This window comes from Hyalella azteca, unplaced genomic scaffold (genome assembly GCF_000764305.2).
Source record: "Hyalella azteca isolate HAZT.00-mixed unplaced genomic scaffold, Hazt_2.0.2 contig16872, whole genome shotgun sequence".
NCBI lineage: Eukaryota > Metazoa > Arthropoda > Malacostraca > Amphipoda > Hyalellidae > Hyalella > Hyalella azteca.
In genome coordinates this window covers 243,600-315,688 of record NW_025946679.1, presented here as the reverse complement: position 1 = coordinate 315,688, position 72,089 = coordinate 243,600, and the positions used below count along the sequence as shown (strand labels likewise).

Below are 72,089 nucleotides of genomic sequence, written 5' to 3'. Positions count from 1 at the left end.
TCATACGTCACGCGCTTCTACGCAGAGGAGAGGCGAAATATGAGCATTATGTTTACGTTACAACTGACTCATTTCTAATAATTAAAAATAATTATCTTTGATTGTAGCGTACATAATGGCAATAATACAGAATTGTCACATTTTCCACTGTTAATCACTCATGAGTTTTACAAATTGAATCAGAAAAACATTCTGGAACGACTTGTAAAGCTTTGATATTATTTTCTAAATTATCGCACAACAGAATGATGCATTCTAGACCAAACTGTTTTGTTTTTATCGAATGATGCTCAGTTAAGAACATTGACGAACTACTAGAAATTAATATATTTTAGCCACTAGAATTAAATTATTCGAATATTCCGTGTCGGAGATATCGGGTAATAACATGTACACGTGGTACCACACAGTGCCAGTCTCACACATCCTCGGCAGTCACGAGGTGTACCTGAAGGCTGGTAGTGACATGAACATCACGTGCGTGCTAGAGGGGCACAAGCGACCTACCCACGTCACGTGGTATCACGTCGGCAATGGCTCAGGTGGGCAAAAGTTATTTTACTGCTTACTTTCTGTCCTGTGATGTATAGAAATTAATTCATCGTAAAAAGCCAGAATAATTTACGTTGTAGTTTAATCAAATTGAAACATGATTGTTTATCATTTTAAATTTGTACCATGAGAAATTAGTGCGACGTTGTCAGAAAAGTGATGCATTTTTTGCGAAAGTGTGGGTTATCCTGACCCAGTTTGGCCTGACATGGAGGCGAGCTAGAAGTGGGGCAGAGCATATGTTACAATTTGGACTTGTTCATTTTACTGAATGAATAGTGGAGTTGAATACAGAATTCATTGCATCAAGAGACTCAACAGCTCACAAATTCGTCTCTGTTGATCACAGACGAGGTTCGTGAAGTGAACGCAGGCGGGCGGGGCGGCATTCAGGTGGTGACGGACAGACGGACAGGCACCAGCTGGGTGACGGTGGCTCAGACCACCTATCGAGACGCTGGCAATTACACGTGCGCTCCTGAGTTCTCGACGCCTTCACACGTGCAAGTCCACGTGCTGCACGGTCAGGCTCATAGACTTGTGTCCTCTGTTGTTCGTGCCATTTAACCCTCTACCACCGTTTGTCACTCTTCGGAAACATAACTTTCAACATAAATTATCCGTAAACTATTGAGTGTAGCAACCTGATGACGTTTGTACGCAACAGAGAACATTTTAAAGTTGTCTTACGTGGCGGCAACCATCAGTGCAAGTCATTTTGCGCTCACTCGCAACGTATATTTTTGGGAAGTGGGCTTGTGACAATAATGCTCCGGTTACTCATGTCAGGCGGTAGAGGGTTAAAACTGTCTAGATTTGTATCTATTATCAATTAATTACCGCCAATAGAGACTATTTTACGATTACCTTTGCAGCTGACAAATGTATCCGTATCTAATAAATCGCTTTCAACTATTTCTATTATATTTTATATGATTCATTTTTTCGCAACTTTTCATATCTATTCCTTTAAATCTGATAACATGGCTTATGATAACAACCATTATTTATTTATTTGAATATGTGTTTCGCAGCAGAAGAAGAGACCGCGGTGATGATGAAGTCGTTACGCAGTTATAATGAATATTAAAATAATAAACCTATCAAGCAACACTTTTTAATAGATTTATTCCTTCAAAGCTTATATTTGGTTTAAAAAAACTGTATTACATATTTGTTTTAATGTGCGTTGCATTGCAGGTAGCATAAATGATTAAGTCGTTGCACTATAATAATGAATAATAGAATACTAAAGTATTCTAATGACTATTATTTTCTTATGACAACAGACGAAGAGACAGCGGCCATGCAGCCCCACCTACAAGGCACTAACAGCAGCGGTGCAGTGCAGAGTTCCGCAGCAGCGCCTGGAGCGTTCAGAAAAACATCTGCGTTAATTATCAGCTTATCTTTATCGGAAATTATTAACTGCTTGTGGTGACATCAGGTTATTCTTCGACGTGAGTCACATTCAAGAATAACCTGAATTTATTCGAAAAGAAAACTTGTTTATTTATTCTCCTGTCATATTTGTAATAAATTTTTTATCGAATGCCTATTGATACCCATTACTGAAAAAAATTTTCCATTGCAATGCACAGCTGCCTCATGAGGAAAATAAGTAATTTAATAGATTATATGTATTCATCGTCTAAACTTGATACATTTCTATTTTTACTCCTGATCGTTTCTTTCAATTTGTTGGCCGACCAAAATTCTTACAGAAAAATATCCATGTGAAGTTTAGTAGCGCTTCGCAATGTTATATTACGGAGCACCATTATATTATATTCATTATATTTTTACTGTTCATCCAACAATCATTCGGTAAAACTGCAGTTATACCTGCCAAGTTAGAAAAATTGATTTTGCTTTTTCCTTAAATTGTAAACGCCCATTATGATTTAATCCTCATTGTGTGCATTATTGTTGCCTGGAACATTATAATATAAACGCTCGTTAAGATGCAATTATTGGACAGTAATAAGAAAACATTTAAATTTTAAGTAATAGTTGAATTGTTTTACCAACGTTGTTACACAGCGCAGGTTATAGGGCCGTACTAACATAAGTCGCTCAAGTAGACGTGGCGGCCGATTTCTCGTCTGTAATTGGTGGGTTAAGCCTGAAAAGCTATCAGTAATTAGCTGGTGGAGTTACCAACTCGTGTAATTTTCATATTACGACCCTTGACGTTGAGCGAACGTGCGCCGCGCAATGAAAGAAATCTTCAACGCCTGTCCGAGAAGCGCGGCATCGCACACACTACACTCTTTACCCAGCGATATTGCCTGCCTGCAAGAGTCAGAGGAGAGAGATTCCGTCAAAAATATTCCCAGAAATCTCCAGGACCGAGACAAAGGCTCATAAAAATGTAATCTGCAGCGTGTCGATGGCTGCAGAAATGCGGCAATGTTTGCTGCGTGTGGGGCACCTGCGAGCTTTTGCCATCACTGGTCCCTCAGTTGGGAGCAGTTCCACACCACCATGAATAATTCATGCGGCATATATGCGGAACAATAGCACAACTACGTACGTAATTATTTTCGTCATGATACATTCATTTTTATCTCAACATCTGCCTTAGCCAAGGCGCGGAGGTCTTATATAACTCTTCGTATTTTATCTCTTATTTTTATCGGCATTTTTTTACTCTTTTGACTATTTTCTGCCATAATTTTCTGGTTTATTTTAAATGAAGTTTTTATTATTGTTATTGCGTAATACAAAATAATTGGGTTGAAAAGGCTTTTCCGAGGTGTGAATTATGAGGTAATATTTTCGCAGCATAACACCGTTTTTCAGGTTCTCTCCAAAATAAATTTCCTGCATTAGAGGCGAGGGTGGCTATTAGCCTGAGATAATCATGTTAATGGCCTCGTTCGTCAAAACATTAAGGCTGGCCTTTTTTTCTTATTAAAGCTACATGAGCGGAGATCTACAACCATCATCAATGCACTTGCACAGTCTACAGGCGTGCATTTAAATCAATACGACTGCACTTGTATTTTGTGACTCATATTTCACTACATTGCTGATTTAAGGTTTATTTATGAAAAATTTTTATAGCGGGAATAATCTCGTATTATTTTTATATAATTTATTTAGATTGGACTTTGATTTCTTCGAACCAAGAGCCCAGTCTCAACAAGCTTGATTGCATGAACAAAAGCATGAGGACATTCACAAACAAGTGTGATGGATAACATACATAGAAATAACGAACTCTGCTCATTGGATATTTCAAACTGTTAGGCTCGGTGGTGCTTTAATTATATTTCTGAACAGTCACTCATAACAGAAAAGTGCCAAAAAATGTCAGCCAAATTGTTACATGCGTATATTTCGAATTTAGGCTGGGCACGACCAAACTTTATTTTAGTAGTTCACGCACAACTCAGGGTAACGAATTTAAACCAAAACCTTCATAGACCTGAAAATGAAATCTTCGCAGCTAAACGCCTGTATTTCTCAGATATCTGAAAATTACTGAAAATAAAGAGTGGGTTGAGTTATAAGATTAGTTTGTCAATCTGAAATGCATCCCATCAAGAGATCGCCATTGGAGCTGAGTTCCTCGTCCTGCAAGAAAGTCTGTTCGTGCCGACGTTGTCCATCTCGCACGTCTCTGCTTAGCTAGCTACTTTTAAATTCCATCAGCCCTTTACTTAAAATTCATAGTACAAATCTTTCGCGTGCGTCTTTTGTTAACTAAACTTCTCAATGAGAGAAGTTTAGAATGAGAAAAGATGTCCATTGTGTATATTCTAAAGAATGCGTGAGCTTAGTCGAAATTTTGAGCCCAGCCTCTCACGACCTGTGCTGCAATTTTGCTTCAAGTTAGAATTCATACAAAATGCACCTTGTTATATGAAATGAATGAAGCCCTTGACACGCTAGTGTCAAGCAGAGGATTTCAGGAGACTTAGAGATATGATGTAAAAATTTCGAGAACTATATTATTTCTTCGGATTGGAGGAATTACAGTATCTTTCTCGGATTCGTCGATTGTCGGATTTAGCAAACGAAAACTGTCCTCTAAATCTCAATTTTTTCATCCAGCTTCTAGATAAAAAAAAAACTTTAAAAATCCTTCCATGTGCATAATTCGGTGCAATGTTTCCAATTTCAATTAATCCAGCTATGAAAACTTCTTGGAAATGTGAAGCAGATGATATCCTCTCATCTTAATTATTTACCCGTGCATGTGATGCAAGATGAAAAATTATTAACGTTGAGATAAATGACGGCATCCATAAAAGGTTTTATAACAAATTAATCACATAAAAAAGTTGCATCTAAACGAGTAAACTTTAAACTATTATACACATTTTATATATTTTGCCAATAAATATTAGCATGTTAAACTTGCTAAATTCACTCCGGAAAGTTTCTCGTTCAGAAATATTTTCTAGAAATGATATCACTTCGAGATCTGTTCGTATCTAATCTACGAAGATCTGGGATGAGTGAGGGCTTAAACACGGAGCCATCCAGGGATAATAACGAGGGCACTCACGAGGGCGGGATCAGCTTTTACTGCCCGAGTAGCCCTCGCTGAGACGTCGCCTGCATTATTAGTGACATGCAAACTTTTTCCCAACATAAAATGACCGACTTGATTCACTGCCTATGCATTTTATAGATCGAACTACGTTGAAAAATGAGTGGTAAATGCGCCAAGTTGAATGTGCATCATCATACCATGCACTGCAGCAGCTTTAATGAATATTCAACAATCTCGTGGATAAAGTATTGTTTATCACTCACCACGAACAGTCTTCCTAGTTTAACGAGAATTTTTCACAAATTCTGTGACACAATATGAATAAAAATATGTCTGTCATTATTTTGTTCTCAATTCATAATAAGACTTATTTACGTTCGATTTGGGAAAATTGGTCTAGGTTTGATATCAAAAGAACTGAAAATCCTGGAAAGAAGCGCAGATGAAATCTTCTACCTGGCAGCAAGCCTCAGTAATTCCGACGTACGGAAATAAGAACACAATGACATACACTCATGACAGTCACTGAAGCGTTCTGCAGGCCTACTAATAGCTCATTACTATGTACAGTGTCTTCTTAAACGACGTTGAGTTCTGCACTCTCTCTAAAGAGTTCTGCACTCTAGCACGACCGTCTGTTGCTGATTAGTGCAAGAGTTCTGCTTTCTAGCACGACCGTCTGCTGCTGATTAGTGCAAGAGTTCTGCCTCCCATCACGGCCGTCTGCTGCCTGAAATGAAGCGCTCAAATATGAGCTTCAGAATAACGCTGCCCTCGAGACGATAGTGAGCTGCAATCTCTGCAGCAATCAGAAATGCGTGTGAGAAGCTTGAGCTGCGCGAAGCTTGAGAATGAGTCATATTATGCGATATTGTGATGAGTCACATTATGCGATGTATGTTGAGAATGAGTCATATTATGCGATATTGTGATGAGTCACATTATGCGATGAGTGTTGAGAATGAATCATATTATGCGATATTGTGATGAGTCATATTATGCGATGAGTGTTGAGAATGAGTCATATTATGCGATATTGTGTTGAGCCATATTATGCGATGAGTGTTGAGAATGAGTCATATTTTGCGATTTAATCTCGGGTATAGTGACAAATGAAAAACAATCTTGTCTTGATAAACTTATGTAGTGGCTGGTTTCAGTGAAATAGCAGGAAAATAATGGTTCCCTGCAAACTAAATTGTACAAGCATCTGCTGGCATCCGTTTAATTTTCCAGCATATGAGAAAAAATGTCTTATCGACAATGTCACTTTTGATATATAAAAATCCGAAAAATGTTAAAAGCGGATGCCTTCACTTTCTTTTTTTATTTCCTTCAAGATTACAATCCAAACACTTGCTTCTTGGCCCCAAGGATTCACTAATTTCGTGAAGACTTTGCATTTTGATGCTAAATGAATGAAAAATCCATCATTTCATAATCATGTGGGGAATTATTCAATCTTTTCGCGCTTTTGTGAATGCAATGATCGAAACGTGCAAATAATTTGTTAAGACAACAGAACACTGGCATTTGATTGCCTGTATCTGTGACACATGCCTTAAATGCTGGCGCATTTAAATTTTTATTTATTGGTCTTTCGAATTCCATATCCTCTTATCCTCTCCTGTATTCCATATTCTCGTCCTGTATCTTAATTGTCTGCCAAATTTCGAACAAAAATTTTAGTGCGGCATCGACCCCTAAGTTATAAGTTTTCAAAATTTAGAGCGTACTGAAGTGTATATGAGCAAGCAAATTCATTGCATTCCATACACTTTATAGTTTTGAATTTTCTATTTTTCGTTTCCTAAGTTAACGAAATGCAGTTTAATATTAGCTTGATATTCAAGAAAGCTGAAGGGGGCACAGATAAAAAAAAGTCGAATTCAATCGGTAAATGAACTAACCACCCGTCCTATATTGAACCAAGAGAACCTCTAAGAATCTGTTTCATTTGCTGTAAACATTAGGAACAAAACGAGACAACAATTAGCTCTTAGCCAACTACCGCAATGCATGCTAAGTACTTTCTTTCTTCTAGCTCCTAATTAGAAAATGTCCTGGCTTTGACAACCATTTATGCGCATACTAACGCACCTTCGCTTGCTGCTGAATGCAAATGGGGATGATGGTCTCTAAGATCTTAATTTTTCGAGCAAGGTGTGCGCAAAGGAATCTTCAGGCCTGAGTGTTTTGTGAAGACTGAAATGGCGGGAGTTTTTCCCCAGTGACCTGTACAAATTCGACGACTCCCAGCGCAGTGATACGAGCCAGCAACTGCGAAGCAAGAAATCTTTGATACTGAAAACGTCTCCTGTACATTGGAATTTGCCGACCATGTGTGAGAACATCCAAGCATAAATGTAGAGCCACTAACGAAACGTTTGTATGCAAGTATTATCGATTCCTAAGACCGTTACGCGTTCATAGAGATCAACCTAAAATGATTCGATACTCTGGTCTTTGAGTTTGGTAGAGTTTTCTCTCATAATAAATAATTACCTTCGGGTCGGCCTCATCTTAAAGTGTCGGGCAAGACAATCTCCTTACGGGTTTCTTGTATCGCGGCGATCGATGCTAGCTGGTCTCTGAAGAGACATCAAGTCATTACTTGCAGAATGAACCTCCTAAGATCGCCTGCGCTGATAATCCGACTTTTGGAGAGAAAAAAATTGAATCGCTGATTGGACGGCTGTGAGCGTACCGATTTTTTTCAGGTTCCATTTCTGAACGTCGTTGCTGACGCACTTAATATCTATGATTTCTGTTATTGCAATGTATACGGTAGGTTTTGTACGCGAGTATTATATGAGACTTTGACTCGCATAACTAATTTTTATAGATCCACATACATGATTTATTTCTCAGTATCTCTTGATTTGACTTATTTTTATCATTATAAATAAGATATATAATTTAATTATTAGGCGAGATCAAGTTTAATTATTTTAGTTACTTTTTAAAATCATGTCTTTCAGTATGAAAAGCCCTTAAGATTGGCAGCATTGACAAGGGACCTTATTATAGCTGCGTTGTCCAACACTCTTTGTTTTTCCATGTGTCGCGCTGGTGACAAGTGGTGCAGGCTTGGTATCGGAGATCGGCTTCTGGTTATCGGAGAACCTATAATTTACTTTATTCCTGAATCGTTTATATTTTCATTTCATATCGAGCATCATATTGTGGAAGGAGTGTATTCTCGTCTTCATCGTCCGTCTGATGAGATTCATAGATTTTGTTTCAATATTCCCATATTTTTTCTCAATCTCATGGCATTTATCACATAGGTCGACTTTGTTTTCAAGTCGCTATTTTTGAAAAAACTTAAACTTTTTGGCATAATTAAATCAAATTAAAACAGTACTTCATTTACTTTTTTATTACTCAAAAACTAAATTTTGCGACAAATCTTATTACTTTATATCGATAAGCACCAAATCAAGTCAACAAGTGATTCAAGTGCCATAGGCGATATATGGACTATTTCATATTAAGTCATTCATCGTAAGTGATTTGTGGCTTGGGCAACTTACTCGCAGTGCAGTTTTTTGTTCTGTCCATTTGTAACTAAAATTATTGACAAATCGGTTATGGTAAATTTCGGGTTATTCGTTAATACAATTATGTAGATGTTGTCAGGTAGAGAACCAGTGTTAAAATTACTAGCTTGTGTTCAGTTGTTACCGCTGGTTATGCAGGCTTCTTTACTCCTGGAAGTACTTTTTTGCTGTCCGAGAAGAAACAGCTAATAGGAAAATGCTCTGAAGTTAGAAATATCGAATGATTACAAATAAAGCTTGTCAATTTTCAATGATGGAAACAGTAAATGGACTGAAAGAATGCAATTACACTAGTCGAGTATTGCACATCATAATTTTTTAATGAACTCCTTAAATAATCAAATTAAACTTTGCCAATAGAATAAGGAAAGCCTCGCCAGCAATGTAAGAATACGCAGTGTCTATTAAGTGTCTATTATTAACACTTTAATGAAAGCCTTGAAAATTTCAGTTAAAGGCAGTCCGATCTATGTGGAGGAAGGAAACAAATGCCCGATATTTAATCAGGGATCGTACCATCTCACCTCCCTTGATTACACGTAGCGGCCTATAACGGCCTAAGTACACGTGGCATTCTAAGTATACGCAGCAGCCTATAACGACCAAAGTACATGTGGCATTCTAAGTATACGCAGCAGCCTATAACGACCTAAGTACATGTGGCATTCTAAGTATACGCATGCAGCAGCCTATAACGACCTAAGTAAACGTAGCAGTCTAAGTACAAGTAGCGGCCAACACAATAACCTAAGTACATGTAGCGGCCTATAACGCCCTAAGTACACGTAGCGGTCAAGTATAAGTAGCGGCCGATTTCTCGTCTGCGATTTGTGGGGTAATCTTGAGAATTTGTCCTTGTTTGGCTGACGGAGTTATGAATTCTTGACAATTTTTGATGGTACGGTCCCAAGCAAAGAAGTGCAGTTTACTGTGGCACGTAAAAAGCTCTTCTGGCACAGCGAACCGTCAGATTGATCTAGGGCCGAATTTTCACAATTTCATAACATTCTGTACATACGCACAAAAAGTTACGAGTTGCGTAAGTACACCCTAATTTGGCATTATCAAATCTTTCGTACGCAAGACTCGTCTATAAAGCTATTATCAAAACCATCTGGCTAACTGACCAATCAGAGGCTTTGAATTTTCTGTTCCTAGCTCCTGTCGACTGAGTGCGCAGCGCGTTGTCCAAATAGCAATGCAATTTACGTCACTGTGATCAAAATTTTTGCAATTAAGGCAAAAAATACATTATTCTCATTCAAAATTAGAGGAATTTTTTAGAGATCTACCCAGAATTAAGAAAATTTTGTGAGTTTGAGTTGCGACTATCAGCAGAGAGAGACAGAAATTTAGGTACGGAGCTAGAAAAATTGTTGGCTTGTCAACCTCCTCATAATTTTGAATAAAAAAGTCATGAAAACATAGTTTTAGCGAATGATCATAAAACTCTTGGATATGAATATCAACAGCTGCTCGTAAATTATAAGGAAAAAGAGGAAAACAAATTAGCTTCTAGCATAAACTCAATTGAATTTTTTTCCAAAAGCACCGTTTAGCATGATCACATGTTATACCTATGTCGAATTATCGACAAAATTATTTCGTAATTCACAGTGTTGCTAGTAAATTAAATCAATAGTTTCATATTGCTTCAACAGACTCATAACTTGAACGTAACACCGCTTACGACACCTCCGAGCAGGCGTAAAGTTAGGTACAGCTTCTTGTACCTAGCTTCCCGCGCAAATGTTTTGATTATAACACCGCTAGAGTTACGTCTTCATAGCAGCACTTACGCAACACGTAAGTGGCTCCGTGCACGTAGCGATGTTTTGATAATTCGGCCCCTAAGCGCCAAATAATATATGGGTTTTCTATTTGTTTTTAAATATCTACGGGTTTGTGAGATCCTCTCGTCAACTTTGAGCTTTTCTTGCCACTGAAGCATTTCTTGCCAACGAATGAGCATCGGGCTTTGTTTTCTATAATAAATACTATTAGGGACCGCTTTTAAATATAATAATTTCATCGATAATTAGGATTGTCATTTTGTTTTGGAGTGAACTATTACGTGACCTCGTGTAGACCCGCCCTGTATCTTGTCATTGTCATGTGATCCACCACGGAGGTTGGTACTTGCATTGTTTATCATGTGTTAGTCTTCCTTGTTGATATAGTGGTTTTCTGGTGATATTGAATATTACTATTATATTAGTTTTTATTTATGTGTAATATTCATTTGTTAGAGTTCCGTTAATTCAAGTCCTTAATTTGTATTTATTCGTCTTTTTCAGCGGGCTCCGATGTTAGGACATGATCAGGAATTAAGAGTCAGGTGGAGCGGTCGCTGAACGCCGCATCTAGCCCACACGGCCTCACGCGGTTAAAATTTCTCGGCCAGGCTCTGCCTTCTAGCGTCTGGCTGCACATTCCCCTCCTCCACTCCTCCTCCTCTACATTTTTAATCAGCGAGCGACATACTACTAATTTTTCTACGAAATTGTACTCTGATTGTGCTGATTGTGATGTACTCTGAAGTGTGCTGATTATGCATTCATTCTCTTCACACTTTAAAACATAATTACGATTATCTCTTCGTAATTTGTACAAAAATTTTAGCGCAACCTCCCTTTTATTTGGAAGGAAGACTCCATTACAACAAAAATCGAGGTGGAAAGGAAACTGCTCTGAAGAAAGCCTTTATTAATTCGGAACTCTGTTCGTGGGAAGACGCATCATAGCTTTAAAAATTATGTATCTAGATTTTCCTCTTTCATTATCATATGAATCATCCTATTTACAATCACAGTAATAATTATTTAAATCAGTAATTCAGTATGACAGTAATTCAGTGGGCCGAGTCTGACATGAATATTATAAATTATTAAGCGATGTGCAAAGTATTGTTGAGGGCTCCTTTTAACCATGAACAAATTTCTACAGAAGTAGAATGATTTGAATTTAAATACATTTTTTAACCGTTTTTAATGAATTTCTGACATTTACTATTTCCAGATCGACATGAATGCTCCCATGATTGCATAGTACCGCATAGGTAATATGCTAATAATAGAAATATAATTTATTATAATAATAGACATTTATTAACATAGAAATCAACATTTTTACAATCATGGTAATAATAATTGAAATCAGATTCAGTATGAGAGTAAGTCAGTGGGCATGGTCTGATATTAATATGGCATTTTATAAAGCGATGCTCAATGCATTGTTGCGGACTACTTTTTATCCTTGAAAATTTTTTTACAGGAATAGAACGATATGAAATGAAGAACATTTCTTAACCATATTTAATAAATTTCTCACATGGAAAATTTTCACATCGAATGGAAAACTCCAATGATTACATAGAATCCTGAAAGTATCGAATGTAATATGCTATACTCTAGCTAATTTAATTCAAAGATGTGCATTAAAATAATTGTTCATGTGGTAGCAAATGGAAAACTTTATACTAAACTGTGATGTTTTTGCATTCATTCTCTTCATATTTAAAAACATAATTACGCTCAGAAACGACCATGACGCTCATAGACCAGACGGCGAAGTGGTCAGGGAAAGAGGAGTGCATGTTTACCTCGAAGGGAAGATTTATTGCCTGCGCCTGCAGGAATGTGTATCAACCAAAGGTCTGGTCGTGCTTTAATCTACGGAAGTTTCATCTACCTTTGGGCTTCTAAAGCATATATCTAATACTAGAATAATAATTCAGAAATGTTTGGGGTAGCGATCAATGAAGAATAAATAGTTAAACCGCCGTATATCGAGAAAATGCTAGAAAAGTCACACTCTATAGGAACATCGGGTGCATAATTTTATCCTCCCTGATAACAGTTGAAATAAAAAGTTTACATAATTTATCTTAATGACAGCGCATTTAAAATAATTAGCCAGGACAGCATTCCAAATTTCAAACTTGTATCTTATTTATGAGGGGAGTTATTGCAGTTATAAATAGTTATAAAAGTCCGTAAGCGTCTATCGCGGCTGAGCGCATCCACAGGGCTCTTAATAGGCAAGGGATAGACACACGGTTTATATAGTTTTGATATTTGTTTTCTTGTATTTATCGTTCATTTATTATTATATTTCTTAATTCATCAGTTTTTCTTCATCCTTTAATAGCGATCATTGGCCAAGTATTCGGGGACAGAGAGTGCTTAATAATTATTGATTAGTCCCCAACAATACACAATTTTCGCTGTTTCGCCGGTTTGCTTGTTATGTTACAAGCAAGTGTGCAATTGAGGGCGGGAACAATATTTTTGCACCTACTCAACAACTAAAATGTCATCTAAGGACAAATCGGAGACGCGTTTTTCACCCCCAAATTCAATTTAACTTTGAAGGAACTTTTGAAAACGCCGAGAAGGCTTCATTTCAATCACTAGTCAACTTCTCCTCATCAATCACCATAACTAACTGAAATCGTTCCTAATCAGTTTCTGAGAAACTTTTGGGCAGCAGGCTCTTGAGATTTGGTGGCATGCCTTTATTCCCTCTGAATCTAGGACCAAAAATTAGAATTCCTCCCTTTAGCGTCGGTGATTTGGACGATTAAAATATTTTGCGACTCTGAACCCAGACGGAGCAGCGGCAACAAAATTCCGGTCTTGGCGTCGTTATTCGTTGCGGCGTACTGGCGAATTGCTGAAGCTGTTAGCAAGTTGCGCTTTGCCTCAACTAAGCTTTATTTTTACCAATCTCGGGAAAGACTGAAATACCCAAGACTTGAAAAAGTTTGGCTGCTCCATCGTTGTCTTTATGGGCGCTGCTTCGTTGGAACGCTCTTGCTGAATGGTTGCCATTGCGCCGCGATGTGTTTGTGCATGTGTGTGTGCTTGTGCATGTGTGTGTGTTTGTGCATGTGTGTATGTTTGTGCATGTGTGTGTGTTTGTGTATGCTGCGTTACATACGTACTGGAATTCAGCTTCAATAAAATTTTAAGAGCGAAGGCAATGCAAACCTTTTTTAATCTAAACGTTTTCAATGACAATATAGTGAATTTCTGGATATATTTGCTCATAGATTCATGATCGACTATGGCTAGTCAAATTTCAAGTAGTTCATTCGATTTACACGTCGAAAATTTTTCAAACAAATATTTTTTAAGAGAGCAAAGTATAAATTTGTGCTTCTTCACCCACCGTAAGAATTGAAAGATTCATTTCAAAATTCCCTATATGTCCATTGGTTGATTAATTCAGTGGTTGAATAATGCCGTTAAAACGCGCAGTACTACGGCAGTGCGAATTCCTCCATAAAGTCATACATTATCAGCTCCATGTTGCCGACGTTCCGTTATTAAAACTTGCCTATTTCAGTTACCCATGTAGCCGAAATTATCTTAATGGTTCAGAATCCGTTTCTTTTTTTTTCTTTTTGGTTATGTGTTTACTGCGGTCGGTGGCCTGAAAAAAGCTTACACATTCAAATTAATCAATTGAATTCATGTGATAATTTATTTCTTATGCGTTGTTCATCCATAACGTGACAGAATAAAATTAATTGACAGTGTTATCGATACGCTAGAATCAGCGAAACCCTTGCAAGAATGTTGTCAGTGACACACCGAGGCTAGAAAAAGTCTTACCTTAACGGTAAATACTAGTATTCAGTTCAAGATAATTTGACAATCGTTATGGGATTTGTATACTTTGAAATTGTTATTTTGCCGTTTTAGTCCATTTAGTATCCTGGCCCTATTTGTCCAAAGGTGCAAGACCAAAAATTAATGCTTGTTCAATTTCTTAAAAAAACATTATCAATAATATTTTATTTGTATAAAAGTCCTTGGAAACGACATTTACCAGTAAACCACGGGGATACATTTCGTCTACGAATGCATTATCATCTTCAATGCAGTTCTCACCTAAATGCTGAGTGACAGGAGTGACTGTCACATGACTATGAGTTAATCTATTAGTATACACCAATAAACACCATCAGAAATGTCAAGCTAAACTGGACGAAAACAATCACGCACACGAAACTTTAACGAATATTTAAAAGATTTCCGTAAGTTACTTTATGAATGACAAGCGTTTAAATTACCTAGAAGCTATTGTAGATGTGAGCCCGTATCCAAAAATCCAACAGCGTCGTGACCAGACATTTCCACCTTATTGGTCTGAAAAATAATTGCTGCATAGGTTGGTAATTTTTATCAATATTATCTATCTTTTTGCTAACACGTAATGATTATATTGCGGTAAAATTTGAACTAATAATTAAACATTCATCAATGTTGCAGTACTAATCAATGCTCATGATCATCTACATGCCTGATCCGTGGCTTTGAACATCAAGCCAACCATATGCATTAAAATTTTCGTCGACTAATGGTGCCAATTAGGAAATGCGTCGTTTGAGAGCTATGTAATATTAACTTTATTATCTCTCTTATTATTATAATTTCCCCTTTTGAAACCGTCAAACGTTTCTGTAGTAATCACTTTTTAAAGGTACTCTCTTCTGTTGTCGGCGAAAAAAGTGATCAAAAGGGTAATATTTTATTCCGTCTTAATCGCAATAACGTATCTCCGGATATAATAACTAGCAAGCCATTGATGTTGTTGCTTTGATGGCAGCTTTTCAAGAGCGCAACGGGGGAGATTTATGTACGCTTCAATTCTTAATAAATAATAATATGTTTACATGGGTAAATCATACATAAACCTGCTTCCATCAATGAATCACACCCTCGGTCTTCATGAAGAACTTTCACACGAATTACCAATGAGTGATAAAATACCTAAATCATTAACATTTTTAAGAGCATGCTGAAACATTGGCGTTGTTAATATATATTCATTGGAATTCTGTGGTTAATTTTAAAATTGTTGAATCTTTAAGTTCTGCTTGCTTATTGTTCAATATATTCAGTACCAGCTAGCGTATCGTTTATGACTATCGAAGTCTCAAAATTTCCATTAAACCAAGTAATTTGATGATTAGAGTAGTAATTACGTCGCTAACGTAAATCTCTGAAAACCTGCACTCTACTTATTAATTTAACGTTAACTCAAATTTTAATTTCCTGGTGCATGTCTGGGTTAATTGCATGGTGGGTAATGGCCGGTCTAACTCTAGCGATTGGCATTTTATTGCATGTATTAATCCTGAATTAAAGTATGATTGTATTGTCCACGATTGTTTACTAATGGTGTACGACTTAAATTGGTTGGTTGTTCCTGCTGATCTCTTCAGGAGTTTTTTCTGTGCTCCATGTAAATAACTGCGTCAAACAAATAATATTAGGTCATAAATGATTCATTCCATTACATGTTGCTGAGAAAACGATAATAATGGCGAGACTTTATATGCAAAATATTTTCCAAAATAGTAACGCGTTTTTTTAGGGTATAGAGCAAAGTTTTTCAATGGACAAAAAAGATCTAAAGCCCATCTTCAATTAAAACAATGCAAAGAGCTCTTCTAGTGTGATTTTCTACTGAAATTGCCAATAATTTCCAATCATTACTAGTGTTGATCAATTTAATTATAATGTACATATTTCAGTTGGCTTCGTTCCATCTTAGCTCTTCATTTCTAGTTGCGTATTAGAAAATAAAATTTCTCATCCAAAGCAACTCAATTTTATAGAATGAGTACATTTTTTGCTTGATTTACAAATTTTTCCGATGATTTTAATCTCGTCAGTGAAAAATTCATTCGCTTCGAGCTGCCATCACAAGCACATCGTTATAACAGTACTAAATTTTACTATACTATAATATGCAGTGTTGTATTGAACAACAATATACAGCAACATAAAATTCTTTAACATGACGTAACATAATATATTTTCCCCTAACTTTAGTTATGCAGATTTCTGCCCGCACTTTTTTCATTAAATATCCCATCTCCAAGAACGCATTACGCTAATGGCTTCACTATAATTATTTTATTGCTCAATAAATCAATTCCTTTTGTTTAGAATTAGTCACTTGTGACACAATTAGTTTCCTCGCTGGAAATCGCGCTGCTGTTAACAAACTTTCATTAAGGCATGAAATGCACCGAATCAGGACCAGTAAAGTTCATAGCATGCATTCGCGTAATTATAGTGAAAATCATTCTAGTTTGCGCTACGTTTATTGATTCGAGATTAGTTTTGCAAAAAATATCCCTCTGGGCATATTCGATAACTTCGATACACCGAAGACAAGGAATCTCTTCCCACATCTAAACCTCTTTTCCCAGCTTGATTGCATCAACACTCAGAGGCATGAGGGAGACTTTATCAAATGTGTCCTTGTTAATTTTAAGCTCCAATCTAGATTCCCATTAATTTTCAGAAAAATAACATTTTTTGCAATCATCTAGTGAAACGTCATGTTACAGTTTTTAGGTTATTTCTATGAATTGGAAATGACATATTCAATTGGTTTTCTGGTTCTATTTGACTTTGAAATGTTAGTAACGTTCCCGTTCTTTAGTAAAACACAACTATCAAATATTTTGAGGAACTGTAGCTTCACTACAACTTCTCTACCATCTAAAAGTAATAGCATCGATTGGACTGCCTGGAGAATATCACATCATGCATCTGCGCTGAGTCTAAAGTACGGCCGAAAGATGCCACAACGGCCCAAGTTTGATCATAGTTTCAAGTTTTGCCCCAATACTCTTTGTCTTGGTCCAACTTACCTCATCCTGGCCTATGAGGCAGTGAAACCGCCAACAAGTGGCAATAATACATAATTCATCTTTCGCGTATACATCCGCTGGAGAGGAAAATTTTATCGCAGCTGAAACTTTTCATAACGCAGCCAAACAAAACACGCAAACTCTGGTCCGCTGAACTAAAGATGGCGCTTCAGTAAACCGAGCGGCGCCTACAGTGGCGGAAATGGCTATACGACCACCCAGTTTTCTCTAAATATTTTTTCTTGCCCAAAAAAATAAGGGATTCTAATTATACGAGGTTAAACTACGTTTAAAAACGGTTCCAACGCTGTGCGAAAAAAAAAATAATTTTTTTTTTAATTTATGAGAAGAAATGATGAAAATTAGAAAAACCTAGATGGAAATGGTCATAAGACCAGGATATGTTTTTCCGTTTTTTAATCCCATACACTCGTTTTAATAGGCAATCTTTCCTCCTTTCGCCTTAATTACCTCAGTGCATCTTCACCCCATGCGATTTACCAAACAATCCAGAGTCTTTTGAGAAATTTTATACCAGAAACGAAGGATTCGAGGTCACTCACAGCTTCGAACGAAGCTCAGGTCACTCGCAGATTGGAACTGGCGCTCATTTTGGTAAACATCCCTCGCCATGATGCTCCATGGGTTTTCAATGGGTTGAGGTCAGGACTAAGCACTTGCCCGGCAACAGGGTAATATTCTGCTCTTGGAACCACTTGTTTGCTGACTTTGATGTGTGAATCGAAGCATTGTCTTGCTGGAAAACATATGATCCCTCATGTTTCTCATCGGCAAAAGGGAGAAGATGGTGAAATAGCGTGTTCTTGTATGCCTCAGAATCTTGTCTCACACGTAAAATAGCTGGAGTTTATTTTCCCTCTCGGCTGAACGCCCTCCAAACCATGAACCTAACCAACACCAGATTGCGCTTGGGAAAGAATTCAGGCTCACGGTCCAGGTGGTGCCAATGGTGCCAATAGCATTGCCGTCCATCTGGACCATCAAGATTGAACTTTTTTCATCACTGAAGATAATCTTGTGTCCTCCCTTGCCAACAAACACATTTATTCAGTAAATTTTAGTCGTTTGCTAAAATGCTTTTGTTTGAGCATAGGGGCATTTTTCCGTTTCATGTACTTGAATTTCTTCGAGTCATGCAGTATCTGACGGATGCGTCTTGCTGTCACGTCAACTCCAGTGGCCAATTTCATAGAAGTAGATGTAGCGCCTGTTTTAGAAGCCTCTGAAAACAGTCGCCTAAGATCCCTGTCGGTTAATTTAGGGGTTGGTCCAGGGTGCTTTTTTCATCCTTAGCCGTCCGGATTAGCAAAAAATGATTGTGCAATGGGTTTTCAGCGCTTTATCCCCATTGCGATGTCCCGTTAGCTTCTACTGCATTTCACAAAGGCCAAAATCTGCGCCTTCTCGGCCTCTGCGAGTCTTGTCCTCTTTAGCATCTTTTTTACTTCGAAAAAATATAAGTGAGGACACTGAATTACACCAGAAGTACACCAGAAGTACCCTAAATGGCGAAAATCATGATATTCTTTATGTTGCTGTACTTTTTAAAGTGAAAATATTACAGAACGATACCAAAACGGAGAAAAACCTATCATGGTCTTATAACCATTTCCACCTAGGTTTTTATAATTTTCATAATTTGAGAAAATTATTTTTTTTTGCACAGCGTTGGAACCGTTTTTAAACGTTGTTCAACCTCGTATAATTTGAATCCCATAGTTTTTATGCTAGGAAAAATATTTAGAGAAAACTGGGTGGTCGTATAGCCATTTCCGCCACTGTATAGTCGCCCGCCACGGCCTGGATTTTTAACTGGGAAGATCGATGATAAATTAGCGAAGCCTAAGTAATGAACCTTGAGATTTAAAACAAAAAGAATCTTCTAATGAATTTTAATTTATGACATTTCCTTAAACTTGTATTGTAGCGGCCCGACTTTCTGACTGTCGGTCTCGCTCTTCTTTTCTTTCCGACGCCTTACTCGGAGCTGAAATTGGACATGAGCCGGGTTCGGCTCACTCTTGATTAAGCCGCCGACCATAGCGGGCGTGACTGCTTGCGGTCGCCGTGTGGCGGCCAGTAGATCTGGCTCTTTATTCGACCACCGGCTCAGCTGCTGGTCGTTGATCCCTTGGTTGGTTACTAAACCATGTCCACCTACGGTCATGGGCGGGTGCTGCTACCTGGAGGATACTGGAGAGAACCAGCCTCAACAAAGACCCTCTGCCGACCCCTTACTTCGCCTGGATAATGCCTTCAAGAGTAACTACGACTTTCTGATTTGTGACCGGAATGCCGTTTCCATGGAATCCAGTTCCGTTGCGCTCGCTGCCGCCGCTACCAGTCCTCTTAACCAAATGTTCCAAGCGGGAACAGGAGACTTGTCTCGGGAGTTCGACAGCCGATGTGTGAAGACCATGGAACGTGCCCGACTGGGTCAACCACCGACGCTACCATCCATCGTCTACGATGTAATTTCTGTGAAAGTGTTAAATATGTACCTGTGTGTAAACTAGCCGAATGTATTATGTGAACTGTGAATATTAGTCCTGCCTTCACTTAAAACTATACCGTTATTGTCTTTGCCTGTAAAAAAACTGGTCCCGCAGCTAGGCGGTTGGGCAAGACGTTTACTCTAGAAAAACGCGGTTTGCCTAAATGTGTGGAGTTTTCGAAGAATAAGCTCTTCAACCCACCAGAGGTGCCGTCGTTCACTTAGGAATTACTTAGTTTGTACTGATATTAAGCCAGGTTGTCTGAGCTAGTTCAGAACCTATGACGTATCTTATGTGATTTTCCTATTATTGAGTTCAATTGTGACCTATACTTCTGACGTTGACGTTCGCCACTGCGGCCAGCGGTTACTTATTATTGTCTTGCTGTTATTAACAAATATTGCACCAGTAAATGGTTTCGGATGGATTAGAATAGGTTTTTGTACTAGCATGTCAGCGTTGCCTAGGGGTTAGTGTGAGAACTCGTTTAATTCTAGGTTAAGGTTTTGTGTACTAGTAAGGTTGTATATATTGTGCAATAGGTATTACTGAATGGGGGTCACGACTAGTGTAGTTTAAGCTGTCTGAGTTGGGTTTTGAAGCTCGCGTTTCAGAGCATTTTTCAAGCGTCTCTTAATAAATCTTAATAACTCTGATTTTTCCAAGGTTTGCCGATTCTTTTCCCAATTGCATTAATAAATCTACTATCCCGTTTGGGTAGCAAAATATGTTGCACCTCTCCCGCAACAGTATTATTGATGTGTTGTCAGTTGTGTTTATTCAAGTGGAATTTATTCTATGTTACTCAAACATTTCCCAATCGGAATGCTTACACTAATGTAACTTCTTTCCACTTGAACAACTCAAACGTTTCTTCGTAAGCATTTTATCCAAATGTCAGATCTTGCTTACAATTAGGAAAGCTTCGGATAGTAATAAAAATTGAATTAAAATTTTCTGACTTAAATTGATATCTGAGACATCGTTTTAACCTTACCAATACTAGTCGAACAATGCACGAGTGTGTAAGATTATTTATTTGTTTCGCAATTAGTTACTTTGTTTGCTGGTTAGATTCGGTTCTAATTCATTTGTAAAAATATTTTAATGACAAAACTATTTTATACTATTAATTAATAATTTCTCGTAATTGCAATTTCATGCGGCGGATTGCAATTTATCTTTTATTATTATATTTATTGCATTAACTGTAATTCCTGCATTACAAGAAATCACAATAATTCTCTCTAATGCTATTAAATAACGTTCAGCATTAATCAGGTGTCTCAGCACTCGATAAATTCGCTCATACAGCACATTGACTTCGAACTTCTCATCCACTGCTTACTTTCATTCACTCCTGAATTGCCATTTGATTGCTACAATGACCTCATAAAGAGTTATTGAACGAAAATCGATGACACACGTGAACCATGTTGCTCTGATATTTTATTTTTCGTCCATTTATTTTAGCAGTGAAAGGAACGAAGCGACAAAGTTACACCGAAACTAAAATCCGATGTTACGAGCTAGCGCAGGAAATTGTGGCCATCCCTGTTCCCTCCAAAACGCTGAATAGTGACGGACTCTTTTTGCTTTTTTTTTTGCTATCAAGTCAAGCAGGCCGCAGGACCGTAGGGAGCGCTGGATTATAAATACAGGTGCAAAATATTGTTGCATTTCTCGGCATTCAGAATAATAAATATCTTTAAAAGCAAGGAAAACGCCAAGCAAATTCACCATATCGATATTGAAAACGTTTCGGATCATCAGTTCGACCGTTATTTCAATATATCATCAACGTTGTCATCAGTTCGACAATCTAAAAATGATTAAAATCATTTTATAAGTCAAAATTCTAAGACAGACATAAAACCTAAACAAGACCTAACATTATATCAAAAAACAGGACTCGATTGGAACAACTTAGTCCTCGGGGTCACGAAAAGAAGATGTGTAGAGACTCCAAAATTCTCAAATCCGAGCAGCCAGAAGTGGAACCGAGTATCCTGAAATCACTCTCAGATTCAGGATACTCGGTTCCACTTCTGGCTGCTTGAAATTGATAATTTTGGAGTCTCTTCACATCTTCAAACGAAAACCGTGTCTCAATAATGCGTTTAGTTCATATAATCTGGAAATGGTGAATCGCTAGGCTTTTATGTTTTATTCTTTTCGTGACCCCTAGGACTATAAGTTGTTCCAATCTAATCCTTTTTTTTATATAATGTTAGGTCTTGTTTAGGTTTTAGGTCTGTCTTGGAATTTTGACTTGTAAAATGATTTTAATCATTTTTAGATTGTCGAACTGATGATAGCGCAGGACTCCAAAACGTTTTCAATATCGATATGGTGAGTTTGCTTGGCATTTTCGTTGCTTTTAAATTCCTTATATACTTGCGATTCCTTGTGTACTCGCGATATCCTTGTGTGACTGATAATATAAGTACTAATAAATATCTTATATTGTCCAAATAGTGACAGACTTTCTGTACGTGTACTGATACACAGTTTTAGCCGAGCGAAAATGAGGAAAGATGAGCCTCATAAGGGCAAGATGCGCATCGCTATTCGGACAAATCTCACTCCTTCGATTCTCTTAGTGTGGAACACAAAATCAATCGTTTGGATGAATTATGTGCAATCATTAAACATGAGCGGAAGACAGTATAGACAGAACTCTCAATTATTGCTTTTAGTTTTGGAAACGTTATCATGCGATTCAATTAGTTTCACAGTGAATTTAATTTACTTCTTTTGTAATTTCATTATGATCCACATTAAAAAGATTTGCTGGAAAAGTTCTCATCTTGAAATTTACTTTTTAGCCGTTTCACTTTTGCGAATTTCGTGGCATTTAATCGCTTATTTTCTGGTTTTCCGAGTAAAAGTAGTCATCCGCAGAGTCATAAATGAACATGCAGGTACCAAATAAAGTAGGATTCTTTAATTGCTAAACAATAAATTTTCATTATTAATAATTGACAATTAAAAATTAATAAACAAGGTTAATTAGCTAAACCAGTCGCCTCGACATTCAGCGGCCTAAACTCGACACTTGCCTGTATTGTAAAGCCTCATTGTTCAACTTGACTGCCAGGTTGAATACTCCTCGCTGAAAATTAGTGTGACTGGGATTGACATTTCAATTTGGGCGTGACTGCTGCAGCCGAGTTGCGAGTGGCCGGGAATTGGTCTAAAGATGTCCATGGCAGGAACTGAATGCCTGAGGTGAGCGCATCGCACGTCGTTACATTTGCATAGACTTGCGGGATATGCGGCCGACTTCTGTGCTGACAATTTTATAAGGGTGCAAAACTTGCATACTTTTCTCTACGTCGAGATTCTGAATAAAGACTTCGTAATACTTGAATACTGTAGGCCCTTGAACAGTAGAGAATTTATTGAAGAATTTATGAGAAAATTTAAGACAAACGATTTGTGAAAAAATTCCATCAGCCTTATTTTGAAATAAATTGCAACTATTTGGGGGGCTGAATTGCGGTTAATTATGATAAAAAATGTATGGTTACATTGGTTAGTGTTTTACTAGCTGAACTTGAATTCAATTTAATTTTAGTTACAACACTGCTTCATCTGTTCCAGATGAAATTGTGTGATACATTATTCTGCTGGAAAACTTAGGTACGAGCGTTTTTTGAAAAGTTCCTGTGATTTTAATCCAAATTAAAATCTTATTTACAACATTTTATTAGCAAGATTCAGCATCGAATACTCTTATAGCAAGAGCCTTCTTTTTATTTTGAACTCAAAATTTTGCCATTTCTTTTTTCTATTTTTTCGATAGCTACAACCCGATTGTGGCATTGGTCCCCAGGATAATCATTATCTTCCATCTTGCAGCGCTTCTTTTACGCGGACGATTTCCGTTGGAGAGAAGACACTGGAAACTTCGTGCTTTTAGGAAATTAAGGGTGAGGAGAAGTTAGAAAAGTTGTTTGGGCTTTGGAACTTTGACATCACTGGCGCTGATTGTTTGGTAATCTTGTGCGTAATTCTCTCGGCCTTTGCATTGCACTATAGTCGCCAGCAGGAACCTAATATACATCTATAGCAACACTTTCGTGCTATATCTACAGCCAAATTAAAGAAGTTTAGTGTGAAAAATTTTTTCACATGCTCCCGAAATAATATTGCAGGCGAGAAATCCACGTACCTAAATATGAACAAGTATGTTTTTCCACGTAGATTCTTTTCCAATTTTCTATGGAATTTTACATTTTTTGGAATGTTTGTTCATCTTAAGCGCCGGACATTTAGTTATCGAACATGGTACACCGGTCTCAACCAATATTCATATATATCAATTTGATTCTCCCGTTAAAAATTTTCAATTATTTTTTTTTTAATTTTGTTTTCTCTGCATCGTAATTTTGATTATTTTTTGCTTATGATGATTTGCCTATTATATTTCGTGTATTCGGAAACCTCAAACATAAAATGAAGTTCAGGTACAAATGAGGACAAGTGATTAATTGCAGCGCGCTGACAAGTTCAAAGAGTTTTGAGTTCAGATCAAAGGCGAACGTTTGAATATTTGGTAGCTACACCCGCGTAACGAGTATCTCTCTATTTACCAATGGCTTATCTAATTCAATTGATGGATTTACGGGAAAAGATAACTGTGAGGTAGCTTCTATAGATATTGCTGTTACTGCGATATTTGTAGCAATTTATACTGCGACAGCGACCAGATTATTAAATATAACATCAAAAATTATAACTCAGTACTCACTGCAGTGAGTGACTGAGAGCGCATTTTCTCGTCGACGAAAACGTGGTCACGGACGGACAGACAGACAGACGGACGGACATGACGCGCACAATAGCGCATTTTTTCCATGTATGAGAAAATGCGCTAAAAATATTAATTTAATTTCGGAACTGCATGGATGCGCTGAAACTCATCAATGGTTTTGGACCCGTTAATCGTGTTTTATTGCTGATTGAGAAGAGCTCAAAAGCGATGTTAAAACATTTGAGTTTGAATGCACACAATCGCTCCCAAAAAAGCAGCTTTTTTCTTTTACAGTTAAATTTCACTGAAATGTAACTGTGCGGCTTTTAGTTGTTTACTTATATTTTATTGAAATAGAACTTTTTTTGCTGAAAATATATAATGTGTTCAGTTTTATATGTTGAAAATCTGCTGCCGTTAATGGACCTGCAACTACAATGGGCTGGAAAACGTGGTTAATTTGACTGAAAATAAATCTTTAATGCGATCGAAATTTCTTCAAGTATAGTCTGAGAATTTTGGAAAAAAATTAATTTGTTCAACTCAATAATTTTTTTGACACTGCTTATATTATACAGCCCTGATAAATCCATTCGCCGACACAGACATATAACATACGACAGGGTTCTGCAAAGCTGAAGAAATTCACAGAAAATGCATTAAAATCATTAATGAAAACTGTGACAAGTACGTACATTACGACGGTACCTAGCTCAGCTACCGTAACCGTTTGACGTCAACCGAGTCAGAAAAGTTTTCAGTTTGAATCATTTACTATTAACGGTACAAATTTGTGTGTAGTAACAGTGTAAAGATAAGTGAGCAAATATTATCACCAAAATATGACTTACTTTTAATGACAAAAGTCACGGTAAGAAATTTTTCCGTTCATATATGAATGTTTTTTACGGTTAAATTATGACACCATTGCCTTTTTGGATGAATCGTTCATTCGCTTTCTAATATTGCACCAAAGTATTATGATCTAATGAATTTTATTCATTAAAATTCTGGATGAGCGTATCACATTTAAAAAAAAGTTGTTGAAGATTCTAATTGTTAAGAATGATTGGAGGGTTCAAATAAATATAATCGGACTTTCAATACTACATTCCTGCTGAGGTCCCAGTTTCATTGTTATAAAATTAACTCATATTCATCTAATTATGAATTAATCAGCCTATTCTGTCATCTCTCTATGATTTTTCATCGCGCGTTGTGAGCCTCTTAAGTGAGAATCGTTTACTGTTTGCTATCAGCGTCACTTCGTTACTTAGCACCTCAAGTATTCGGCGTTTTGGGGCCAAAACTCTACGGCCAGAACGTGCCTGGTTTTAACGAGCAATTTTATGAAATTGTGCTCGTATTATGATCGCCGCTCGGTAGCAACAGAGCATTTTTTCACTGCAAATTGCAAGTAAATGCTTTTGAAAGTAGTGAGGTTATTTGGAACCAAATTTTATTGCAATCTCTATAATTACCGGTATGCTGGAGCAGAAGAATTATTTATAGAAGAATTTGTTATTACTGTCTCGTTGCGAATGTGATTTTTACGTTATATTAGGCAAAACACGAAACAAACGCTCCATAGATAACTATTTAAACATTGATATCATTTTAATGGTTACGCTGCACATGCATTCCACAAAATATTATTTATATATCAAAGATCCGTAGAAATAAAATACTTTTGCAAAAAAATTTAGCAAGAGAATGAATCCCGTCTTCTTTCAGTTTCCGGGAAATAAAAATGGGTTTCACTTTTTTTTTGCCAAGCCCGCATGGCTCAAATTTTTTATCGTTGATTGCCTCCTGTGCGGCTCGACTGGAAAAAGAATGAATTTTTGCCATAGCCGCGATTTATAACGCACTCCAGAATATGAGTGATAGTGATCCGCATTAATTGGCTGTTCGCTAGAATACTAGTGCTATTTCTTAGAAGTAATAACGCTTTTCTACGATATAGCATGTTACAATTTTTGTAACGTACGTGTTAAACAATTTAAATAACGCGTTAAATTTCTACAGTAAAATGCCAAATTTCATTTTGATCCTTACTCTAGCTGGCTTCTTTTCAATTTCTCAAGTGAAAACACAATTATCGTAGTTGGTTGAAATACATTTAGGTATAAATTTGAATAAACTAGGCATTAAATTAATTATTTAAAGAAGATTAGTTCATTCAACATTTTTGCGCATGTTCGGCAATGCTCTTGACGCCTTGTGTTACGATTTATTTTTGAAAAAAATGTAAGATGGTAGATACATAGGAAATTGTTTTTATATTTAATTTAAATTCTATTTATATTGATAAATTCGTTTTTAAATAAATTAATTTAATTCAATTTCGCTTTTCGTTGGACTGTGCAATTAATTGGTTTTCATATTGAATATAATTGTGTTCTATTTATAGGCTGCATAGAATAACTTTAGAGTAATACTTCATTTTTATGTAATTTGCAAATCTATTTGCATTTGATTTAATTCGTACAGTAGTACCCCCTAATTAATTAAATGCACATTTAATATTTGTCAGTAGGCTCTACCTGAGAACATTCGAACTAAAAACACATATTGCCATGAAAATATTCCTGCACCACTTGAAATTACCTAGGGCACCACCTGAGCTACGCCAGTAAAGCTGAAGTTACTGCTACATCATTCCAAACTTGCGCGGAAAATCAGTTTATTTCATTGATTAGATAACTAATCTCTTCTACATTTATGAAATTTTCTCATAGTTCATTCAGCGTGTAGTTTGATGGAGTTTACCAGATTAAATTCCTTGAGCTGTTTTTAATGCAACATTGAATACACGTCAAGTATTGTAGCGTATGCTTCCCAGTAATAGAACTTCGCTTATATCCATCAAGGAACAGGATCGTCGCGAGCATAGATACCATCCCCTCTGTTAGCAATCTCTGGGCCTCACGGGGAATAAATCTCCTCCTCTCTTATAGTGATCTCTGATCCTCACGGGGAATAAATCTCATCCTCTCTGATAGTAATCTCTGATCCTAACGAGGAATAAATCTCATTCTCTCTGGAAGCAATCTCTGATCCTCGCGGGGAATAAATCTCATCCTCTCTGATAGTAATCTCTGATCCTCGCGGGGAATAAATCTCATCCTCTCTGATAGTAATCTCTGGTATAGTAATCTCTGCTACCCACGAAGAATAAATTTCATCCTCTCTGTCAGTTATCTCTGCTGTTCGTGGGGAATAAATCTCATCCCCTCTGATAGTAATCTCTGATTGCCGCGTGGAAAAATCTCATCCTCCCGCACAGATCTTCCTCTTCACCAGCACGTGTTCTGCCTCGATGGCCGTCCAATTAGATAATAAGCCAGCGAATTGTGGACCACGCGTATGGAATGCTCATCAGTCTACGGTAATTTCACCACTTCAAACATTCAGCACGCGTCGGATGAGGTAAAGAGATCACAATTTTCAGCTGCTCAAAATGTCATATTTATTTAGTATAAGTTATTTAACCGTAAAAAACTTCTTGTATCTGAATTAAAGAGCTATCAAATTTAAGAACGTAACATTTCAATAATATCCATATTATAATTATAGACGGACTCCATCTCTGGAATGTCATTTAGTCGTGTGATACCTTTGTCAATGCCAATAATATTATAAATTGAAATAATCTGACTATTACATTGGTCAGATTCATTTTCTATTCTAAATAAATTTCATCAGTTCGTCAGGACAAAACGTATTCGATTAAATTGCGGCTTACGACCATCAATTTTGTACTAATACTAACAAATTACATGGATGAATGATATGCTGTAATGTATGTTTACAGCCCGGAGAACACTTAAAGTCCGTGGTGTCACATGTGTATTTGCAGTCGGGTAAGTGGAGTGTAAAGTACTTAAAGTGCACTTCCTAATTTATGCCGGTAGTAGAGCGCAAAGTTACTAGCTATTTAAAAAGCCTCCAAATTGAGAATTCAAGTTTTTCTCGACTTCCCGCGATAAATTCCATAACTTTTGGCATTGGAATTAAACTCAGCTGTAGAGTTGCTTTTTCATTTTCTCAGAAGGATTTATTATTAAGGTTTTGCATGTTATTTTAAACGAAATAACAGCAAACAATTTAAAATCCTACTTGGAAATATCGCTAGCAGAGACCGTTTCGTATGCAGCAGCTGCAGAAAATTTGTTCATGAAGATAACATCAGCAGATATTTTTCTGAATAACTATCCGGGAAAAATTTTAATTACAGGAAGTCGCGTATTAATAAAAATATTGGAAGAACGTAATAATAATAATTAAATTCAGCTCAGCACATCGTTATTGGTGAGGCTTGAACTCGAACAGAGCCCTTGTTAGATTTAAAATAAAAGTATACTGCCGCAAAAATAATCAATTAAACTAATATTGGAAAAACAAACAATCGAAATAATGCTATTATAAACGGTGAAATCGACAATCGTTAGAGAGGAATCTTGTTCTCGATCAAAGCCCTCGTGAGATAGTAAAGAAAATCGTACCGCCGGAGAACATTAGTATCAAAACGACGGCCTTAACAGAAGTCGCTGGTGCTGAGAGTGCAGTTCATGGCTCGCATGTAAGCCGCTCAGGACGATCACTAGCTCGTTCCACAGATGAACTTTGTCCTCAATTTTGCTGACGAAGGGAAACGTGCTCAGAATATTCACATTTGTCAGGCACCGTAAGGATTGGAAAGACCAGAGTTACTGAGCCCACGTGTTACATGCAAGGATGAAATATTAACCTGCGAGTGAAGATGGCTGAAATAGGTACTGTCTTTTGTCCAGAATTCAAGATATGAAATTCATATGCTTCAGCCCACAGAGTCATTTATTCTCTTCAAGCTTCAGTGGGAAGAACAGTTTTTCTTGCTATATTACCAACACATCAGTAATGTAACTTATTATTATAATAAATTACTAATATAATTATAATTAAAACAATAACAAAATTTACATCTTTATTGAAACAGTAACGAAACAATTTCCTCGGAGTAAGAAGCTATTTCTTCGTAAATTTAATATACCAACTTCAATCCCGATTCTCATTCGGTTTCTTTTAAATAGTTATAGTTTATTCAGATCGTGCTGAAGAATTTTCACTAACTTCAATTAATTTCTGTAGTAATCCTATTCGATTTAATTTCAGTTTCAAATGCATCATGACATGAATGCAATTTGTTCAATAAATACTATCTTCATTCTGCAATGAAGCATTTACTACTGAGATCCATGAAATCTTTAAATGAGGACACAAAAATATCCAGCTTCAGCTTATGCATGCTATTAATTTGTCATGCTTCGAAAATATATTCACTTAGTTCAATAACTCTAAAAGCTAATAAAATCCTATTAGCTTTGATGATGCATCGCCGCGCTTCAATCCTAGAAAAAGTTAACCGGCATAAATTTTTAATATGAGTGGTCTTCTTATCTACTAAAAGCCAACCTGCCGCTTAGTAGCGTTGATCAGTAAAAATAGAGCCGCTGAGTAGAAAATATACTGCTCAGCTGACTAGCATTGATCAATAAAAATAGAGCCGCTGAATGGGAAAAATGCTGCTCATGCAGCTGACAAACGTTTATCAGTATAAATAAAGCCGTTGAAACTATATTCATCATATGTTCAAACTTATTTTTCTCATCGCTTAAAAAAATCCCATTACTCTGTTACAATTTATTCATTGCTGTAAGTACTCACGAATAGGTTTAGAATATCCAGCAACCTATATAAAAACCTATGCATAAAATGAATGTTAAGGATATCTATGTAAAAGAACACGTTTCCTGGAAATTTTAATCGCGTTATCGTCCCCAGAAACTGGTCGACAGCAGCGGAACTTTATCACTGGTGTCACTCACACACAAGCTCGTTCTAATAAAACTCGAAGTTCTTCAATAAAGTTCCATTTGGGCAGGATTTCTTCTTATGAGTTAGAAGGTCGCTTCTCAGCCTAACAGAGACCTCAGTAGCGGTACTCTCTACTTACATCGTGGCGAGAATAGACGAGAAATCGTCGAATGCGTTTTATATTGCACATATCACTCTTTTTCAAGTTTGGCTACACGACGCTGTTCTGTTCTCATTTGACGCGTTATTATGCTAGCAGGGAACAGCTGGGAAAAACCTACATCACATTCAGCTGTTGTTCCTAGCAAAATAAAGGATACTATGTAACTTCAGCCGAGGCTGTGTGATGTTCATTTGACGCGGGATTCAACTAACACGGAAATCAAGGACGCATCCAATATTACAGAGAACTGCTTGTCATCGTAAAGTACGCAATCCTAAGGTCACGTTAGACGACACTGCGTACGTGGAGCTCAGATGACGGGTAACGCGCGCGACTACGATATTTGTTCCGTGAATAACTTATCACGAGCAGATTTGTCGTTTATCTCCAATTGTCGAGACTGCAGCATTTGAATTGTTTAACATCATTTCACATGACATTTCACCATTCATCATTCCATATTTGAACTATTGTGATCATCTGCAGGTCGGTATCAAGAAGTTTTTCCTAAGATTTCTTCACATTTCCAGATACAATATGTGTGAAATGTGATATGACAATGATATCGCTATCATTGCAATAATTTTATTTGTTCTTCAGATACAGCGCAGAAATATTTAAAATCTCTCCGTTGATTTCTTGAAATAAAGCTCATTAATTCCACCTCCAGTCTCAACACACGCAGTTGTTTTGTTTTATCCGATGCCCTCTCTAATACTAAAAATATTGACTCGCATAGCGATTGAATTTGAAGTTCTGTAAAGGTCTGATGATTAACTAAGTATCCGAAGTCTAATCTGATTAATAGAAAGTTGCTGAAGAATCATCACCAGTTATACATTTGAATCTTTTCTGATCCTTATCTTGAGCGATTTTTTTCAATATTTATCATTAGCTTGTTTCGTGAAGAAACAATGTGAACACAGCATGTTTTAGAATTGTTCAATCACTACATTGAATAAAAGTGATCGTTATGAGGTACTAAACTGAGAAAATCATTCAAAATAATTCATGTTTTTTATAGTATCATTAAGCAACTAAAGCTAATTTGTGCTTACACCTGCGGTATCATCAATTATGATGGTTAATATAATTTTATTATGATGTTAACATAGTATATCATTTATATAATGGTAATGCAATATGATATTAATTCATGGAATGACCTCGTTTTCCTGTATTTCTTATGCTCACCTATTCCTTCTCTATTGACATAAGCTTCACTGCTCGTAGATTTTGGTGCACAAAGACTGGAGTTCCAGAAGCTAAACAACGCCAGCATATCACAGCTCGCGCTCCAAACAACCCTAACTTTACCATAGAGATTATGATAAAGTTCCTCTTCTCAAAAGTGGTGGAAATAGAGTCTCCTGTTTACGGGCTAAAGAATAGGCAGTTAGAGGCCGGTCTTCTGCCAAACTTTTTGATCTCTTAAGCTGCAACGAAACTCCAAGTACAATGACGCTTGTTCTGTCCAATGGACAAAGCCATCCACGATCCAGAGTGATGCGTTCAAATTTCCTCGGAGCACTGCACTCCTTTTCACTCTCATTTGCTGGAAAGAACTTGGCATTTGTTGACAAGCATTTGGAATTTGTTGACAAGCAATGGGTATTTTTTTTCTTGGTCATTCCTTTTTTATGCACATGCCCAAATTGATTATGCTATTTTTTGTCATTCTTTGACTTAAAACGAAATTTTGCTCAATAAATTTCGAAACAACTTCTCCAATGCAGTAGTAAAGATTCACATTACAATTTTAATTTCGATCCATGTGGATAAGGATCAACATGCATCTCTCTATTTTTCATTATTGTATGTTATTTGTCCAATGATGCATTTTCAAGTACCATATTACGATAAAGATATTTGGATACATGGACTTACACAGCACGCTGAAAAAAAGAAACAAACAAGTTTCCGGCAAATTTGAGCATTCTCTGAGTTATTAGCATACAATTTTATATAGTACATCTATTTGCCGTTATTCAGCTATTGCATTAATCATCACCTTAAACAGATTTTCTCGAATTCAGTGTTGTGCTTCGACATTCATTAATTTTGTCTTATCTATGAGTGAAAGAGATGCAATTACTGCACGAATAGATTTCCTCGGGTTTCAGGCGGTGGTTGAAATTGATCGAATAATATGAAACTTATCTCGTCAAGTTAGTTTTTTACCACTAACTCCGGTTGTTCTTCACTGCACGAGCATCCCAGAACAGAGAGAACAAAGTTACTTGCTATCAACAAGGCGCGTCTTAGGAGCTGGTGATGGCGTGGACGAAGGAAAAAAACGTCGCTTCCAAACAAAGCCGAGAGTTATTTCATCAGAGAGGAAGTCTACAATTCTCTTCTTTTGCGTGATGTTCTTTTATCCTTTTCAGTTTTACGCAGTTTAACTGATATACGAGGGCAGTATTTCTCCTTATAGTGCAATTAACTCTTCCCCTTGAATGCCACGACCAGCGTTGTAAGCGAGCCTCTTTGCAAGCTTTTATACTGAGAGTCGAATCTCGTGAATGTTTAACAGCTACGATGCATTCATCTTGATGTGAATGTTTAACAGGTGCGATGCATCCATCTTCATGTGAATGTTTAACAGGTGCGATGCATCCATCTGATGTGAATGTTTAACAGGTGCGATGCATCCATCTTGATGTGAATGTTTAACAGGTGCGATGCATCCATCTGATGTGAATGTTTAAAAGGTGTGATGTATCCATCTTCATGTGACTGTTTAACAGGTGCGATGTATTCATCTTCATTTATTAATTAAGAGGATAGTATTACTCTAAAAATGCTTCACAGTTACCACATAATTTTTTCAATTTATTATTTGATTAGGTTTTTGCAATGTTTAATAATTATGATACCTTCTTAATTATGCGACGCGAATTTAAGCTAAATTTTCGATCTAAAAAAGTTCAGAAGTTGTGTTTTTCCCTTTCACGCAGTTTTAGATCATCCTATGATTTTATTTTATACCTAAAATGAACTTATACGTCATTTTCCATGATATTTTAATTTAGAGCATTACATAATGGCTACTTCGGTTAGCAATCTGGTTAACAGTGATAATATCTTTTTATTATCAAGATTTCACATTCATTTGCAACCTTGTTAATAGTATTCAGTCATTTTGAAATCAAGACTTCATTCATTTGAAACAATGGGAAATGCACACCGCGGTCGGGGTTTACATCCGTCGAGAGCGTTCCTCTCATTGCAAAAACATGGAACAAACGCAGCAACTTGGGCGCTCACTCCAGCCAAACCTCTGCTTTTTCTCTCGACGACCGCCTGAGCGTTCGCAAGTTTGTCGATAGCCACCAGCGACCCCGTTGGCTGATCATTCGATACATCTGCCATGTGGATTATCATCCAATTCAAATTATTTTTAATTGCTGTTTCTCTTCTTGATATGAAAGAGATGTTGTTCAGGAAACAATATTTTCGGAGAATATATTACGTTGGAAAATTGAGAAATATGTGGCATTCGACGAAGAAGTACAAAGCATTAAATTTGGATTTAAATTTGATAGAAACTCTTCAATACTTTCCATCCCGTTTGGTTCGCGTGAGTTGAGTGAATAGTTCATCAATCGCTTTTGAATTGCAAATTAATAGATGCAGCATCATTCCATTTTTGACAGTTCTCATTTCAATAAATCGAAATGCAGGGATACAACAAAATTATTGTTACTATTATTTTCTTCTGCGCATTCCTATTTCTATGCTCCTCTGTAGTTAGCAAATTCTTCTCTGTTGTAAATCCGCCAGCTCAACTTACAGCTGTAACATAATACATAGTTTTACATTAAGCTCTTTTATTACTCTTATCACGTCGCTTTGAAGAATTTTTCTCGTATTACTTTAATAGACTTCCAACTTTAAGTCAGTCTCAAAGTGTTTTTTTTTCTTTCCAATGAACGCAAATCGTGAAAAGATGTAAAAAGCATTATTTTATCATTTGTTTATGATACTTATACCATGCTGTCGATCCTACCATTCTAATCGCCAAATTTTGTCTGGTTGAAACTCTGTTCGATCGAAACTCGGTTCGAAACAGATACATTTATTCTGCTGCATGGGCAGCACGGCTTTGCCAAATTTGCATACGAGAAAACTCTCGCACTTTTTCGACTGCGTGTGTGCATGAACAAGTCTTTATCGGAGCGGCGGTCGTTACGCGCGAAGTGCGCGCTAAACTCGGGCGTATTACGCGCTCCAGTCGCCGTTGTCGAGCTGTAGTGCTTGCTGCGATCCTGTACGCATTTTACAGGTCACATTTCCCACGCCATGAGATTAAAAAAATGGCTTGAAAAATTGAGTTCACGCCCTTACGGATCATTTTATTTCTCTCAGAGTAGTTCCCCGTGACGTGCTTATTTCATATCAGGGGAATGGAACTAAGATCCTAGGATGAATGTCCTCCTGTAAAAAATACTAAAATACTGGAGCTAATGCTGCGATTGTTTTTTGTTGCGTAAAAGAGAATACAAAATCGAAACGTTTAACTGTTTCCATTTCGTTTCTTATCGACATACTGCACCACATATCGTGTAGCCTCCGACGTAGTTAAATAAGAGGAAGCCTTACGTTTTTGACGATTCTGTCCCCTGTGTTAGTTGTGAGTTTGGAGTGTGGACCTCTGACTTGATAGTGTGAACCACCAACTTGAACGTTTGGACCTCCGACTTGAACGTTTGGACCTCCGACTTGAACGTGTGAGCCTCCGTCTTGATCGTGTGGACCACCATCTTGAACGTGTGGACCTCCGACTTGAACGTTTGGACCTCCGACTTGAACGTTAGGACCTCCGACTTGAACGTGTGGACCTCCGACTTGAACGTGTGGACCTTCGACTTGAACGTGTGGACCTTCGACTTGAACGTGTGGACATCCGACTGAACGTGTGGACCTCCATCTTGTCTTGAACGTGTACCTCAGTCGTGAACGTGTGGAACTCCGTCTTGAACGTGTGGACCTCCATCTTGAACGTGTTTCTCAGTCTTGCACGTGTGGACCTCAAAGTGCGCTGGAGCGAAGCTCACGAGTGCCAAGCCCAAAAAATCTCCTCGGCCGGACTCGTAACTTAGCTGTCGAAGTACTGGTCTGCATTGTGTGCTTGCCCTATACGGCCACTAACATCTCAGATGAATGTATTAATAAATGTGACTTTCAAAGGAAAGCCCTTTTGAAAGTCCCTAAAGTTTTGTTTGCTCCAGCTGACTCTGACGATGAGTATGGAGGCTTGCATTTGTGCGTTGTAAGCAAAACGGTACTTCTTACGTAAATAGACATTCAGTTTTAACAAGAGCCAGAAGGTGGTTAATAAATGTCACATATTGATTAAAATTTTCTAAAATACGTGCATAAATTACTCATTCAAATAATGTGGGTAAAAACGCTTGGACAAGTAAAGATGATTGCTCTTTTACTTTATGAGCGAATCAGAAATGAAAGATGTCTTCGTTATCGAGTTCAAAGGGCATGGGTGGCCTTCCATCAATGCACCCTATGAGGGCAATGATGGCATCGCTGATGTCACGTGCATGTTACAATTATATTATTTTATACCTAAAATGAACTTACACGTCATTTTCATTCACATTAAATGAAGTTTCTCCTCGATATAAAGCTGGAGAGCTGCCCTTGAGTTGCCCGTGGCTGTACCATTGCCTTTTTAAGAAAGCATCAATTAGATGGAAGTTTGAATTAGATGAATAAATTAGATGAATGTTTGTTTTTTCAGTTCGAGGCTGAGAACGAGTCAATTACCTGTTTCAAATCAGATCTTATAATTATAATGTGACCTGATAAGATTATTTCTCAGACATTTGGCTAAAAATCCTTTTCCGTATCAGCCCGTTAGAGCGTTAGAGAATAGCAGTCTCATTACACTCACAAATAATAAGTGATACTTTGTTCAAATAGTGATGCACTTGCCCCTTGTGTGGGTCTTTCTGACCCAGTTCAGGCCGACAACAGGGCGTATCATGCAGTTCAGAAAGTGTGCCACTATTCGAACAATATGACCCAATCAGTTTTCTGAGTGCATAATGACGATCGCTTCGAGGAGCAAAATTCAGGGCCGTCAATATATATAGGCTTTCCTTCGTAATTGGAACATGCAAGGACTAAAGCCTATTTTTTACCTCTCCGAACGGGCTCTGGTCTTGGTAGGGGTCAGTGTTGTGCTCCAACAAATTACAACTTGAACCATACCATCGGGAGGACGAGCGAGATTCTGCCAGAGTCGAGCAACGTCCAAAGAACAAAAGCTACTTCTGCCGACGATGAAATGACTGCTGTCATCGTATGACTTGTGAAGCTAAGCTATAAAACTTTAATTCAATCAGAAAACACTTAAGTAGAAAAGCACTTACGCAGATTGCACCCTTTTATGCTATCAGATATGAAAGGTATATGGCAGTTGTCACAAATATAAAGCTGCCGTCAATTGCGTGATTTGGATAATTGGTCGTAGAAATTACGTTAATTAATGTTTAGTCGATGACACGAGTATGGCAAGGCAGAGGTTCATCTCTCATTATGCGTGATGAAATTTTACTCAATTATTTATGGTGGTCGGAACTGTCAGGAGCTTTGATATTGAATTATTTTACAGCCATATAAGATATGGCGAAATTTGATGTTGAACCTTGAATGGCTTGATTTTTCGAGAGCCGATTTTTTAAATTTATTTCGTTGCTGCTCATGTTCAATGCTGACACTCCTGCACGACCTAATTTTATTTTTCAAAAAAATTTATTACTTTTTGATAGATTCTTCTAAACATGAAACATACATTTTGGAAGTCTTTTGAAAAAAAAATTTTTCTTCAAGTACACAGCAATCAAAATTGGTAATAAAAATTGAACTGAGTCTTCTTGATATTTTTACGCTTATTTGAAAATAGTTCCTGCCACTTTTCGTCATTTCAATTCGTAAATTATTGCGCTAATTTACACGAAAGCAATCTTTTGACCCGATATAGCGTTTGCAATACCTAAACCGTGCGAGGTTTAAAACATGCACGAAACTTTCTACATTTCTATAACATGCTTCTATAGCATGTTATAGAAAAATACAAAACATGTTTGGTTAAAAATAATGCCAGTTTTATTGAGAACATCTTTTGAGTTTAATCTCTCAAGCTTTCTGATAAGAGGTACAGTAACAGGGTCAATAAGTCTTAAAATTTGTCCAAATGGAAGGTTAGGTAAATCCTGCGACGCGTTTCGCTCATCACTGAGCATCTTCAGGCAACGAGGTCGAGCAGCTGAGTAGACGAGTTGCTTGCGGGTTGGCTGCAGAGAGAAGACTAGTGTAGGTAGTGAACGAGGCCACGAGTAAGGTTTTTATACAGTCGGTTGTACACTTGTTCTAGTTATGAAGTTTCAAAGTGCGTTCGGATCCAGTCGTTTGGTTGTTTAGGTATGGCTTTTTTCGTTGGATTAGAATTGCTTCCATTATTTGTAGTCTGTTGTAGTCTGGTTCGTGACGAAGGATTTTTGTATTTTGTACCAATTTAAATGAAGGGCTCTTCCCTAAATATACAAAAATACAAAAATAAACATAAATAAAATAAACAATAAATAAATATTTTCTATAACATTTCTATAACATGCAAAATATTTTTGCAATACAATGAAATCGTTATAAGGCAGACGTTGGCTTGGTACCATCAACGATCCATATCTCAAATTTCATGCAGATCGAGTTCTAATTGAAAAATTTTTGCGAAGGTTAGCGTAGATCGTTAAGGTTAGCAAAGGCTGCGCTCCCGTGTAATGTTGTACACATTCAGAAAAGAGAAATGATCACTTGATATTTGACCACAGATCGTCCTAATTCAGCCAAAAATGTTTATCGGGAGGGATGCCCTAGAGTGTTGTATATGGATACGCTATATATATAGATAAAATATATGCACTAATATGTGATGGGAATGTAAAATGCGCGAACTACGGCAGAGCTTTTTAACCAAAAATGCGAGGCTGCTGGGATACTCCTCAGTAGTCTTACGCGTATGGCAGTAGTTTATACGCGTGCGATTAATGACTAGAGAATTTGTTGATTTAAATTATGAAAGAAGCGGACAATTCTTCAGATGACGTTCATTGATCGAAAGGCATATTTCATGAAGTAGTTTTAGCTTATTTGCGACGTTTCGAATGCAACAAACATTCATTTTCAAGTTACAAGAAGCATTAAATATTGAACTTTTTCGCGGAAATAGGTACATAATGTATGTAAATAGGGTGCTACAGTGAAATTTTGGAACCAGAATAATCACTTTAGTAAATCTTTCTCAAAGTTCAGATAAATCCGGTAGTCAGGAGACAGATAGCAGTCGTCAAAACCGCAGAGGCGAGGAGGTCAGCCATCGTCGGTCGATTGATGTCAGGCTACTGCTTGATGACAATGCTGGTGGGTTCCTTCAGCACTGCTTGATGACAATGCTGGTGGGTGTCCCAGATGCTAAGAGGAATGGTTGTTCAAAGTCACAATATTGTTACTACTCCAATTACTCCAATGTAATCGACCGACCATGACTGGCCTACTCGTCTCTGCGGATTGGACGCTAGCTATCAAAGTCCTGACTACCGGATTTATCTGAACTCTGAGATAGATTTAAGAGGGATTTTCTGGTTCCAAAATTTTACGGTAGCATCATCCTATTTACGTATATTAAGTACTTATTTTCACCAAAAATTCAATGTTTAATGCTTCTCGTAACTTTAAAATGAATGTTTGTTGCATTCGAAACGTCGTTAATAAACTAAAACTACATCCTGAAATACAGTATATGCCTTTAGATCTATCAACGTCATCTGAAGAATTGTCCGACTCTTTGATCATTTAAATCAACAAATTCTCTGGTCATTAATCGCACGAGTATAAATCAGCAAATTCTGACATCTAAAACAAAGTATTGCAGTAGTGTGAATTAATGAACGAACAACTAGCTCGCTATGAGAGGCAAAATACGGGTACTATTTTAAGATTTGGTATACAGTATACTATGAACAATTATACATTATTCTGTGTACACATTGCATTCAGTAAACAGTCCACACCGATTATCCACCGATTGCATCGTCGACACGTCTATGCTTCGTGCAAATCTTGCCCTCTTATATAGAGGCGCGCTGGCAGCTCTATAAATTCGACATAATTGTAATTGTACTTAGCTTATTATTTTGCACTATTTGCAGGGCATGCAAATCATGTGCTCGGAATCTATTTTAAATTAGCGAAAGCGCATTGTTGGTCAACCGTTTGGCAATCATCGGCACTTTTAAACCTACTTATAAACAACCCACTATTATTGATGTGAGTGGATGTTTGATCAGATATCCTGTAGCACTTGTCAATCGCGAATCAGTCTTGTTGTAAAGTCATGCGCGGTCGACCTTAAAAAATGTCTTTTGAAGAAGTCATGAATGAATTAATTTGACTATTATTTATCGACTTTTTCTATTCTTTGTGTTAAGGCCTAATATTTTTCAAATAAATAGTGATCTTTCATATCATTGTTATAATGATATGAAAATTTAGTGAATGATTTATGCTTAACGTTAAACAAATGTCATTTTTGCTACAGGGCATCAGAGTTTGAACGTTTTTGATCCTCTGCCGCACCGCTAACTGCGCTAAGTCTGCAAATTTGAATAATGTTTACTTCCATAATTTTAAGCGGGTTCGTTTTTGAGATTCATATCTCGTCTATCATTTTCGCTTCTTTTCTATCACTTCCTGCGCTACTTCTGCGTTCATTTCAAGTTTTTCCAGACTGTGCGGCTTGGGTAGACAGATTGCTTGAAAGTTTTTTCTCTTTTTGTGAAGTCTAGCCAGTTTCTTATTTGAAGTCCATGCATTGGCTGGGCTCTTAACCTTGTTAAATTCACACCTTGCACGCCATGAACGCCTTCCTGAGTCCTTGAGGAACAAAAGCTTTTGTCCTGCGGAATCCTGAGATAAGAATCATAGATTCAAAATTTCTGAATTCTTTCAAAGAAAACTTAGAACCAAGTGTATCTCGAGCTCAAATAAAACATTTTCGGCTTCTCTCGAGACGAACGGTGACGAAGAAAAGGAAAATTCTACTTTGATTCTCGCATGAAAATGGTTCATTTGTTCTCAGAAACGTTCACCATCAAGCATTTTTACTGGTTCACGAATGACAAATTTCATATTTAAGAGTTTTTCGTATACAATTAAATTGAATACACATTTGAAATAATCCATATGACGTTCAAGTGTACAAATAATCGTGCAGCTTCACAGCAGAATTGAACGAGGCACCCTAACCTTTTTTGCTATGATTTTATTTAGAAATGTTGAGCTAAAAAATTCAACGCTTTTTTGGTGAAATTATTCTCTTAAAATGTCTTAACAATGAGCTGCTGATCAATGTCTTAAAATCACGTGTATACTCGTATGATTAGTAGAGAAAATCTTTCTAAATTTATCAATAATCATTCTCTGGCTGAAATTGACTATGAATCTGGTAAATAATTGGACAGATCAGCAATATTAATTTATAATGAATAAGAAATAATTTTAATAAGAAATTGAAACCTATCGCTGTTCTCTTCAGAAACGATCGCATATAAGGTGTAGTCGCCCTACAGACTGCATTACCAAATTCTTTGGCACGTAGAATCATTAAGAGAAATCGATATGTTTTTTCTTTCAACCAAATGAATTGAAATTTTTCGGGGAAATCAAAAATTATACATCCTTTCTGTGCATTTCCTGAATCGAAAATGTTTTAAAGAAAGAAGTTTGCTCCCGAAAAAAGTTCGGTTACCAGATCAGACGTGCGTAATATAAAGTTTGAATCTTCTCGAGCAATTTGCGAGCCGAGCCATCAACGCTGATCTCGGATCGAAGTGAGCTCTTCCTACATGCAAATTCCGTCGGGAATACAAGTGACGAATCTTCAACAAACTTGTCACAATACTCGGCACCCTGTTTCTGATTCCAAGAGGTTTTTTTTCTTGAAAATGCTGGTGAAAACAACGCCTACGTTAGTGGAGCATTAATTAATTATTTCTTTACAACAAACAACGCTTTTCAATTGCAATGTTTATAGAATTATAGTACATCTACTTAACTATCCTGTCCTCTTCATTTGTGCAGAGTATATTGTTATCTCGAGTCCTCATGCCGCGCGACCGTCTTGAAGTAGATTTCCAACCTACTGCTAAACAAGGATCTTCCAGTTGAAGCCGAGAACGACGGAAAACCCCAGCGTGGCCTGGGACTATTACAGCAGAAACATAAACAAGAATACCGAGTAACGATGGCTGGAATCTAGTATATGCGGATAATGTCAGTCGCTCACTGACTTAAGAAGAATGATGAGGAGATCGTAATACGTCTGTTTTTAGATTAAGTACTTCCAACTGGCATGTAATACGATTGGAGTAAAATATATGGTCCAAGCGATCCTGAAATTATAATTCATTAAGAAGTTTGATTTTTGAGGTTCGTATTTTTATAGGATTTTCTAAAGAGATACAACCATAAGTTAGGATTAAATTTTATGGAAATTAATAATCACATATAATGCTCAGATAATGATAATAAAACATTTTTCTATCTCAGTATACTACTTAAGGAATGAATTTCCATATCCGACGACTCACAAGTTCATACGAAATCACTCATCATCACTCAATCCCACCCATTTCATTACTCAAAAAAAGAAGAAAACAAAGTCCAGCGATAAAACGCCACCAAATGAACTTGTACAGGAATGAAGTAACTTAGGCGCTTGCACCTAAATTACGCAATGTTTTCCGACCTGCTGGAAAAATTGAATGACTTGTCGCCGAGAGCAGCCGTATCATAAGGGAGCTTGAGTAGCTAAATGCCGCTGTAGCGTTTTGATTAATTGAGGGACTCCCAATATCTAACTTAAGTAACTTTTCCTTTGATTTTTGGACGAGTCCAGGTCGTGGATGGCGGCACGAAACAGATTGTCCGTGGATGGCGGCACGAAACAGATTGTCCGCGGATGGCGGCACGAAACAGATTGTCCGTGGATGGCGGCACGAAACAGATTGTCCGTGGATGGCGGCACGAAACAGATTGTCTGCCTGTGTTGTCAATCAATCACAATTAATATTACTTTTCCCCAGAGTAAATTTCATGAAATTAAAGTGGGAAACGTAAAAAATCATTCGTAAAATTTAGTCTTTAATAAATGCTTGAATTTTTAATATTTTTAATTGTAAATTCTTTAGGTTTTATAAGTCATTGAAGACGGTCGTAAGTGTTTACTTAGTACAATTGTGTCAATAATTCTCAACTTCTTCTCACATTGTTTGACATGATTGCATTTTTAAGAACTTAGATTCCGTCTTGCTGATACTTGAAAATAAATTGAGCGCTGAACATTTTTGATGAATTTTTTTCCCACGCCTTTATCAAAATTTTTGTTTGCCCTGACGAATTGCTTTAATTGTTATTAATTTGTGGTTTAAATCCTTGACAAAAGTCCTTGGTGGCTGCATGGTCGCAGCCAATATTCACAGTTTTTTCTATTCTCCGAGCTTTTAGGTATAATATTTGGATTCTATTCTACTTTAGGTAGAATAAAAGTAATCCAGGATACGCGACAAAGAAACATATAATTTTTGTTTCGATACGTTGCGTGTGCATCCGAGCGTAGACCAGTCTGGCTCAGGAATAAATTGCTGCTGCACATTGCGGTTGTGAATTGCTGTTGTATATTGAGGAGAGAATATGGGGGTTTGCTCTTCATGATGACTGGATCTGGTCTAGGGATCATTCTATGTATGATAGAATGTCTCCACGCCAAGAAGCTTATACTTCGTTATTGATGTCATCTGTGTACTCGAGCTCAACGGTCGTATGATCCATTCAGACTCTCAGCTTTAGTCATTTCACTGGCTGGAGATGCGTTTAGATTATAGATGATGCATCTAAGCAATTAATCCGAAACGGACGTTAAGTACTTAAATCTTTGTATTGGAAAGTATCAAGCACCGCTCGCGTAATCGTTTATTTCTCCTTTACAATAATAGTTAAGATCTTTTTTCCAGTTATGAAGGAATTGAATTTTAATGCAATGGAATTTTAATGCAATTGAAAGACTCACATCTACCATCACGCATACGACGTCATACGACGAAGCAAAGTAGTCATTAGTAGTTGTTGTTGCCACGTCAACATTGACGAGAGCAAAGATTCAGTTTCCCCAATTGTATGGCAATTACATTGAGATAGCCAATCCTGGCTGCCATTTCAAGGCGTAACGGCCCTGTTGCCCGCATCTTGGGCATCTTGAACTGCACATATCTGCCCAAATTCAAGCTAAGGTTCGTGCTCGAGCTGTTCAGACGAAGACGATCTTCCGTACACGAAACGTCAAGGCAGCGTATACGGACGGATTAGCCGGATATCGGATCTATGGCTAACTCACATCTATATACTCACATCATCGCTAATTGTATAGGCCCGTCCATATGAATAGCTCACCTCCGCATGAGTAGCCCACATTTACATGAGTGGGACTATTTAGTATATTGTATTATGGTATCAGCGTTGAATAATTCTGTCGCCGAATCTAATCATCACCTAATTTTCACAGCTAATTGCGTGTCTCGAACCAACAACTCACTGCTCCAATTATACTGTTCTTAACAACCGAATACAATTCTCACAGTTAGTTGCAGATTCTGAAACCGCAACTCTGTACTCCAATCTTGTTGATCTAAATCAGCCGGCCAATGGCAAGTGCCCCAGTACATGTGCGGACGGGTGTTGACCGGTGAAATTGACGCTGTCAAGCTCGGCAATGGGCATGAAAGAGAACTTGAAATTAGATACGAGAATCAAATGGCATTGCACCCCGAGTTTTTCGCAGAGTTTAACCCAAATCTCATTCATCTTAACAAAGCCAATACGACTTAACCATTCGTAACCATGCGCTTAAATCGAAAGAAAATCTGATCTTTTCTTTCACTTATAATCTTATTTTCTTGTTTTCTAAAAAGTGATATTCTGTCTCATACTAGTGATGTAATTTGAAATGTAAATGTTCCTCTTGGAGAATTTTTTATCAGTGCAGAGAATGATCCAAGCTATTTTTCCCTTGCTGCGTTGTGTAGTGATGGTCTCGGACAAGCAAATAGAACAGCAGCAAAAAACTTTATCTTCCCGGCGCCCTGAAAATATACAACACGACCTTATCTAAACCAAAACCAACACGACTTAATCTGAACAAAACCATCACGATTTAATCTAAACAAAAACCAACACAATTTAATCCAAGCAAAAAACAACACGATTTAATCTAAACAAAATCCAATGCGACTTATTCTAAACAAAACTAACACGACTTAATCTCAACAAAACCAATATGACCTAATCTAGACAAAAACCACACGACTAAATCTTAACAAAACCAAAACGACTAAATCTTAACAAACCAACACGACCTAATCTAGACAAAACCAGCACGACTTAACCTCAACAAAACCAACACGACCTAATCTAGACAAAACCAACACGACTTAATCTTAACAAAACCAACACGACTTAATCTTAACAAAACCAACACGACTTAATCTTAACAAAGCCAACACGACTTAATCTTAACAAAACCAACACGACTTAATCTAGACAAAATCAATGCGACTAAATCTTAACAAAACCAACAGGACCTAATCTAGACAAAACCAACACGTCTAAATCTTAACAAAGCACAACGACCCAATCTAGACAAAAGCAACACGACTAAATCTTAACAAAACCAACACGACCTAATCTAGACAAAACCAACACGACTTAATCTTAACAAAACGAAACCAACATGACCTAATCTAGACAAAACCAACACGACTAAATCTTAACAGAACCAATACGACCTAATCTAGACACAACCAACACGACTTAATTAATCTTAACAAAACAAAACCAACACGATCTAATCTAGACAAAACCAACACGACCTAATCTAGACAAAACCAACACGACCTAATCTAAACTAAACCGCCGAACAAGCAGCCGTCTCGCTACAACGAGATTACCACGCGCGCGAATAAACTCGCTTTGTTGAGGGAAGCTGCAGCCAGACTGTGTGCAGCTTCACTTTTTAAAGTGACGATGTTTTTGGCTGCGATCTTAAGCCTTTATTCTGCCTTCGATTTTTGATTCTTTAGTGTTTTTTATATCCTATGGCTTTATTATTTTGGAGTCTTTATTATTCGTTTGTCTATCCTCTTCTAATTAATGGGCAAATTACTAACAAATCTTTCGAGTTCCGAGTTTTCCTAGCAATTTATGTATTGATATATTCGTTTTGCAAGGCCAGATAATCTATACCTTTTGTTTGCATTTATTGTGCCCTATTACGATCAGTGTAACAATTAAATTGGAGTCGTCCACATGTGAATTATTTAATTTCGTTGTCATTCCAGTTCACGCAGTTTAACTTGCTTATGTGAGCTCTTTTCAGGCCTGCTTGCCTCGATCACCAATCCTTTTTTATTTTTTTACCATTATTTTCATTTACTTTTACTTCTAAACAAGTTTTCAATCATCGGCTGAAACGTGAAATTTATTCTGAATTTTCAAGCTCAATTGCTGGCTGAGTTTATTTTCTTGAATATTTTTGCTTCTCGGGTTAACGGGTCAATGTATTGTCTAAAAATAGTTTTATATATAAAAGGCTGGACGCAAACCGTTCCATGTAATACATTGCATAGCAGCATACGCTATATCTTGGAATCATGTTTCCTCTCTATTTTGATGGATCCACCAGATGCGTAATTTCATCATCATATTTAGGGGCCAAGTTGATGTAGTACGTGATTACGTAAACTCTGCTACTTTCCTCCAACGCAGTTTCAGTTAACGTAAAATTTTTCTTTTTTTAATTGCAGGATACTTATCAATTTCTTCCACGGTTATTCTATTTCGAACAAAAATGAAATTTCTTAGAATTTTTCATGTCTTCATTCGCTGACGCTGTTTATGTACCTATGTATCAAAAAATCATCTCAATTGTTAATATTTCTTGATACTTATTACATCTCAAGTAAGTTTTATGTGGTGACGTAATTCATGTAGGATACGACTTCACACGTCATAAAGCATCAGCACGTCTGCTGCATACAAACGACGAAAGCATAGGTCATGCCGGTCGTTGAGAGGAGTTAGTGCGCCATTCAACACAGTGTGTCACAGGCGAGCGGTTAAACTGTAGTGCAAAATTTAGGTCCACTGTGCATAGTTCAACAGCCTCCCCTGGTGACTGCATTGCATACTCTTTCTTTGGTGAAAGAGTCTCTAACATTCATTAGCTTCTACACTTTAATTGTAACAGTATTTATATTTTTAGGGGAGAAATATCAGCAACCAATAATATTTAGATAATATAATCCAATAAATGGCCATTATCTTTAGAGTTCGCCCAATCTTTGTGTAATGCTTACGTATCAACGAAATCTATTGAAATAATCTGTGAAATTCGATATCCGGACATTTTTTATCATTTTCCTTGTGGGAAATCGCCGATATTATTTATTCAAGAAAGTTAATATTCATGGTCGAATCATTTATGTCAAGGTGATAGCATCCAATTTTTTACCTTATTTCTTTCGTTTTTGCATGATTGAGTATATTCATGTTGGATAGCACAGGTTGGCTATTTTCTTTGCCAGCTTCTGCCATTGCATCATCAAAAAAAGGTGTATAAGATAACTAATATTTCATTTTTGGCATCAGCATCAATTACTGTTTACTAATTCAAGTAAAATTACATCGATTATATTAATCATCATTGACAAACTTTTCATTATATAAACTCGTTCCGAGTAATTTAAATAATTGAACCAATATTATGATCTTGCTTATAAATTTATCCAAGTTTGTGTGTGTTTGAAGACGTACGCAGCCGAATACTTATCATGTTGGGATATTGCCCGTACTGAAAATCTGTTCAATTTGGAGAGAATGGTAAGGCATTGCAAAACTGGTACGAAAGTATTCAGTCAAAATTTTAGATTCGATTTCCAAATGTGTTTTCATAATTTAATTCCAAACATGCAATTTTTTCCATATTTCGAAACGAGAGTCTAGTGGGTGTTTTATATGCTATATCTAAAACTTGAAAATGAACGAGTCTTTACTGTATTATGACACACGAGTTGTTTTCTGAATACATTCTGGATGACGGGACTCATGTCTTATTATAACAGGATTCGAGACAAAATTATTCTGAAATTACAGTTACTATAGATACTGGAAAACGTCGCATGAACATACTAGTTTACGTTCCAAAATTTGTTAACAACATTTCAAAATATCAGTGAAATTTATTAGCAGGTTAACCCACTGTTGATCAACCATTGCAATAATATCAAATAACAAGGTATCCACATGAAGCTTCAAACACAAAAAAAAACGCTGGAAAATATGATGAATTTATTAGTTGCTTCACTGACATCATTACTTTCTTTATTTCAATTCCTATAGCCCTGAACTGACGAAATTTTGTGCAGTGTCTTTGTAGTTCATTAATGATAGTAACGCCTTTACAAGCGACCATTGATAGTATATTATTACTCCATCAGGCCACAAGTCACTGCACTAACGTCCATAATGACAGGGCATGGATCGCTTGGTTTTAGTTTTACAGCCCAAGTGCCCGTAAAATTAGCATTTTGAGTGGTGCCAGAAACTGGCTTGGTCTTTGAGTTGAGCAAAATTTCTTATGTAGAGACATCTTCGTACTTGAGGTGAGCGAAATTTCTTATGCAGAGACTTCTTCGTACTTGAGGTGAGCGAAATTTCTTATCTAGAGACGTCTTCGTACTTGAGGTGAGCGAAATTTATTATGCAGAGACGTCTTCGTCTCTGAGGTGAGCGAAATTTCTTATGTAGAGACGTCTTCGTCTCTGAGGTGAGCGAAATTTCTTATGTAGAGACGTCTTCCTCTCTGAGGTGAGCGAAATTTCTTATGTAGAGACGTCTTCGTACTTGAGCTGAGCGAAATTTCTTCGTACCTGAGGTGACCTGAGGTCGTGTGTTCGGAAAAGGATGAACTGCGTAAAATTTTTATTTATTGACATCGGAAGTGCAGTAGTATTCATTTTTAACTCGTATACGTTGCGTTTTAGTCGTGATAATATTAAGCGGACTTATAGCCATTTTTTATTTCATCATGAACATCGATATTATGTTTTGTTTCCGCTCATGTAATAAGGCCTCCAAATAACAAAAGTGCAACGACGCATATCACCGTAATCTCACACTTCGTTGTTTTACAACATTTTTTGATACTACTTCGTCGGTGATAAATTTGACAGGTGGAAATTTATTTTGTTTTTGTTTTTGACCGGAAAATATATCAGCTATGCAAGTGATCATGAATCATCTCTCCAGCATAACTGCTGTTGTTTACAATTTCTAAATGTTCATTTGATGAATGCCTAAAACACTCGCCCACCTAAATAAACTTTGCGTCCTCAGGACACGTATAGTGGCTCAAGCTCACGTAGCGGTTTAAGTCCACGTAGTTGCCGATATCTCGTCTGTGATTGGTGTGTTTAGCTTCAACAGCCTTCAGAGATTGGCTGACTGGGTAACAAATACAATATCTGAGTATTTTTGACAATAGTAATAGTAAGTGTTTTTTGATGATATAGTTCCAAACGTAAGAGTGTCTGCCCAGATACATCGCAGTCAAACTGGGTCATCATAAAACTACATCACAGCGCCCTCAGAGCAAAGCTCTGGCTGCACGGCCACTCTCGGTCAAACTTGGCTCCCGTCTTATTTATATTGCCTCTTCCACCTTTAAAATCCTCGCCAACATACCGCCACTTCAGGGATTATCTCGAACTTCCTTAGCGAGTTTTTTTTTTTTTTTTTTGTAGATGTTTGCTAAATATGAAGTGGGTAAAATGTAAAGAATAAAGCAAGTTGGTTCGTCGAAATCACAAAGGCTCGTATTGGACTATTTAGGTGGTGGAATAATTCATCACTAAATATGACCTTCTCATGAAACAAATGATAATTAGGTCAATATTTTAAGGATAATTAGGTCAATATTAATTAATATTATAATTAGGTCAATATTAATGATAATTAGGTTAATATATTTTAAGTTAGCCATGCTGCCGTGACAATTGATTCGCAGAGGAGCTATAAATATTTAGAAGTAGCAATAGATGCCGAATTAATTTTAAATATTTAATTTATGTTTTTACAATTGATTGCAAGTATTTACACTTCCGTTCGTAATGGATCGGAAACGATAATTTTACCATTGTAGTTTTGCGCTACAGTGAGCTTTCCCGCAAGTATATTTCTTCTCTCTTCGTGTAATTCATTTAGACCGGATGTGAGAAATTTATTGGCAATATTATCATTGTTCAAACGGCATATAGAGAGAATGCTTTCTTTATTAATATTATTTCCTACTTTTACATGATCACCTCATACATAGTGCGGGCCCTTCAAATTTATTCGCACTTAATAATATTGATTTGAAGTTTGTTATTCATTCATATCTTTGATTGAAGTTTGCATTCACATCTAAGAATACCCAACGATTCTCTATGAACGATAGATGAATCTTAATATGAAATAATTTATTACAAGCTTAGTCTTTAACAGCGTCAGCAGATGAATAAATTATAAGAGAATCAATGGTATTATAGGCAAATTTTTATTGGTGTAAAACTAATAATTTAAAAAGTAGATAGTAAACTGCGCAGTGAACATCCTGCCTCCACTGGGAAGGAGTTGAACATGCGCTAGCGCTGCCAAAGCTGCTTTCAAATTTACAAGTCATTATGGAGGTGACTTGTTATTGGAAAGACTGCAGTTGAGGAGGTAAGACTGAAGCGTTTGCTAAGTCCTCTTAAGACTGAAGCGTTTACTATGTAGTCTTGTGCTCTTCGTATTGCAGGTCTTTTATGCGACGCTCACTGCAGAGCTTCTCGTTAATGGTTACCATACTCGCCAGGCGATTTATTTAAGCCTCTACTAGATGAAAAAAAGCTGGATTTATGATCAACAAGAAGTAGCAAAAGTATCCCGGACGTATTAATAGCTTTTTACATAATAAAAATGTTAGAAATGAAGGAAAAATTAACTTTGCCACTCCAAAAGACACTAATGATAGCTGCTCAAATAAATTTTTAATGGAAACAATGTTTAAAAACAGCTTTCCAGATCAGAAAAATAGAAAATTGAACATTATGTTTCAAATATCGTTATTAAAGTTACCATAAATTCTCATTCATTAATATATTCATTTTGGAGCTCAAATGAGACTTCAAATAACTGGCGAATGTGCAGCTCGCTTCATTTTAACTTCAGGCCTGTATCATACGGGATTATGCCGCATGAATATCATACGGCTATGCCTGTCTCTTATACACATCTAGATGTGTATAAGAGACAGTCTCCATCCCGCCATTACTTCATACGGGGAGCCGTGGCACATCTCCATACGGCCGCTACTTCATACGGGGAGCCGTGGCACATCTCTATGCCGCTACTACTTCATACGGAGAGCCGTGGCACATCATACGGACGCTACATCATCTCTACACTTGCTACCTTGTAGCAGCCTACCTGTTCTTCCATAGGCCCAACTGCGGTAAAGCCACAGCCACTCAACCGATCGTGACGCACGACGTAGTGAAAGAAACACAATAAACGATCAATCTCCAGACGTCTCACTTATAGATATTCAAGAGACCGTCTCGAGACGCTGTCTTCAAGTAGAGTGGTGCAGGTAATTAGGAGAAGGAATATTGCTTTGCTTGAGAAAACTGATATGGTGTTAGGGAGTCATTTGTACCCTGACTTACAAGTCGCTCTTTGATGGATTCATTCCAATGTGAATGGTAATAATGTACTAAACTGTGTTCGTGTTAACGTCAAGACTGGAGCCTACGTACAATAGTGTATGAACTACATTAGCGTGAATGAAAGTATTCCATCGAGGTGGGTTTATGCCTTTGTAGGAAATATAAAGCTTGCTTCGCATCGTATAACCAACCACTAAAAAATTACATTTCTAGATCGAGTGTTTGTTCCGAACGTGCATTCCTTTTTCAAACTAGACTCATACGTAGGTTAACCAGTACTTGCATTTTCAAGTAAGTAGTTTCGATTCCATTATTTATTTTTCTAAATGTGATTTTAGCCAATATTTTTGTCGATTACTGGCGATGAGAGATGAACTTCAAATCGATTTTATCATAAGAATTTTGTTACCAAAACCTTTGGCAGTAAATTTGTCACGAAATACAGAGAAATTCATTCGCGTCACCGTGAAAACCGCATTCATTTAAGCGTTTCATCTTTTTGAAAATAGTACTTTTATTTTAAAATTTTATAACCTTACTTATAGAAATTCATGAACAACAATGTAGATGAGCGAAAAGTTTTAAGACCATATTTCGTCATCAATTTTAACCTTTATTAAAATCGATCCGGAACCCGCTTACAATCAAAACAAATGTACGAACGTGAACAATATTCACGTGACGATAAAGCGTTCAGTGCAGTACATGCATGGTATCTAATTTCTCAGCGCCAGCGGTCCCATTACCACCAGAACTAATGCGCCTGCATCCCAACAACTGTCGTTTCAAAAATCTGATTAAAATACTTAAGACCAGCTAGTCCTACACGAAAACATATTTTGGGAACTTAAAGAACAAGAATTGTTTAACATAAAAATAAGAATAAATCGCACGCTGGCTGGGTAATAGCCGTATCGGCAATGCTTCATTATTCTTGAGCACGTCTAAACGGCTTCTGAATTTTCAAGCTCATCAGATTAAAGAATTAAGTTGAAGAAAAAATGGAAAAAATGGTAAGCGCATAGACGAAGGCTTGAAGTTTATAACTTTTATTTCTAAACAACAAAAAAGCTCGTAAAATAGTGCATGGAATAACTCACCAACGTATCTTATAGTCGCAGTTGTGAGTTGACTAATGGAACCAACTTTAAAGTTCTCTTTGTGATGTTCTGCTTATATAATTATACTGGTTAATATTATCCATGCCACACTGTGACGCATTTATCCCCCACAGTCGCGTTTGTATGAGTAGCACTATTTTTTGGTAAAATCATTGCGACACTATCACATGCATTGACGTATCCAAGGGCCAGTTATTTTCGTAGGTATTTCGACAGCCAAGGAAAAGTGAAGACTCCATGTAGTACGCAGTTCGCATGATAAGTCAACGTGCAGATTTGTCTTTTTTATGTGACCTTAAAGAGGATTCAAACCTAATTTCCATAGTCCAAGCAGTAATTGAGACTCACCATTAAATATAACATATACCAAACTGAACAAATGGACCAAGAGACTCAAGAGGATAAGGCTCGTTATCCCAAATTCACGCACGCCATGGGATAGAGCTCGACAGCAATTACACACACCACCTCACTGTGCCAGGGCAGGTTGCCCACTGATAGCTGCTGCCTGCTGCTGATCGGCCAGTCAGTCAGTCATTGGGTGGCTTGCTGGCACAACTGCCAAGTTAAAAGGACAACGAGGCTCGAGAGTGCATTGGGCTCCTGCATTCATTCTCTCGCAAGTAAGACACACAATATCTTTGCTCACACTGCGATCATACTAAACACACCAATATTCTTGCAATAATAGGGAAACTGTAACGCCATTATTTTATGGGCATCAGCCGTTTATTTTCCGACCACAAAAAGCTCCTTCAAGTGTCACGTGACTCTGGTGACGTCTTCATGACTTGAATATTCTTACTATGAGATGGGAGATCCCAGGACTCATCAACGCCAATAGATGGAAAAAATTTTTATCTATACTCGTATATTCATACCAAAATTTCTGGAGTTTCATGCCCTGCATGAACTAAAGTGGCATGTTCTCGGCATCTTGCAATAAAGGGTGAATAGCTATTTAGGATATTTTATTTTGTCTCTATTTTGTTTTGTATTTTGTCCGCGACATGCCGTTAATTATGGAAGGCAAAGACTGAGAATAACGTTGAATAGCGTGCCCTGTTTTATTTCATGTCTTTTTCACTAAGGCAGAAGGAAGTGGAAAAAAACGGCACAAATAAATAAAGTTCACATCTTACCAATAAATATTTTGAGACATACTACACATATAAATTCCGAAATGCCTCAGCTTTCATCTCCGTTGTATGAACTGAATAAAACGTGGGTTTTTATCGTGCAGATAATTACTTCTGAACCGTCACACTCAGAAAAATGAGAGTCTTTGTCCAAATATCAATGCACTTATTGCCTTTGTGTTGGCTATCCAGACTCATTTTTGCCGATCAAAGGGACGTATCAGTGATATATACAGGATTGTGTCACTATTTGGACAATGTGACCCACTCATTTTTTTAGTGCATCCTTCGTTCATGTTAGCAACTCTCATCAGACGTCACGATGTGAGCGCGTGAACCTCCTCCCTGGCATGCCTAAGCCATGCCATGGTATGCCACTGCAGTGATGCCATAGTATGCCACTGCAGTTTAATGCCATAATATGCCACTGCAGTAATGCCATAGTATGCCACTGCAGTAATGCCATAATATGCCACTGCAATGGTGCCATAGTATGCCACTGCAATGGTGCCATAGTATGCCACTGCAGTAATGCCATAGTATGCCACTGCAGTGATGCCTTAAACTACGCATTACTATTGGCATGTTCTATGTTTCACAGGTTCTTCGTACATTATGTTGTTTTAATCAACAATTTTTGGTCACAGAGTTACATTTTGTGAGGTATTTTTTAGCAACAAATGGAACTTTATCGCGACGTTCTGTACTAGTTTCAAGGTTCATTGAACTACAGGAACAATTGTGTTCGCGATGCCCAGACATAACGAACTCCTGTGCTCGAATTCGTGAATGAACTGAGGAAGGTGTGGGATTCTCGTTTTAATCCATAATGATAAAAGCTTCGCATAATATTTCTCATAAAATAATTCATATCAATTCTAATCGATTAATAATTCATATTTATTCAAGCCTTGCTGACGGCGGGATAATATTCTGTGATCGATGGAAAGTCGGCGTTGTACATTAAATAAATTTTTATTCATGGTACTTCCCAAATGTAATCACTTTACTTATTTTTGTAATATAAGTGTCGAATTTTATTTTCAAGTTGCGTTCAAGATAATTTGTGCGTGGGTTCGTACTCGAATGAAATTTATGCGATATCCACGGATCAACGTTAGATAATAGATAGTTACCTTTGATCCTTCACCGATCAAAGGCTAGATCAAATTAATACTTTTTCCTTGTATGATCAGTTATCGGCATTACTATTAGTATTAGTAGTAGTATATATTAATAATGTTTTACATTATTAATTTTTAACTTAACTGTAATGTGCAGAGAGATGATGAGAAATGAATTAATCAAGATAAACCGCGATACATTGATCGTAAATTTCATGAAAGCTTGAGTTTAGTTGCTTTTCCTTTGCCTAACGATTTTCTTTGTATTCAGCTGACATTTCGTCAAACGTAGATTAATTCCATGTCGCTAGAACAAGTATCTCATTATAAATTTCTACTTTAAATTAGCAATGTCCTAAATCTTTCCTATATAGCGAAAGATATCAAAATTTGTTTGCGCTATCGTTTCAGCGAAGCCAAAATGCTATCAGCCGGGAACACACCAAGCGATTGGCAATTTTAAAAACATGTGAATTCCAGGGATTAACACATTTTTGAGCTGTACATTTTTCGTCTAAATAGCTTAAAAAACATTTTTCTGAGACACTCGCGTCTTCATTTTACATTAATTCGAATCACACTTGATGAGTAAAATTGTTTTTGAATTATTAGTAGGCTAGGAGTAAACTTTAGCCGTGTTTGGTCAATCACTAACTGAAACCTTGACTTTAGTTATTCTAGTTTAGCAGTTTAGTTTAGATAATACTAAAATTTAGTTGCAAAATTTAGTTTAGATAATACTAAAAATTCTTTATGACGTATTCCCTTTTAAATGTTTATGTCATGACAGGTTCTTTGCAGAAAAATTTTAAACTCTGTCATGGCATGTCATTTGGCGTACATTCTAAGCCAATGAACTGAAGACTTTTCGTTTTTAAACAATTTTTTGTTAAATAGCCTTGCATATTTGACACCGACAGAATGAAGCAAAAGAGTGAAAACTGCGTCTTTTTAATTATGGCTGTCAACAATGTTGAATTTGGAGTAATTTTGTCGGCCCCAAACTAAAAAAATAACTCGTTAATGTCTTTATTTCAAATAGAAGCAAGATGCTGCAGTACAAATATCCCAAAAGTGAGAGTTTTTTTTAGAAATTAATATCCTGAGAATACCCAGATGCACTTAGACTGCAGCTGCGCGAGATGCCGAATGCAGAAGCAGTATCGGGCGATGCCCACCCATCAGTTCCCTCGGACATGAGATCGTACGATGATCACACCATGGGCACGTGCTTGATGATGTCTGTGATGCATCCCACACTACTGAGACGTGGTGACTGCGTGATGTATGTAATAAAACAGACGGCATTATCACACGTATCAACTGCTTCATTGGGAATAAGAATCTTAATTATATTGCCCAAAGCAGATCGCATATCATCTCGAGTCCTCTCCTGAAACTGCTAATTCTTCCGTCAGAAGAAAAGCTATTCAAGGAGCAGGGATAAGGATTTTGGACTTGAGTGTCATCGCAATAGATTACTTTAAGCCAGAAACGGCTTCGGTCACTCAAAACTATACTTGTACAACATCCAGTTGTGCATTTGTATCAATGCCGCTATCAGTCGGAATTCTTGAAAAATGCCTACATCAATTTGAAGGTTATAAATATATGGCTATTTTGAAACTAAAAAACTTTTGTTTTGTGAAAATGTTCTATGAAAACTGGAAGTAAGGACTCAGCATCACTGTTGCTACTACTTTGGTTGATTAATTTGTGAACACGTTATTAACACAGTTTAAAGAACTAAAATTCATAAAGATCCATTAAATCGATTTTTCTGTTTGATAGTCAACTTTTTATTTTTAATATTACTAATAACTCTGTAGACTGTAATATTCTACAGAGAAAGTGACGCTAAACACCAACGGTCGGTTGCAACCGCGAAGCCTGTTTGCTGGCGCCATGCGCAGGTCAACCTTGACAATCCTGTTGCTAGGAAGCATTTATCTAAGCCAAAATTAGGACCAATCAGAAGACTGTTAATTTTACCCATGTATCTGTTCAGGCACTATCTCCGAGGCTCTCATTGAGTCACTGCAAACGTTTAGGTTTGTCTTAGTAACATTGCCAATGTCATGAAGGTATAGGCTATGTATAGTTTCTTCATGTTCTTCATGAAGCCTCTTAAATTCATTGGTTGCTGGGCTGGCTAATTTGCGCTGTCTACTACTAGAGTCCTGTTGTAAGTTAATTTATTTGATAAATTTCGCCAATTTTATAATTGAACATCGTGAATGAACTAACTGCTGCCAATTATTTACCTGAACTTCAAATTTCCGAGCAAAGCTTGCACCTGCTATGAAAATTTGTCCATAAGGATAGCTGTGCAATCGATGGGGTTAACTGCTTCAAAAATTAGTCGCCTGGAACTAGCGAAAAAAAAGGTTATTCCGCTATTTTTTCTAGCCAATAAAATTTTTATTCGGTAAATATTTGTGTAGATATTTGTATATAATTCTATAGTATATTCAGTTGAATATTATCATTTATTAGCTGAAGTTATTTATGAGAGATCTACAAGCCATTTTAGGAAGTTTTATTCAGCCGTTTTCAAACATCAGTAAACAGTGGTTGTTCATTTTTAGAAAAAAAACGAAGATAAGAGTGAGGAAATGCAATTTTTCTTCATTCGCCGTTTTTCTTTTACAACGGACAAACTCTTTGAAAATAACGGCTCTGCGGATGCCAACAATAACAAACGGTCCTGGTTTAATCTTGTAAACACGAAAGAAACAGAGCTCATTGGGTCGCCCGTAACGCGGCTAACGCCAAGGCCAAGCGTGAGTAAAAAGCGAGTGGCAAAATTGAAATGGCTGTCGAAGAATCTGTTAAATTATCATTACCTCCATTATATGAAGCAAGGAATTTTTGGGGAAGATTCAGGCATTTTGCTTCCATCACCGACTGGAGGCTCTGTTTTGTGCCAACTTCAAAACTATTAGAAGCAAGAAATTTGCTTCTAAAAAATCGGTAAGTAATAATTTTTTTCCTTATTAAATATGCCATATATATATATATGATAATTATGTTATTGTGCTACTTTTTATCTTCTAAATACAAGAGTATTTTAAAAATATCTGAAAAAGCATTTATTCATCCAGTTTTTTATTCCACTATTGGTGACATACTTAGTGATTACTGACACCATGACTGAGACAGACTATCACTATCAGTATGTTTTAAGCTATCAATCAATATACCTAATATATTAGTTTTAATAATTTTCTTATGTTATTAAAAAAAAATACATTGTTATATTATTGTCATGGCCGTGCCTTATTCATTATACCTTTCCATAAAAATATGCATTATGCAATTATTATATAATTAGATTAAAATTCCCAAAACTTTTTCCTGACAAATTTGTAAAAGAAAAATTGGATGAAAATAATTTTTTCCAGATCTTGGCTATGTGTGCAAGATATGAAAACTAATACTTTTTACTTGAATCATGAGGCTTCAACTTCAAAAGTATAGAATTTTTGTCAATTTATAATTTCAAAGCTGCAAAATCATATAATTTGCTTGACTAAAAGTTATCTTGCTTGTAAGTAGGGTAAACGCGGTATATTCCGACACTTTAAGGACGCATCGAAAAATGAAAAACTATAAAAAAAAACCGTATGCGTTACGTAAGTTCTGTTGCCTTCACATGACTCTCAAAACACTTCACTACGCGTCAGCAACGATGAAACGTCACAAAATGTTGCCATATTTATTAAAAAGCCTTTAGAATGGAAACCTACCAAATCCCTATATTCCATCATTTTGTGTGGCAACATCCGACACGTGGTGAGTCGTATTGCGTCAGCGCTTCAAATTTAACTGATTAGTTTACTTCTTTGCAGTCATATTAAGAGACAAATCTTTAACAAACTAATACTTTGTATAATTTTAATTGTTGAGTGAAAGCTGCGCCTGCAGCCTTGCTGGCACGCAACATTTCCAAGTGAGTTAGCCTACCTTATAGAAACTTAGCATACCCATACGTGTTTTAAGCCTATAAGAAGTTCATTTTTTTGCCTGAATAATGTTGTATCGAAAAACTGGTGTAGGTGTATCGGGAATAATATATGAACAGTCAATATTAGAATTCCATCCTGATGGACGGACATGACTAGCACAATAGCGCCTTTATTTCCATAAATGAGAAAATGCGCTAAAAAGATCTAAAAAAGTATTTATTTATCTATAATCTAGTTTTTTTATTCTGGTATTAGTGACACTGTGAGTGTGACACACTAACAGAATGTTTTAAGCAGCCAATCAATATTATATATTAGTTTTATTAATTTTGCTGCTGATATTAAAATAAAAATAATACCTACACCATTATATTATTGTCATGGTCATGCCTTATTCATTATACCTTTCCATAATAATAGGCATTATGTAATTATTTTACAGTTAGATTAAAATTACCAAAACCTTTTGCTGACAAATTTCTAATTAGATGAAAATAATTTTTTTAGAATTTGGCTATTTGCAAAATTGCATAATAGGAAAACTAATACTTTTGACTTGAATCATGATGCTTCAAAATCATATAATTTTGGCAAATTTAAAATTTCAAAACTCCAAAGTCATATAATTTGTATGACTGAAAATTATATAGCTTGTAAGTATGCATATTTTTATAGGAAAATTAAAACTTTTATGGTTAAGATTATATTGAAAACTTGATGAAATAAACTGATTTATCTATGAAATGACAATTTTTTCCTCTATCTGACTTTGTAACTGCAAGATCCAAATAGTAAGATCCTATTTTCCAATTTGATAATATTGCATTGATTTAAAAAAATAAAAAATGACTGAAAAACATATAATGACTGATTACTCTTCAGTTTGCCAATAAAGAACCTACTTACTATTACTGAGTTGTGTGGTCAGTAATTTTATCTAGTAACTGCCAGCATGCCATACTAATGCTAACTTTTTGGACAGAATTTTTGGAAATCACAGTTAAAATCTATTGTTTTATGGGTGATGTTCAGAAAGCTGAAGCAAAAATGAGCTGATTTTTTCTCTCATTTTTTTATGAAATAAATTGTGCACAGGCCATTTAAAATGGGTAAAGTTGACCATAAGCAAAGATTTTTTTTGTGCCTCTTTCTGGTGGTTGCTTCTGCCTGATTTTCCAAAACAAGCCTGCACCAAAAACAATATATTTTATTTTATAAAAAATTATGCACATTTCTCCAGCAAGATCAGTAATACTTCATAGTTATCATATGGTGACTGAACTATACTATAATACTGAAATAATTGTTATTCCCACTAATAAATAGTTTACATTGGCAAGAACAGTATTTGCTAAATGGCAACTTTCGTGTAATTTATGGTGAGATATTGCAAAGCCTAGAGGTGAAAAATTGTTTTTGAGAGTTACTCTTCAAATAATTGTAGTAAAAATATTCTATTTTAATTGATTCATTCTGGGTATATTACTTCACTCTCAGCAATTGATAATGGTTATATCATTGTTTTCATTTCCAATTGCTAAATTCTGATGAACTTACTACATTCAAGTGCTAATTAATCATGAAATATTTCTCATCTGTTTCAGTCCTTCCAAAAACATTGAGTCTGCTAAACTTCGCTATGCCAGCAAGCTATACAAATCGTCATTTCACCCTGACTCAGGCGAACTTCAGTATCTGGTTGGGCGCATGAGCTTCTAGGTACCTGAAGGTACACTGTTAGAAAAATTACCGTTAACGGTATTATACCGGCATTTCAGTGGCCGGTCGGCACGTGAAAAAAAGACCGTTTTGCCGTTTTTACTCTAATTTAACACTAGAAATCCGTAAAACATCTGATAAAACGGTGAAACAGTTTATTTTCACGGGGCGACCGGCCACTAGAACGCCAGTGGGACCGTTTTTTCACCGTTTTTTCTAACAGTGTATGCTGCTTACTGGGGCAATGCTTGCCTTCTACAGGTGACTAACAATCTAACCTGTTCCAAGTACATGTTTTAAACTTGCTTTTCTTGTTAAACCACTTTTCTTGTATGATGATGCAGAAAGCTTCTAAAAGCTCGCATTAATTTTAATATGAATATGTATGATTTTTTCATCAGGATCTGATAATAATGCTCTTGTGGGCAATGACAAACTTAGAACATGGAAGATGCCTATAAAATTGAAATTGAAAATGTCTTCATACTTGGAGGAAAAGGAGAAGCTCTGATAGAAAATTTTATTGTCACTTTCTCTATCAAAGGTCATAAAAAACACAGGATAACTTACATTTTAATTCCAGGTCAACACCAGCAGTAGTATTCTGGCAGTGGGTAAACCAGAATTATTTCATTATTTATTCATTATATTATTTAATTATATTATTATTAAATATATTAATTATATTAATTATTAATATATATTAATTATTCATTATATTATTTTAGAATTATTAATTATTTATTTCAATGCGCTTGTGAATTATACAAACCGCAATGCTGCCTCAGACATCAGTACCACTCAGCTTGGTCTTGCCTACACTAGTGCAACAACTGCAGCACTAACAACAGCACTTGGCTTGAAAAAATTTTTTGGTTCATTCAAAAAAATTTTTTTACTTCAGGTAGGACATAGGTCTTCAATTTTAACAAAGATCATTTGCTTAGAACATTATGTTACCTTTTAGGGGGAAGTTTTCATCAGTTTTTTAGGGATTTTTTTTCAAAATTTGCTTGCCTTCAAATCACTTAGGAGTCTTCTCCTAAATATTATCAATTAGACATGAGACTGCAGTTGCTAGATTTTTTATGTATTAATGAAATACTCTCACTAAGACATGTCACAAAATACACTATATTTCTAAAAAAAAACATTTGTAGTTTTGCTGCATTACCATGTCACTTCAAAACCCCTAGCATGCAAGTACAATCAACAAGTATGAATAGAATTCATGTATAGCAGATATTAAAACCTATACCGTAATAACGAAATGAAAGACAGTTGGAGAAGTAGTCATTTGGTTGATTTGTCTTGTATTTTAGGCTTTTCAAAATACAGATGGGGCTATTTTATTCCAAGGTAATTGAAAATTAAAACAATCAAATTATCATAAAGTTGTATAGATTTATTGTTAATTTGAGTCATCAGATACACAGTTGCCTGCATGGTATTCATATAATTTCTATGATGCAAAAAGTTCTGTAATATTAACAGGTCTCATTAATTTCAGCGATTTGTGCCGTTCATAGCAATGGCGGCAGCCAACATGGTCAACATACCGTTGATGCGACAGAATGAACTCATTTCTGGTGTTGCCTTGGTGGATGAAAATGGCAACCACGTTGGATACTCCAAGGTGAATATTTACTAAAATTTCAGTTATATTTCTACTCATTATTTATATTTTTATCCATTTGCATGTATTTAAACTTAATTAAATGGGATTGCTGATACTTATTATGCCAGCGACCTCTTATCGCATGCCATTCGACTTCTTATCGCACGCCATCGACCTCTTATCGCACGCCTTCAACCTCTTATCGCTCTTATCGCGCTTCATCGACCTCTTATCGCGCACCATTGACCTCTTAAAGCACGCCTTCAACCTCATATCGCATGCCACTGTCCTCTTATCGCACGCCATCGTCCTCTTATTTCAGGCACTAGCTAATTGATTGTTATTTTCACGTGACCAGCTTATCCTGCTCTGACGCGTGTAAATAACACCGCTTTCTCGTGAGTTACGTCGTCCTACCATGCCTCGTGCCCAGGTGGGCGCTGCTAAGGGCATTAGTGAGGTGATGGTGTTGCGTGTGGTGATGGCATGAGGTCCTTAACGTAAAGTTTACACGCATTACCGTGCCCAGGTGCTGCTAAGGGCACCAGTGAGGTGATGGTGTCGCGTATCGTGATGGCCGCGCCAGGGATGCTGTTGCTACCGCTGTTAATGCAACGTGTGGAGACGCTGCGGTGGTACAGTTACGGTGTTCCTGGGCACAATCCCAGTTCGACCTCCCCTGCAACACTACCAGCGGCGAGAAGCAAGCAACAGCATCGTGCATCAGGTGGCCCAAATGAGGGCGGATGAACGATAATCAGAGGCGGCGATCCATCGTGGCCTGGGACTGCTACGTCCCAAACAAGTACCAAGATACCATCGTGGCCTGGGACTGCTACGTCCCAAACAGGTACTAAGATAACAGGTAAACCAGCCCCTTCAGACGCTGCTGTGTGACGCCTATAGTGATAAACCAGAAATTTTTTAGAACCAGTTAATTTTTAATTTCCTAATTTTCTTAAGATTTAAACCAATTTCTTAAGTATGATAATGCTGGTATCCATGATATTTTACTGGTCTACTTATAGGACTCAAAAATGAACTTGAGGTAGAGTCTCAAAAACTCTCTGCTCTGCCACTATGGTCTTCAACTTGTTGCTTAAGGCAAATGACGTTGAAATAATGTTTAATCAACGTTTTTTTCAACGCTAAAACGATGTCACGTTTAAAAATGCTCGTTGTGTTATTCTTATAATTTTTTTGCATCGGTTCTTCAATAAGATAAATCGTTCTCATGTGAACAATATTCATTGTCTTGATTCAAATCTGTTCACTCATTACAATAATTCTTAATGATTGAAAATTTTTAAGAATAATTTTGCTCCTATGTGCAAGATTAATAAAATTGATGATGCACTTCTTACTTATAATTAATAATATGTAATTATAATTCATTATAATTATTGCATTTCCTCGACAGTTCCATTGAAGTTACGAGCCTCGAGAAGCTTGAGCCTGGCGCGTTTAAGGTATTGAGGGACTACCTTGGGTCTGAACGTCTTCCTCAGACCCTCTACTTCAACAAGGGTCTGTAAATCATAAGCCAGTGAGCTTAAGACCTCGGGGTCTGAACGCCTACCTCAGACCCTCTACTTCAACAAGGGTCTGTAAATCATAAGCGAGTGAGCTTAAGACCTCGGGGTCTGACTGCCTATCTCAGACCTTCTACTTCAACAAGGGTCTGTAAATCATAAGCGAGTGAGCTTAAGACCTCGGGGTCTGACTGCATATCTCAGACCCTTTACTTCCTTGAAGGTCAATAAATTAATTGAAATAACTAATCGCCAAGTTGTACTCAGAAATACAGCTTTATTTTTCTGAAATTCACAGAAAAAAAACTTCCTTTCAGGCTAAAATATGGCCATATTATGATATTTATGATATTTTTACATATTTAAATGGCCAAGATATTCTCTATTTCAGGATTTACTTCACCTTTGTTGGTAATATGGGTCATAAATTTAAATATAAGTCCATGCCAACGAATTTTCAACATTGATACCAGAATTATTGATGAACGCAGCAGAATCATTGGAATTTCTTTTTATTTTCTTATTTTCTCCCTTAAGCAAAGCATTAAATTCGTAATAATTTAGATCAAGTGAGTTCACATTATACATGTGAACTAATTATAGCGCAGCTATAATTAGTGAATTAGTGATTAGATTATATCGTGTAATATTTTTATATTTTTGTTGTTACGAAATTGAGACGTCATTCCGTATTACTGGTCCTCATTTAGCAGATTATGCGCGTTAAAACTTAAGTTTTAGCGCGATTATTTTTCTTTGACAAAGAAAAAGAGGAAAAGGAGCATCTGGCGTAAGCCTATGGGTATTTGTTCCATCCATGCAGAAATATTCTATCCGTTGCACAAATATAGTTGCACGTTTTGTATACTGTCACGACAATTGTTAATTTTTTATATTAGATTCAAACTTTTTTGTAGGTCTTTGATGAAATTCGTCTCAGTTATAAATTATTAGTAGTGAATAAGTAAAATTTTATGGCCTATTTTCAATGTATTTTTGAAAAACACTGAATTTGATCAGTGTTTTTCAATGACACTGTAGTTCCGCGATTCTGTCGCCACAAAGCGCGATTGCAACTGCTGTACTATGCAGTTTTTTTATTTTTAAATGACAAATAATTATTTTATTGTGTCCAATTTTTGGTTGTATTTTAATTTAGATAGATAACGTGATGTTGGTATCATGTATTGCTACGGTTATTGTTTGGATGGTGTTAAATTGCATAATATAATTTAGATTCGTTGTGCATTGTTATCAACTTATGCAATATGTTATGCATTGTTATGACTGCAACAGCAATATGACTGATTATATATTGAATCCATATTGAATCCAACATATATTGAATCCATCGTTGAATCCATAAATTCAAGATCAGCAATAAAGAAAACCATCATCGTTGAATCCTTCAGGGCAAGATAAACAATGAAAGGGATATGACTGTGCTGCTCTAGCCTATATATTACTACATTAGTTCGTCATCAGCACGTGTGATGTATAACGGAATTTTGCAATCTATGTTACGACAATTTTAAGAGCGTAATATTGCGTATCTCTTGTCACGTAAGTTAATAAAGTGAATGATTCTCGCACCGGGCGCTGCTTTAGTATGTGTAAAATTATCCTGTTTTGCAGAGCCGTAATCATAGCGTTGTCAGGGTTATTTTCAATGCTAGTTGCTATAGTAGATCTACGTTCCTTGAATCATAAATACGAAGTGGTGTAGTCTGCTGCTACGTGCACTAAGAAAGATGACTGGAACATATTGTTCAAATAGTGACACACTCTCTTACCCCTAGCGCGAGCAGCTAGCGGAAGTAGCACTGATAGAGGGGAGCGCAGCCGTGTACCACCAATTTTGTGCACCAATAAGCCTTGAATCCAACGCCTTGGATCTCTCAGACATCCACCAATCAGCCGTGCACCACTCGGCTTTGTCCTCCACCGGCCTTGACCACCACCTGCCGTGCACCACCAGGCCGCGGATCGAATATGACTTCCGGGCATCGTTAAATTACGTAATTTTACGTTCACCGCATCTGAGGTTAGGTTTCAGATAGCATAGTTCTGTTCCAAAATTTATCGTCCTTCGACAAGTGGCCGTTCGACCGAGGGCTGGTTCGACCCACGGCCTAGATACGGACGGCTTGAAGTGTTGAAGGCTACGTTCCGGAAGGCAGGAATCATGATGGTCCATTACATCCAGGGCAGTGGTGGTCTTCGGCAGGCAACCCCTGATAGAGGCCCTTTTGCTGAGATGCAATGGCTCAGGATGACCATTTAAGGGCAAAAGCTGCATTGCTGTTAGTACAAACTCTCACTAATTTCTCTGGGTGTAAATTTTCCATGAATTTATAGTCTATCATCTTTCCCAAAATCGACTAATGAACCCTTCAGTCGCCATTGAAAATAATTTAAATATTTGTTCATATAATTTAACTTAAGTTAAACCACGTATCTTTCCTACGTGAGCATTCCCAACAAGCTCCTTCTTAAGCTTTCCTGATTGTTGTACAAACAAAATTGTGCTGGTCTGGGGCCTGTGTTTTTAGTGCGTTCTTATTAGGTCTTTTTTTTTTGTATTTGTTGAGATAATCACACGAGAGATTTAGAATAGAATAGAATAGAAGTGTCGGCGTTGAAGAAATAGGCCCATGGCCTGTTGCCGATTCTTGAACTTTTCGTGACTTGATTCACAAGGGATCCGGCCTTTGGAACCCGATCTTTCCATAGCTGACGATTGATTGAGATAGCTGCTGGACTTATTGCATGCTCCGTAATTTGCTAGGCATTTTAAGACTGAACATATGCTCCTGCATAGCTTCGTCTAGTCTGTTCTTGAAGGCGTTCATACTCGGAGCGTCAACAATGCTATCAGGGAGGCTGTTCCACATGTCGGTGACTCGAAGCGAGAAGAAATGTTGTCGCATGGATGTGTTACAACGCTGTTTTTTTAGTTTTATCCGAGATTTAAATCATTTAAGATAAGGCCGTGTGCATTGGCCTAGACAATTTCAGAAGCCTTGACCTTGAAAGAATTGAAACTGATTCCCATCTCAAATTTTATTTCGAATCATTACTTTATTTTGTAGCAAGTTAAAGAGTTTCGAAGTTTATCAACAGTTATGGCATTTTTGTTTTGTGTTAGAGCTTTGTGTATCGTCTTTATCAATAAATCTTATGTAAAGTTAAGTCTTTATGTAAATCATATGCCTACAACTTTATGTTGCTTTATTTATATGTGGTAATCATCCGAATGAAATAAAGTTGTGCATTACAATTTCATTGCATTTCACCTAAAATAAGCTAAGGTAGATAAACAAGTAAAAAGTTAAATCTTTATGTAAATCATATCATTCATATGCCTACAACTTTATGTTGCTTTATTTATATGTGGTAATCATCCGAATGAAATAAAGTTGTGCATTACAATTTCATTGCATTTCACCTAAAATAAACTAAGGAAGGCATACAAGTAAATCATTCCTTGTCATCGCAATAAGAACTATACACGACCTCTGCTATACAGATCGTATCATTCATAAAGGCCTCGGAGCTAAATAATATACGTTTAAAAATTACTTTTTAAAGACAACACTTCTAAAGAATCCAGTGTTTCCAATGTTACAGATGTACAATGAATTTCTTATTTTATCATCGAATATTACAAAAATTAATTTTTCAATTTTTTAATATATAAAATTTTTTTCAAAATTATTTATTCTGTCAATTGATTCATGCATTGCCTCCAACTTTACGCAAGTGTGCAAAATTTCAGATCAATTGGATAAGTAGAAGTGTGTTAAATTTCGATTACAAGATTTGTAGCAGACAGACAAACAAGAAGTGAAGTTAAAGAGAAGTGTTGTAAAAAGCTACGAAATTTGTCTTGGAAATTTCTTTAACAATATTTACGTGTGGCTTCATAAAGCTGATGAAACTTGGCCATACTTTACAAATATTAATAGAAATTAATTTTTTATATGCAATTCCGTTATTGAAAGAAACGCAATTCCCTATTTCACATACGGAATTTAATTTTTAATTATAATTCATGACCGACGAAACTGTTACCAAATCATAACTCAAACTTTCACGATACCCCTCACAAAAAATACAACCTTGATAACGAATTCCGTAATAATATTTCAGTGCGGATTTCATTTCATTTCAAAAAAAGTCAAGAGATCGTAAGTTCATCAGCCAATCATTGACGGCCTTTCAAGCAAAATCCACCAATCATAGACATGAAAATATAGAGCGTAAGTACTTACGTTCACTTAATCAGAGACAAGAAAATAGAGCGTAAGTACTTACGTTCACTTAATCATAGACAAGAAAATAGAGCGTAAGTACTTACGTTCACTTAATCATAGACAAGAAAAGAGAGCGTAAGTACTTACGTTCACTTAGCGAGTTTTGAAAGTATGGCCCCTGGTCACTATTTCAGACGCATAGACGCCAAAATACCGTTGATGATTGTCGAGTAATGAACGTCGCATGTGTCGTGCTCTGAGATTGTTTATCCAATTGCTGATTATGTATGCACAATGCTTGTGCAGGGCCATATTGAAAATAAACATTAGTTGTACGTGGGTGGTAATTAGCAATCATTTATCATGGTAATGGTTACGTAAACCTTGGACAGCTGCTTCAATCAAAGTGGCTTCTTTGCAATACAACTATATAGATATAAATATTAGTTTGAGATGGCAGAATTTGTTTATTTATACGCGTGCGATTAACGACCAGAGAATTCGTTGATTTAAATTATCAAAGAGTCGGGCAATTCTTCAGACTTCAGATGACGTTGGTAGATCGAAAGGCATATATCAGGAAGTAGTTATTGTTTATTAACGACGTTTCGAATGTAATAAACATTCATTTTCAAGTTACAGAGAGCATTAAATATTGTAATTTTGATGGAAATAAGTACATAATATACGTAAATAGGATACTACAGTAAAATTTGAATCAGAAAATCTTTCAGAAAGAGATAGCAGGCGTCCAATCCGTAGAGACGATGAGGCTAGCCATCTTCGGTCGATTATGTCAGGGGACTGCTTGATGACAATGTCAATTATGTCAATTATGCTATGTCAATTATGCTATGTCAATTATGCTATGTCAATTATGCTTGATGACAATGCTGGTGGGTTCTTTCAGCACAAAGCGAGTTTCTAGGTTCTAGTTTTCATTTTTCAATCAAAAATTATGAATGTTGTAAACCACGTAAAACTGATTCGTCCTGGACATGAATTTTATGATTTTTCAATTTTTTTTCAACTGAAAGTGGAAGTTTACAAAAGCTCTAGAAAGTGGTGGAGGATTAAATAAAAATAAATGTGCACTCTGGTAGAAATTGTTCCTGAATGCAAGTTTTTATGATAATTCATAATATAACAAAAATTCTGAATTTTCAAAATCTCTCAAAGGCACAATTTCCACAGCTAAGATTTATTTCTGGCCAACTTCTCTGATTTCCCCATGCTTGATGCAAACAAACAGCATCTTGCATCAGCTGGCCCAAAGAAGGGCAAATAGACTGAACACGTCCAACGTTACATCCGGGACCAGAGGGCGGGGTGACTTGCCTATATAGCGACGACTCGGAGACGGAGGAAGACGAAGGCGGCGCATCAGCGTGACCGTGGACTATAAGAAGTCCTAAATTCATCATAAGGTTATAAGGTCGTAGTATAAATCATTCAAAGTGCTACTTGCTATAATGTGTTTAAAACGGCATTCCAATCGCCTCTTCTGTCTTAGATAGAGGTAATGAACAGGATGATTCAGATAGCGGGGCACGTTCACGAATTAAATAACGATATTTCAGTTGTCAATAACGGCGATTCAATAACGATATTTCAGTTGTCAATAACGACAATTCAATAACGATATTTCAGTTGTCAATAACGACAATTCAATAACGATATTTCAGTTGTCAATAACGACAATTCAATAACGATATTTCAGTTGTCAATAACGACAATTCAATAACGATATTTCAGTTGTCAATAACGACAATTCAATAACGATATTTCAGTTGTCAATAACGACAATTCAATAACGATATTTCTCTTGTCAATAACGACAATTCAATAACGATATTTCAGTTGTCAATAACTACAATTCAATAACGATATTTCAGTTGTCAATAACGACAATTCAATAACGATATTTCAGTTGTCAATAACGACAATTCAATAACGATATTTCAGTTGTCAATAACGACAATTCAATAACGATATTTCAGTTGTCAATAACGACAACAGGACCCGATATTCTTCAAGCCTGTACAACTTTAATCTTTACGGACTTTTTCGCTTGAAAATCACGAGCACAAAACCGAGTTCTCAACCTACCAGCTTATTGACCAGCCGTATTTTCGAAACTTCCAATGACGCTGGCTGGCGATATGCTAGAAAATATGACAAAAATATAACTCAGTACTCACTGCAGTGAGTGCCAGAGAGCGCATTTTCTCGTCGACGAAAACTTGAGGTCACGGACGGACGGACAGACGGACAGACGGACGGACAGACAGACAGACGGACATGGCGAGCACAATAGTGCATTTTTTTCCATAAATGAGGAAATGCACTAAAAACCGCAAATGTTAGTTTTTTCGAATGGAAATTAATTGAATAACCTGGATTAATCCGAGTTGACAGTTCAAATTTCTACATATCAGTATACAAAAATTTGAAGTTTAATTTGAACTCGTGGGCCACTTGGTGCAATTGCCTTAATTGTAAGATTCATCACTTGGAAAGGATGTGGCAGTTTACATATTTAAAACTATTTAACTACCAAAAAAGATATCTCTTAACATAATGAGAAATCCAGTGTGGGAGAATTGTATTGCGAATTTAGTGTGTGAGTGAAAGGGATGAATTTAAAATCTATTTGAAAATTAAGGGCGTATTTATTTATTTGAAGTTTATACAAAGGCTGTTATACAAAGAGAGATCGAGCATACAAATTAAAATACATAGAAATTAAAATACATAAAATAAAGATTATAAAAAACTATGAAGCAAATAAATTATCACTCTGGCCATAATTTTTACCTTGTCCACGAAAACATTAAATTTTTACATGAAAGTCGAGTTCAACCATTCTCTTAAATCCACAGACAAGAACATAATTTTTGTAACGCAACCCTCTTGGAGCGTTTCGCGGTTTCGCGCTCAAACGCACTAAGCGCGTCGGCACTGAAAAAATAGGCCCATGGCCTGATGCCGATTCATGTAGTTATCGAGACCTGATTACTATTGTTATTTAGTTATTAAACACGTTTATTACTCATCATATTTTCGACTCAATTTTGTCGGGTTTCCATTCTGATGAAAAGGATGACGAGTGAAATTGCGGAACACATTTTCATCACAGCGCAGGTGCCCAGAACAGCTAAGTAGGAGCCGCTGCAGTCTCGAATCACGCCTGCAAATATAGTTGAGACTACCTTAAAATGAAACAGAGACAAAGCAGCCTGCAAATATAGTTGAGACTGCCTTAAAATGAAACAGAGACAAAGCAGCCTGCAAATATAGTTGAGACTGCCTTAAAATGAAACAGAGACGAAGCAGCATGTTATTCGGATATAATTACTATATGGAAGAGACCTTTCAGCCATTTTACTGCATCAGAAGCGTTTGGGTTTGTCTTTTTTTATTTTGAAAAAGAAAAAATGTTTCCCTGCCATAGATGAAAATTTCTCAGAAAATCAGTACTTAAGGAGATATACTTGCCCAGACCGTCATAGTTACAATGAATAAGATGAGAAAAAATTTCTTAAATTTATAGAGCCATTTTTCCAGCATTTATAGTAGCTGCAATACGGTTAATAGTTACTAAAATTTTTCATGAAAAATATCAACTCGAAAAAAATAAAGGACAATAAATGTAATATCTACACATTAAGAACATCTCTAATGGACCACACAACATTGCAAATATCTTATTAGAAGAAAATATAGCGTAGAACAATCATTGCACACTTACCAAAAAGTAGGTGAGCATTGCTACTTGTAGTGCATTGCACCTACCTAAAACACCTTACCTTGTACACTTACCTTACCTAAAACACCTTACCTTGCACACTTACCATACCTAAAACACCTTACCTTGCGCACTTACCTTACCTGCACCTTACTTACTAGTAGCATTGCACACTTACCTAAAATTGGTGATATTAGAATGTCGGTAATTCCCAGGATAACTTACCTAAAATTGGAGATATTAGAATGTCGGTAATGCCCAGGATAACTTACATAAAATTGGTGATATTAGAATGTCGGTAATGCCCAGGATAACTTACCTAAAATTGGAGATATTAGAATGTCGGTAATGCCCAGGATAATTGCATTAACGGCAAGACTGGTAGGATAAAG

The 72,089-nt window shown here is 36.6% G+C and overlaps 2 protein-coding genes across 2 annotated transcripts in view; both read left to right on the top strand.

Annotated features, from left to right (window-relative positions):
• Positions 1-2,069, top strand: part of LOC125179359 (titin-like) — a 10,080-nt gene extending 8,011 nt beyond the window's left edge. Inside the window, exons 5-7 of the mRNA XM_047885077.1 lie at positions 411-542; positions 902-1,075; positions 1,842-2,069. Of these exons, the coding sequence (XP_047741033.1) occupies positions 411-542; positions 902-1,075; positions 1,842-1,993 (458 nt within the window). The 3' untranslated portion in view covers positions 1,994-2,069. The remainder of the gene's footprint in view (positions 1-410; positions 543-901; positions 1,076-1,841) is intronic.
• Positions 2,070-55,998: 53,929 nt separating this feature from the next.
• LOC108678802 (sideroflexin-2-like) lies at positions 55,999-65,573 on the top strand. The gene is given in 10 exon segments (XM_047885076.1): positions 55,999-56,141; positions 60,429-60,553; positions 60,768-60,804; positions 61,127-61,167; positions 61,287-61,447; positions 62,054-62,179; positions 62,595-62,621; positions 62,714-62,845; positions 62,989-63,011; positions 63,582-65,573. Coding segments are annotated over 10 exon segments (930 nt in total). The 3' UTR covers positions 63,697-65,573.
• The last annotated feature ends 6,516 nt before the right edge of the window (positions 65,574-72,089 follow it).